This window comes from Equus caballus, chromosome 1 (genome assembly GCF_041296265.1).
Source record: "Equus caballus isolate H_3958 breed thoroughbred chromosome 1, TB-T2T, whole genome shotgun sequence".
Taxonomy (NCBI): domain Eukaryota; kingdom Metazoa; phylum Chordata; class Mammalia; order Perissodactyla; family Equidae; genus Equus; species Equus caballus.
Genome location: NC_091684.1, coordinates 188,943,060 through 189,015,148, shown reverse-complemented (window position 1 = coordinate 189,015,148; position 72,089 = coordinate 188,943,060). Strand labels below are relative to the sequence as shown.

The 72,089-nt window shown below is 38.5% G+C and overlaps 1 protein-coding gene across 1 annotated transcript; it reads left to right on the top strand.

Annotated features, from left to right (window-relative positions):
• The first annotated feature begins 28,323 nt into the window (after positions 1-28,323).
• Positions 28,324-71,411, top strand: FBXO33 (F-box protein 33). Its single transcript, XM_023624394.2, has 4 exons — positions 28,324-29,080; positions 66,569-66,679; positions 67,244-67,929; positions 69,372-71,411. Exons 1-4 carry the CDS (start codon positions 28,467-28,469, stop codon positions 69,641-69,643), a joined length of 1,683 nt encoding a protein of 560 aa, XP_023480162.2. The 5' UTR covers positions 28,324-28,466; the 3' UTR covers positions 69,644-71,411.
• The last annotated feature ends 678 nt before the right edge of the window (positions 71,412-72,089 follow it).

The window sequence follows — 72,089 nt, the reverse complement described above, 5'->3', positions numbered from 1 at the left end:
TCTTCTCAGGCCCTTGGACTAAGATTTACACCACTGCTCCTCTGGTTCTTAGACCTTCAGACTCCGACTGGATTATACTAACAGCTTTGGAGTCTCCAGCTTGCGGACAGCAGATCATGGAACTTCTCAGCATCCCTAGGTTCTGTTTCTTTGGAGAATCTTGACTACTGCAGATTTTGGTACTGAGAGTGGGGTGTTGTGTAACAAATACCTAAAAAAGTGGAAGCAGCTTTCTAACTGGGTAACAAGTAGTGGCTGGAAGAGATTAGAGGTGTATGCTAGAAGTATGAGCGCTAATGGTAATTCTGGTGAGATCTCAGAAAGAAAAGAGAACTGGAGAGAAAAACCTCAAGCTTCTCAGAATATTTAAGTAATCATGAACAGAATATTGGTTGAAATATGGACCACAAAGGCCATTATGATAAGGTCTCAGATGAAAATGTGAAACATGTTATTAGAAACTGGAGAAAAGGTGATATTTATCATAAAGTGGCAAAAAAATTGGCTGAATTGTGTTCACATCCTAGTGTTTTGTGGGAGGTAGAACTGCAAGCAATGACACTGGATATTTAGCTGAGAAGATCTCGAAGCCGTGCTGAAGGAGTAGCCTGGTTCCTCCTGACTGTTTATGGTAAAATGCAAGAAGAGCAAAATGATTTGAAGATGGAACTGTTAAGCAAAAAGGAACCAGAACTTAAAGGTCTGGAAAATTCTCAACCTATCCATATTGCAAAAAAGGAGAAATATTTTTGAAAGAGAACACTAAAGGTGTAGCAAAGTGACCATCTGAGGAGATTAATATGGATATGAACCACAGACCTAAACAGCCATCTCTACAGAAGCCAGGTGCTATTATTCTTCAAGACAGGGCAAGAATAACACCACCACCACCACTAGCCCACTGCCAAGGTAATTCAGAGATCACCAAGGCTGCCATTGTCACCACAGGCACAGAGTGCAAGAGCCTGGGGAGGGGGTGGGCAGAATGGTTTCAAAGGATGAGGCCGCCTCTCTGGTTCAGGTGGGACAGGATGCCCTTGCGCAGTGCCTCAGTGGCAGGGCCCTGACAGAGAGCCGCAGCATGGGCAGGGCCACTACATGGAGCCAAGATGTGGGCAGCACACCACTGAGCCATGGGGATGATGTTACCACCCCAGTGGGTCTGGAAGGCAAAGCATCAGACCAAAGATGATTCTTCTCAAGGCTTATGGTCTGATGGAATTTGCCCTGTTAGGTATTACACTTACTTGGAAACCGCCAATCCCCTCTTCTTTCCTACTTCTCCCTTTTGGAATGGGAATGTCTATACTTTGCCTGGCCCACCGTTGTATTGTGGAAGCACATAACTTGTTTGGTCTCACAGGTTCACAGCTGGAGATGAATTTTGCCCCTGGATAAATCATACCTCAAGTCTTATTCAAACCTAATTTAGATGATATTTACAGAGGCTCTGGACTTTACACTTTAGAGGTGATGCTGAAACAAGCTCAGACTTTCGGAGCTGTTAGAGTGGATGAATGTATTTTGCATGTGAGAAGAATATGAATTTTGAGGGTTCAGGGGCAGAATGTTATGGACTGAATGTTTGTGTCCCTCCAAAATTCAATATGCTGAAATCCTAATCCCCAATGTGATGTTATTAAGAGGTGGGGCCTTTGGGAGGTGATTAGGTCATGAGGGTGGAGCCCTAAAGAATGAGATTAGTGGGGGCCGCTCCGTGGCCGAGTGGTTAAGTTTGCACGCTCCGCTGCAGCAGCCCGGGGTTCGGATCCTGGGCGCGGACATGGTACCTCTCATCAGGCCACGTTGAGGCGGCGTCCCATATCCCACAACTACAAGAACCTGCAACTAGGATATACAACTATGTACAGGGGGAGTTTGGGGAGATAAAGCCGGGGAAAAAAAAGATTAGCTACCGTTGTTAGCCCAGGTGCCAATCTTTAAAAAAAAAAAAAAAAAAAAAGAATGGGATTAGTGCCCTTATAAAAGAAACCCCAGAGAGCTCTCTTGAGTCTTCCACCATGTGAGGATACAACGAGAAGACAGCCTTCTATGAACCCGGAAGTGGGCTCTCAACAGACACAGAATCTGCAGGTGCCTTGATCTCAGACTTCTTAGCTTCCAAAACTGTGAGAAACAAATTTTTGTTGTTTAAGCTCCCCACTCAGTCTACGATATTTTTGTTATAGTAACCTGACCTAAGACAGTATGAAATCTTACTTCACTAAATGAGAAATTTTACATATTAATATACTCATGGTTTTACAGACATTTCCACAAAGCAAACTATAACAAATATTTCAAAGTAAATATATTACAGGCCACAGTCACTGATCATAGTTCAATAATATTAGAAATAATTTTTAATGTTTGAGACATCTTAATGACAAAAATTGTTGATCTAAGAGAAAAATCACAAACTCTCTAGAAATTAATGAAAGATAAATACATAAAAATTTACAGAAGACAGCAAAAGCTATATTTTCAAAAAAAATAAAAATTGATGTGCCTAAATCCTTTCATTATGAAGACAAACTACTAAAACTGTGGGAATATTCCGTTTATCTTAAGGGATTTTTTTTTAAAAAAAAAAAGCACAAAATTATCCAAAAGAAAATTCGAAGAGCAAATGAAGATAAGAGATATAATTGGTAATATAGAAAAATAGTAGTAGAATTGATAAAGACTTCCAAAAGATGTTTTTTTAAAAATTAACAAGATACACACAATTAAGAATGTAAGACAAAACAAATATTAGCAAGACTAGGAATAGGAGAAATGTATGATTTCCTAGAAAATATATATAACCCAAATTAAACCAAGTAGAAAACCCAAATTGGCTAATTATCAAAAAAGAGATGGGAAAGGTGACTATTATTTTAAATAACAATACACAAAAAGAACCTTTAAATCTGAGTTCTACCTAACTTTTAAACAACAAATAATTACTTAAGTTATTCCATACCAAATAAAAAGATGAAATGTTTTGCAATTCATTTCATGAAGCCAGCATAACTTTATTACCAAAACTTAATTTAAAAAAAAAACCCAAAAATTATAAACCTAATTATTTCAGTTACTATGGCTACACTGAAAAAAATTACCCTAATACTTAGTGACCTAAAACAATATTTAGTTTGCTCATGAATCTGCAATTTGGACAGGTCTCAGAGGGGATAGATCATCTCTGCCCCACTCAGCATCTGGTGGGGTGGCTTGAAGGCTGGGGACTAAAATTATAAAACGACTCATTCACTAACATATCTGGTGGTTGATGCTGTCAGATGAAACCTTGGTTGGTGCCAGAATACCTACACATGGCTTCTGTATGTGGCCCAGGCTTCCTCATACCAGGGTGGCTAGGTTCCAAAGGTAAGCATCCTGAAAGCCAAGCAGAAGCAGTACCATCTTTTATGACCCATCCTTGGAAGTCATACAGTATCACTTCCTCCACATTCTATTAATCAATGTAAAGTCCAGCCCAGTTTCAAGGGGTGGGCGAGAATAAATTCAGTCTCTTGATGGGAAGTGGTAAGGTTCTAGAAGAGCATGTGGGACCAGAAATATTGTTGAGACCAGTTTTTGAAAATACAACATACCACAGTGCACCTTCTAGCCACAGCAGTTCATATCTCTCCCACATGCAAAATATACTCATTCCTCAATACCCACAATGTCGGGCTGAGGCTTGAGGACCAGGTACAGATGAACTTCTTAGGTACAGTTCCTTAAATACAGCCCCTTGAGTACAGTTCCTCTTGATCTGAAGAGCTGTAAACAAAAAAGATAAGTTGTCTGCCTCCACAAACACAAGTATACAACGGTGGAACAGGCATAGGATAACTGCTATAGATACTCCCACCCAAAAAGGCAGAGAGGAGACAGCAGTCTTTGATCCATTAAAATTCTGAAACCCAGCCGGGCATATGCTGCTAGTTCCAAGATTAAGGCTCAGCTGTACTGCTTGGGAATGACTCACTGTGGCTCACAGCTTGCTACTCTGGGCTGTTGGGTCCATGCTAAGAAGGCATGCTGTTAGTATCCTTCCTGTCTATAGAAGTTTGGGATCCAAAGGCCTATTTTCATTTTGTACTCTCTGTGCCTTTCAGTCCAAGCTGAAATAATCCTCTTAAAAACTATGGGGATCAGGAAAATGAGGAGACAAGCCAAACTGGGAGAAAGCATTTGCAAAAAAACATATAAAAGATTGTTATCTAAAATATACAAAGAATTCTTAAAATTCAACAGTAAGAAAATGAACAACACAACTGAAAAATGGGCAAAAGATCTGAACAGACACCTACCAAAGAAGATGGCAAATAAGTATATGAAAAGATGTTCAACATCATATGTTATTTAGGGAAATGCAAATTAAAACAAGATACCACTCCACACTTAGTAGAATGGCCAAAATCCAGAAAACCACCACCACCAGATGCTGGTGAAGATGTGGGGTAACAGAAGCTCTCATTCATTGCCGGTGGGAATGCAAAATGGTGCAGACACTTTGGAAGGCAACTAGGCATTTGCTTACAAACCAAACATGCTCATACAATATGACCCAAACATCACACTCCTTAGTATTTACCCAAAGGAGCTGAAAACTTATGTCTGCACAAAGAGCTGCAAAAAGATGTTTACGGCAGCTTTATTCACAATTGCCAAACCTTAGGAACAACCAAGATGTCCTTCAGTAAGTGAATGGATAAATAAACCATCCAGACAATGGAATATTATTCAGCACTAGAAAGAAATGAGCTATGGAGGCTTGAAAAGGCATGGAGGAAGCTCAAATGCACATTACTAAGTGAAAGAAGCCAATCTGAAAAGGCTACATACTGTATGACTCCAACTGCATGATATTCTGAAAAAGGCAAAACTACAGAGAGCGTAAAAAGATTAGTGGTTGCCAGGGTTGGGGGGAGGGATGGATGAATAGGCAGATTATAGAAGATTTTTAGGGCATTTTTAGGACTAGTCTGTATAATGGTGGATACATGTCATTACACATTTGTCCAAACCCATAGAATATACAGCAAGAGTGAACCCTAATGTAAACTATAGACTAGGAGTAATAATGATGTGTCAATGTAGGTTCATCAATTTTAACAAATGTACCATTCTGGTGTACAAGAGGGACAGGGAGTATACGGGAACTCTCTGTGCTTTCTGCTCAATTTTGGCGTGAACCTAAAACTACTCTAAAAAATAAAGTCTATTTTTTTTAAACTATGGAATTCTTGTGAATCAATTTATAATCCACACCATTAGACAAAAGCCATACCCATAAATTTCAAGATAAGTCTTTGAGCTTCCTGTAAGGATCCTGAGGGCAGTGCTCTGAAAATTCTTAGCGGAGGGTCCAGCCCCGTGGCCGAGTGGTTAAGTCTGCATGCTCCGCTGCAGCGGCCCAGGGTTTCCCGGTTTGAATCCTGGGCTCGGACATGGCACCACTCATCGGGCCATGCTGAGGCGGCATCCCATGTGCCACAGCTAGAAAGACCCACGACTAAGAATATGCAACTATGTACCAGGGAGCTTTGGAGAGAAAAAGGAAAAAGATGAAATTTACAAAAAAAAAAAAATCCTTAGAGGACCTTCTGTTTAATAAAGAAGATCTGTGAGGCATGGCATGCCTTCAAGATCCTTAGAGGGACTATTGTCTTTGTGAAGCATAATATTAAATTTCCTGAGGGTTTAACTAAAGAGTTTTATAATCACTCCCTTGGCTTCATAGTTAAACCATGTTTTCTGACAATACCTAGATTTGATCTCTTTCCATAAGACTTTTCTTAATTTGAGAATTGTCTGCCATCTGAAGAAACTGGAAAAGACAGTTTTATTTTCAAACTTAGTAAGTCCTGGTTCCTTTATATTGAATTCTTTCCTTAGCTTCTCTCTCTCAGCCCAATCTGACTGCTATAACAAAATGCCAGAGACTGGGTGGTTTATAAATGACAAAAATTTACTTCTCACAGTTCTGGAGGCTGGAAATCCAACATCAGGATGCCAGCATGGCTGGATTCTGGTGAAGACCCTCTTCTGGGTTGTAGACTGCCAACTTCTTGCTGTGTTCTCTTATTGTGGAAGGGGTAAGAAACTCTGTGGGGGTCTCTTTTATAAAGGCACTAATCTCATTCATGAGGGCTCCACCCTCATGACCTAATAAGCACCTCCCTAAGGCTTGATCTCCTAATACCATTACACTGGACAGTAGGATTTAACATATGAATTTTAGAAGCCACAAACATTCATACCATAGCACTCTCTCCTATCATATTTTACTATAAGCAGCAAGAAATAGATGACACCTTCAAATATCCTGGAAATATCTTTATCATCCAATTCATCATAACCATTTTCTATTTTCCACATTACCATAGTGACAATATTGTTAAACTTTCTGCTGTTACATAGCAAGGATCTTTTCTCCAGCTCCCAATGATATTTTTTCACTTTCCTTTAAACCTTTACCGACATCCTCCTTGAGGGCCATCAGACTTCCACTAACAATCTGATTGAAAAGTGAGCAGAGGACTTGAATATACAAAGAAGACATACAGATGGCCAACAGGAACATGAAAAGAGGCTCAACATCACTAATCATCAGGGAAATGAAAATCAAAGCCACAATGAGATATCACCTCACACCTGTTAGAATGGCTGTTATCAAAAAGAGATAGCAAGTGCTGGCAAGGATGTGGAAAAGAGGGTACCCTTGTGCACGCTGATGGGAATGTAAACTGGTGGGAAACAGTATGGAGGTTCCTCAAAAAGTCAAAATAGACAAGCCATGATCCAGCAATACCACTTCCAGGTATACATCCAAAGGAAATAAAATCAAGAACTCAAAGAGATACCTGCACTCTCAAGTTCATTGCAGCATTATTCATAATTAGCCAAGATATGGAGACAACCAAAGTGTCCACTGCCAGATGAACAGATAATGAAAATATGAAATCCTGCCATTTGCAACAACATGGATGGACCTTGAGGGCATTATGCTAAGTGATATAAGTCAGAGAGAGAAAGACAAATACTGTATGATCTCACTTACATAGAGAATCTTTTAAAAAAGCCAAACTAGTAGAAACAGAATAGAATGGTGGTTGTCAGGGGCTGCGAGGTGGGGGAAATGGGAAGACGGTCAAAAAGTACAAACTTCCAGTTGTAAGATGAATAAGTTTGGGGATCTAATGTACCGCATAGTGACTATAGTTAACAATACTGTATTATATATTTGAAAGTTGCTAAAAGAGTAGATCTTAAATGTTTTCACCACAAAAAAATAATAATTCACAATACATAAGTGTGTCAGATAATCACGTTGTACACCTTTACCTTTCACAATGTTATATGTCAACTGTATCTCAATAAACCTGGAAAAAAAGGGAAGGAACATTAAAAAAAGGTGTCTATAACACACAAATAATGAGGAATTAAAAATGTCTACTAACTTTACAAATTTATAAATCTGTGTTAAACCTGCTTGCCTATATTGACTAAATATCAATTTAGGAGAATATCATCTTGACTGTAGGTCTTTAAATATATAAATTCAAAAATATGCCATATTAAAAAGTGCCTGGCTATCCCCTACGTTTATACATTTCTGAAGTGTCAACACCATCTAATAGCATTTCCTTGTAGGCTATGGTTAAGAATTGTGATCTTCATCTTAAGAGCCACACAAAGTTACTGACGCTTTTTAAGCAGAAGAGGATGTGATCAGATTTGCATTATAAAAGGAAGATTCCAGTTGTAGTACAGAGAATGAATTTCTGGTTGGGGGGAGGGGAGAGTTTGAAGTGGTGGATGGATGATGCTATTTTAAAAGACTGGATAAAATATTATTGCAGCGGCACATACGAATAGAATCTTAGATAATAATCTATGCCCATTTTATGGACTAGTGTGGTAGCAGCAGAAAGAAGAAAGGATGAATTGCAGGGACATCTAGGAAGTAAAATGGACAGGACTCGGCTTTGCACAGCACATGGGGAGTGAGAGTGAGGGACCTCTCAAAGATAGGTAGTTGGTTTCTGGTTAGAAAAATAAAATGGATGGTGATTCCATTTATTAAGAAAAGGGACACTAGAACAGAATTGGGTTTTAGGAGCATAGACATGAGCTGATTTGAGGTATACTGAGTTTGAGATGGAGCTCAAAGGAGTTTGGGGCACATATTAAAGTAGCAGATATTATCATTATTTGAACCATCCTCAATCTCCCACTTTTTGTCACATGTAGGGTCCTCTCATATCCAAGTACTCTCTTGCCACAGATCCAGCTGATGGAGATGCAGTGTGTCTACTCATCAAGTATGGGTCAGATACGGGGATCCCTGAATTTCCCGCCCTGGAGTGAGCTGAAGGAGTAGGGCTGTATCTCAAAGCATCACCTACCCAATGTTGGATATAACAGAATCCAAAACCCCTAGATGAGCGCTTGGAATTTTTATAACAGTGCTCCCCACTCCACAGCTCCGAGACTTCAAAGTATAGCCTGCTTCTCACGGACTGTCCTTCCCAAAGTTGTTGCATCAAAAGTAGAGGATTATCTTTTATTTGCCAGTTCCTTCCCAAAACCCAGCCAGACAAGTAGAGAATCTGGTTACTATTCAACCTTACTAAGGGAGGAAAAGATGTTGGCAATATTTGAGAAATCAAAATGTTCTTCCAGCTAGGCCTCACTCAACATTTAGCAGATTATAGAAGATTAAATAAATTACAGAAGATTAAATAAATATTCTGAAACAAAAACATATTCACTATCTAAATTCTAAATATGATCTTTTTCTTCCCTTTTCCTGAAGGAAGACTATCATAATATTCGTAGGAAATTTTCTAACACATACGCTGTACACGTATTTTTCATTCCCTCATCAAATTGAAATCTTCAAAATCAGAATTTTAAGGAACTTCAAATATTGAGGAACTAACACAGTATTTTCAGTGTATACGTACCTATATATGTGGACAAAGACTCTCTCCTTGACCAAACTTTAGTCAAGGTCCTCTGAACCCTCTTCTCAATTAGGCCTCGACCTTTGGGCTTCCATGTTCATCTCTGCATGACCCAATTTTAGCAAGAATCCTGCTAAGTCAGTTTAGCAAGAATCTCCCACCCTCGACATCTAACCACTCTGGCCTGCATTCAGCAGGAATCCTGTCAAGTTGGTTTAACTAGAATTCCCCTACCCCTGATGTTTCCTCTTAGTATACTATTTTCCATCCACTGTCCCCCATTCTGCTCTTTAGCTATAAATCCCCCCCTGTCCATGCTGTATTCAGAATTGAGCACAGTTCCTTACTGAGGCATCTTTTCCCCTATTGCAACAGTTCCCAAATAAAATCCATTTTTACCACTTTAACAACTGTCCAGCTCTGGTTTCTTTGACAATATGAAGCTATACAGTTTATATAGATACACACACACACAAATATAAAGAAAACTATAAAATTTTATTTTTAAAAGTAAAAGGATATTTAAATTAGTAGTGTAATATATCAATTCCCTAGAGAGGATTGCTAAACATAATTCTCTACCTCTCTTTGAATTAACACCCTTTGCAACATGACTTTGTAACTCTTCCCATCAAAAGGTGTAGTTTATTCCCCTATTCCTTGAATCTGGACTGGCTTTATGACTTGTTTTGGCCAAAAGTCCAACAGAAGTAACACTGTTAAGTTCTAAGTCTGTACCTCAAAAGTCCTTGCAATTCTGCTGCCTCGTGCATATCCCTCAACTGCCACGTGAACAAGTCTAGGTTAGCCTGCTACAGGATGAGCGACACAAGGCCCACTTGCCCCCACTGCCTCAGCCAAGAGCTCGTGACCCTCATAAACACAGCCATCAAGTTAACTTGAAGCTGATCACAAATGCATGAGGGAGCTGAGCTGAGACCAGAAGCACCCAGTTTACCCCAGCCTAAACTGCTGATCCACAAGATTGCGAGTTAAATCAATGTGTGTTGTTTCAAGCCACTAAGCTTGGCCAAACTTTAGGGAAAGTTTGCTATACAACGAAAGACAACCAATAAATCTCCCTAAGCTGCTTTAGAAACAAACTAGCTAGCTAGCTTGACTGACTGATTAAGTGTGTGATAACAACCAGAATGAAGTCAAACGGCAATGAGGAAACACCAGCTTATACATCCTAAACTAAACTACCAGTTGATATAACCTACTTACATCAACTGGGGCTCTTAGTCAGGCTCCCACTCGGAAAAGAAACCCATCAGAAGTAGATCTATTTATTCAATAACAGAGGAAACTCATGTCGGCTCTCAATAATCATCAATATATCCTTTATTCTTAAATAGAAAGCTTGAAGAATTTCTAAACATATGAGGAAAACTGGGAGCAGGGAAGAAAAAAAAAAAAACAAGAAAAATAAACAAAACTAATTCTAGAGCTTATGCTACAGATTATCAGTCCCAAAGAATATTCAGGGAAAAGGCAATGTAAAAAAAAAAATTCTAACTAGTATCTCTACATAATTTGAAGATAATGTATCCATAAAACAAGAGCAGGATGCCACGGGAACAGAGAGCGCTAAAGGAACAATCAGAGTTCTTCAAAAATAAATAAGACTGCTGAAAGCGCTTTTCAAAAAAAGGACTGGAAAACAAAGAGGACAGTTCCCAGAACAAACGGAAAAAAAGAGAAAAAAATACAGGAAAACAAAAGATGTAAGAAATGGAGAACAAAACTAAGAGATTTAACATCAGACTAACAGAAGTTCCAAAGAGAGAAAATATAGGGGAGGAAATAAATAATAGAAGAAAATTTCAAAAACTGAAGAAAAATATGTCTTCATATTGAAAGGCTATACCAAGCAGCGATCAGATGAACTAATATAAAATCCATATCTAGACACACTCTTGAGATTTTTGAGCATGAGCTGTATATGGAAAACATTTTAAAAGATCCAGAAAGGCAAGAAATAAGCAGGCATCAGACTTCTCAGTAACAACGCAAAATACTAGAAGGCAATGTGCCACGTCTTCAAAGTGCTGAGGTTTTTCCCTGTCTTGAATTGAATTTAGAATTCTATACCCATAGGTCCATGAACTATAAGAGTCAAACAAAAACATTTTGAGACACCTAAGAACCCTAAAATTTGTTATTAAGCAATATGCTGAAGACATTGAGGATGTTATTCAGCAAAATGAAGTGAGAGACAAAGAAAACACTGGATTTAAGAAACAGAAGCTCCATCCCAGGAACATAGTGAAGGAAAGATCCAGAATGACAACTATGCTGCAGACCTAGTAACAAACCCCAAGTGGATCAGAAAGACAAACGGCTCTAAAAGGACTGTCTTCAAGAACGTGGATTCTTATAACCCAGTGTAACAAACAAGCCAGATAACTGAGACTATAATGAAGGTATCTTCCCCCCACCGCGCCGCCCTGAGGAAAATTAGCCCTGAGCTAACATCTGCTGCCAATCCTCCTTTTTGTTGAGGAAGACTGGCCCTGAGCTAACTAACATCCGTGCCCATCTTCCTCCACTTTATATGCGGGACACCTGCAAAAGCATGGCTTACCAAGTGATGCCATGTCTGCACCCAGGATCCGAACCAGCGAACCTCAGGCCACAGAAGCGGAACATGCAAACTTAACTGCTGTGCCACCAGGCTGGCCCCCTAATAAAGGTATCTTATTCTTTTGTCAGTCAGAAGAAAAAACAGTAATTCAAAACTCTAGAGGGAAGAAAGCAATAAAAGAAAATCAAGGTTCAATTACAAAGAAAATTAAACTATTACATAATTTTGAGAAATTTATGTAGTAGAAGAAAAAAATAATCCATTTGACCTTGATCCTAGAAATGTTCTCCTTAGGGTGATGACTTTGAATGCAGACAGAGAAATGTAATCATAGTATATACTATTTGGTTCTGTATTATAGAATCATAATAAGTTAGTTAAATGTTGTTTATTGGGGTTTTTTATTTAAATGAACTTTTTTAGAATAGTCCAGATTTATAAAACAGTTGCCAAGATAATACAGAGAGTTCCTGTATCTCATCCAGTTTCCCCTATTATTAACATCCTACATTATATAGAACATTTGTCACAACTAGGGAATGAACGCTAGTACTTTACTATTAACTAAACCACACACTTTACTTGGATTTAACTAGTTTTCCCTCATGTCCTTTTGCTGTTCCAGGATCCCTTCAAGATTCCACATCGCATTTAGTCATGTTTTCTGATCCTCTTCTGGTGACAGTTTCTCAGACCTTATTTTTGATGACCTTAACAGTTCTGAGGAGTACTGGTCAGTTATTTTGTACATTCTAGCCCTCCCCCACCCCGTGCTTATCTCCAACCTCCCTTTCCCAAAGTAAGAAACCTGGCCGCTAGCAGCCTGCACACATTCACATACTTGTTCATTCCCTGTATACATGTACAGCAGTCTCAGAGTGGCTAACCTACACCCGGTGAGAAACAACTTCATCAATTAGAGTACAGTGTTCACGTACACTACTGTCTTTAGCCTTACAGTTTCCAGTCAAAACACTCTTTTCCAAAGTTATTTAGGGCAAGCACCTTTCTCCCCATCCTTCAGCGAGGTTATGTCACATTTTAATATATTTGTTGGGTTCTTCGGTCACAGTTTGCATTCCTCAAATTCCTGGTTGATTTTTTTTTTTTAAATTTGTGTTCATTAACCGTTTTATGTTGTAAAATATTACGGATTTTGACAAATCTATAGCATCACTTGTCCACCACAACAGTTTAATTCATCACCCTAAAAACTCCCACGTGCTTCCCCTAGTCACACACTCCCCGTTCCTCAAATCCCTGGCAACCACTGACTTGCTTTCCATTCCTACAGTTTGGCCCTTTCTGGAATGCCAGACGAATGGAGTCATTCAGTATGAAGCCTTTTCAGTCAGGTTTCTTTAACTTAGCAAAATGCATTTAAGATGAAGCCATGCTCTGTCATTAACAGCTCATTCCTGCTTTGCCCACTGTATGGCTGTACAATAGTTTGTTTATCCATTCATCTATTGAAGGACTTCTTGCTTGCTTCCAGTTTTTGATGATTATGAAAAAAGCTGGCGAATGTGACTAAAGCATATGTAGGTTTTTGTGTGAACATTTCAAATCAATTTGGTAAATACCTAGGAGAGCAACTACTGGATCATGTTTACGACCATGTAAAGTCTGTGTTTAAAAGAAAACTGCTAAACTGTCTTAAAAAGTGGCTACGCCATTTTGCATTCCCACCAGCAAGTATGAGCTCACTAGCTTTGGGAATTGTCAGTTTTTTTAATCTTAACCATTCCAAAAGGTGTATAGTCGCTTCTCACTGTTTTAATTTTCATTTCCCTAATAACAAACAATATTGAGTATCCTTTCATATGGTTATTTGCCATCTGTAAATTTTCTTTGAAGTGTCTATTCAGATCTTTCATCCATTTTTTTAAATTGCTTGGTTGTTTTCTTCTTGTTGAGCTCTAAAAATTCATTATATATTCTGAACAGACATTATCAGAGATGTGATTTGCAGACATTTCTCCCAGGTATAAACTGTCTTTTCATTGTCTTAACAGTATCTTTTGTAGAGTAAAAGCTTTTGATTTTGATAAAGTCCAACTTATTTTTCTTTCATAGATTGTAAAAGGACTGTCTCCAAGAAGAAAGTGAGTTCTTATAACCAAGTATAACAGAGAAGCCAGATAATTTTGAGAATATAATGAAAGTATCTTATTTTTGTCAATAAGAAAAAAAGTAATTCCAAACTCGGGGGCGGGGGGGTGGTTACAAGAAAGTCATTGTTCAATTATAAATCAAATTAAAACATACAATTTTGAAAAAATATGGAATAGAAGGAAAGATAACCCATTTGACCTTGACCTTAAAAACCTTACTGCTAAGGTCACGACTTTGGACCCAGAGACAAAGAAATGTAATCACAGCGTACTATTTGGTTCAGCATTGTGTTGTTTATTGGTTTTAACTTTCAGAATAAATTGAAAGCATAGAAGAATTAATTATGATTACAGAATAATTATGACAACACTAACAGCAACCATTCATGTACTGCGTATTATACACCAGGCCCTGTTTTAAACGCTTTACATATATTGAGTTACTTAATCATCATTATAATCCTGTGGAGTAAGTACCATTATTATCCTCATTTTACAGTTGAAGAAAGTGAGGCACAGAGAGATTAAGTAACTTGCCAAGTACACAGCACTAGGATGTGGTAGAGTGTAGATTTGAACCCAGGCAGCCTGGTTCCAATGTCTGCATTCTTAACCACAATGTGATACTGCTTTCTTTCAATAGAACACAAATATTATCAACTTTGATAATTTTAAAGTAAATAGATATTTGACAGAAGTTAAAAAGCAGAAAGGAGGTAAAAGAGTTGAAGTAAAGGGCATGCGTGATAACATCCTCACTTTATAAAAGATAAGATACCGGCGAAAAGTTAAAAGAACACGAAACTGAGGTTTAGGTGTATTGGAGTTGCAAAGACAGGGTATATAACATCAATAATATACAACTATATAAAATGTGAAGGAAGGTAGAGTAGCACAAGAGTAGTGTAAATGAACTAAATCCTCCTCTTTAATAGAAAGTCATCAATAGCTATTGCCTTAGTTAATGAATCAAATAAGTACATTATTTAAAATTATAAAGGTACCCATTAGAAGACAAAGAAATAATTAAAATTGGCTTGCAGCATTTCAGATAGACTAGTATAGTACAGCAATTAAAAATATAAGCTCCAGGGGCTGGCCCAGTCAAAAAGTGGTGAAGTTTGTGCATTCCACTTCAGCAGCCTGGGGTTCACAGATTCAGATGCCAGGCACAGACCTAGCACTGATTGTCAAGCCACGCTGTGGCAGCATCCCACATAAAATAGAGGAAGATCAGCACAGATGTTAGCTCTGCAACAATCTTCCTTAAGCAAAAAGAGGAAGATTGGGGGCCAACCTGGTGGCATAGTGGTTAAGCTCCCATGCTCCACTTTGGTGGCCTGGGTTCACAGGTTTGGATCCCAGTCACAGACCTAGCACCGCTTGTCAAGCCATGCTGCGGCAGCATCCCACATAAAATAGAGGAAGACTGGTAACATGTTAGTTCAGCGACAATCTTGCTCAAGCAAAAAGAGGATGCTTGGCAACAGATGTTAGCTCAGAGCCAATCTTCCTCACACAAAAAACAGAGGAAGAGTGGCAACAGATATTTGCTCAGGGCCAATCTTCCTCACCAAAAAAAAAAAATCACTCTGAATCACAACTTCCTGGGATCAAACCCCATTCCTCCATTTAGTATTAATAGCACTATTAAAGAAAGTTACTTGATCTTCTCTTCCTCAATCTCCTTATCTGAAAATGGCTATTTGCTTAAAATGGCTAATTCACATGGGTGTTATGAGGATTAAGAGTTAACACATGTGGAACATTAGAACTGGTCCATAGTAAGCCCTAAATAAACATTAGCTATCAGCTATGAATTAGAAGGAAGAAAACACACACACACACACAGAGTTTACATTTAGTTCCTGACTGACTTAGCCAAGGATCCAAAATCTTACCAGCAGTGAGGCAGTCACTCAGGGCAGGAACAGATGCAGTATATCTCAGCAGCTTCCATTCGCCTCTAGAGTCATGCAATATCAGCAAGAGGACAACGTAGGGTCTTGCAATATCTGACAAGCTCAATTGTGATGGTTCCACTTCTCTGTTACGCTCAGGGCTTACATCACCACTTTGGGAAGAACAAGCCCTAACAAGCTATGCCCTTTAATGGGGAGAAATTAAAAACATCTGGGTTCCTGCTGGTTCTTGAGACAAACCCAGTGCCAATAAGGCCACAGCTTTATCTAAGGAGAGAAGGCAGAATCAAAGCCCAGATGTTCCTGAACAGCCTTGCTTCCTCCAGGTGTCTAGTGTTTAGAAAGACTGTTTCTCCAGAGATCGCCTGTGAGGAATAGAATTGGGCTTCTAAGCACTGTGGAAAACATTAAAAACCATGGCCCCTTTTGGGGCTGGCCTGGTGGTCAAGTTGTTAAGTTCGCCTGCCTGGCTTCAGTGGCCTGGGGTTCGCAGGTTCAGATCCGGAGCGCAGATGCAGCACCACTCGTCAAGCCACACTGTGGTGGCATCCCACATAAAATAGAGGAGGACTGCCACTGATGTCAGCTCAGCAATAATCTTCCTCGAGCAAAAAGAGGAGGACTGGCCATGGATGTTAGCTCAGGGCCAATCTTCCTCAACAAAGACAAAAAAGAAGAATACTTCTCCCACCCTCCCAAGGGATGTGGGAATGGGGAACAACAACAACAAAAATCATGGTCTCTGCCACAGATCTCATTAGCTCATTAGGAAAAAGGACAAATATAAAAACAAGATGAACTTTACAATACAGGCAAGGTAAGAGGGAGTGTAGAATAAAGACGAAGCATTTTGCAAAATGAAATAGAACAACTGGTGTTTGAAAAAGAAACAGATCATTCTGCGGTAACAAGATAAAGATGCTTAGAGAAAACTGGATTTAAGGTGGGTAGAAAGAGTGAAACAGCATTCTAAGTAAAAGGAATAGAATGGGCAAAAAGAGGAAGGCAGCAATACAAAGGAGAGCTTAAGCAACAGAAGAACTCCAGTTTGACTGAGTGAGGGATGTCTATGAAACCACACTGTGAAAGGCCTAGAGAACCCGGGGCCTTTAGGGGTGTGCACTAAGCAGAGAGATGAAGGAGTAAGTACCTCAAAAAGTTTACTCTCTTCTCTTTCTACACTTATTCTCTAGATGACTCAATCGGTCTCACAGTTTCAAACATTCTCTCCACACTGAGGACGCCCAGACGTCCTTCCTGAACTTCAGTCTAGAACACCCACGTGAACCTAGACAGCCTCGCGCCGCCTGCATGTCAAGCAGGCATCACAAACAGCACGTCCAAAGCTTCACTCCTGAAAAGCCCCCGCCAGGCCTGCTCCTCTCAGAGCCACCCCCATGTCAGTTAACGGCACTCCATCCCTCAGCCGCTCAGGCCGAACCTTCAAATAATCGCTGCCTCCTCTTCTCCCCTCACAGCTCACATCCAATCCATCAGAAAATGCTGTTGGCTCTACATCAAATATATCCCAAACCAGAACACCTCCTACTACTCCACTGCTATTGCTGACGTCACAGCCACCATTACCTCTGACCCAGACTTGTGTCAAGCCTCCTAACTGATCTCCCTGCCTCCCCCATCTTAACATAGCTGCCAGAATGATGCTGCTAACATGTAGGTCACATCACGACACTTGGATGTTCAAACCCTCCGAAGGCTAGACATTTCATTCAGGGTAAAACCACACTCCTAATTGTGACCTCAAGGCCCTGCTTAGTCTGTATCTTCCCATTCAATACCTCTCCCCCCAACACACACCCGACCCTTCTTACTACTACTCATCTTCCAACTCACTCTGCTGCTCCCCAATATCCAAACATGACAGGCACACTGGCACCTGAGGTTCTTTGAACCTGCTGTTCCCTTTGCCTGGAATCTTCTTCCTCCAGATATTCACTGCCTTCCCTACTCACTTCCTCCAATCTTTACTCAAATGCCACCTTTACAGAAGGGCCTTTCTGGCCACCCTATCCAAAATGCCAGCCTTTTACTCTTGACACTCCCTGTCTCCCTTTTTTTTTTTTTTTTTTTGCCGAGGAAGATTGGCCCTGAGCTAACATCTGTGCCAATCTTCCTCTACTTTGTGTGTGAGTTGCCACCAGAGCATGCCTTTGAGGAGTGGCGTAGGTCCACACCTGGGATCTGAACCCGTGAACCCCAGGCTGCTGAAGCAGAGTGTGCCGGACTTAACCTCTAAGCCACCAGGCCGGCCTCCATTTATTTTTTCTCCTTTCAGTTATCACCATCTAACACTATATATTTTGCTAATTTGTCATTCCTCTACCTCACTAGGATATAAACCACCAGAAGCCCTAAGGTTTTGTTTGTTGATTACTATAGCGTTAGCACCTAAAAGAGTCCTTGGCACATAATAAGCATTCAATAAGTATTTGTTAAATGAATGAAAGAACATGGCAGTGCTGTATAAAATGCATTAGCAAAAGAAGAAATTATAGTTAGAATACCATGTTCTCAAAAACATTTGTGGAGTACCAACTATGATGCAAGGTTTCTGGGGGATACAAAGATGAAAAAGACAATGGTGAGAGAGAGACACAATTAACTATAATCCAAAATAGATGTTCACAACTTTCATGGGAGAGTTACAAAGAAAGTGGTATAAGGACTCGAGAAAAGATCCTATTGGTAGGGGACTACTGCAGTAACCTAGGCGTCAGGTGATTGGGTGCTGTACTGGATAGACTGCAATAAAAGTGGAAAGAGTCAGATGTCATGATGATCATAATAATGGACAGAAATAGCTAGTAGGATCTGATGACTAGTTGAACAGGGAAGGAAAGACCAAAGACCACTAAGTGTCAAGCTTAGGTAATGACGAGAATGGTAGTGCCATCTAAAAAACAAGAAAAAAAAAAAGAGGAGGAGGTTTAAAGTGGATGGAAAAATAAGTCCAACAATAGACATGTCTTGTTTGAGGTACTAACAGATCATAGAAGAAAATTTCTGGACACAGTTCTAGATTCAGAACTGTGACTCGAGGTTAAGAAATATAGACTTAGCAGTTATTTTCCCATAGAGAGATAAGTGAACTGAAAAAGGTGAGATTTCTAAGCAAAAGACTAAAGGCAAAAGCCATGGGAAATAGGTAAATGTCCAGGGCAGAGGAAGGAAGAGTTTCAAGAGAACATGACAGAAAAAGAAGTCAGAGAGGAAGAAATATCTATATATCTATAATAGAATTATCCAGGCTTTAAAAAAGTAACCAAGCTACCATCCACTTTCATATTTAATAATTTTGCAAATATGTTCATTTAGGTACTCAAAATCTCAGATGAAATCAAAGCAGTATTTCAGTTCAATCCTGAATTAGAATTGTCAGACTGGTGTAATTAGACACTTTCCTGGTAACCTCTGAAACAAAAATACAGCTTGTGTACTTTTGCACATTTAACGGATTGGAGTGTGGATCTAAGAGAAAGAATATGATACAAGACTCTGTCACCCAGGAAACCACCTAATATCAAGGCAAATTGCTCAGCCTTCTTAATAAAGGTAATTCAACCCTGCTCAGCATTTGGCCTGGTTCCATACATATAAGGAGTAGTCAATATATATTCTTATATAATGATAGCAAATAGGACCAGTAAGAAAACACAAAGCAGGTAAATTTAAAATAATTAGTTCAGGAGAGAGAGGGGAAATGGGGAGTTATTGTTTAACAGGTATAAAGTTTCCGTTTGGAAAGATGAAAAAGTTCTGGAGACAGATGGTGGTGACAGTTGCACAACAATGTGAACGTAGTGAATGCCACTGAACTGTAAGCTTAAAATGGTAAATTTTATGTTAATGTTTATTTTACCACAATAAAAAAATAGTTCAGCTCATATTTCGTGCTATAAGCTAAATGTTAATTCTCTAGATGTAATGGTTATATCAATAGTCTTTTTAATCCCAGGTCCCTGAATTTATATGATGGTAATTCAGTAATGAGGAGGAAAAACTGATTCAAGATGAAACTGATAAAGGAAAATAGAGGATATGATGAAAGCAAGTTTTTAATTTGAAATAATTTTTATCAATTATTCTTTATCATAGTTTACTTATTTAACTTTATATTAAAGCTAGAATAAATTTAGCAACAACATATCAATAAGCCAACCACCTAATTTTTTAAAGACTAAATTAAAAAGAAGTGTTTCAAATAGACAAAATTTAAAATGTACTCATTACTACTAGTCTCATGGAAAACCAGCAACAGACATATGGGAATGCAAGGTCTTCATCATGCAATAGCTCAAGCAGCAACCAAATAAACAGGAAATGCTCCTGTTATCTCATATCTGGTCAGCCCTCTCTGGATTGGTATTTAACTCTATCAGGACTCCTCTCCCTGGTCACCAGAGAACATATTACCACACCTCTCCTCCATTTGTAGTCCAAAACCTAGTTATCCCTGCTGGAAACATTCCAGAGCTTTACAACCATCCAAATCCTGTTCACCCTTCAAGAAGAGGTCTCATCTCTTTCATGCAATCTTCTACTAGTGCAAAAGACACCGACCTCTTCATCACTAAATTCTCATATTCTTTGTAGTCTAAACTAGTGCTTCTTGAACTGTCTGTGGTGGGATGCCATTTTTAAAATTTTCTAATCCATTGTGGACTGATACTTTTATGAAATTAAATTTAAATGAATTATCAGAATGTTTTTTAAACACCCAAAATAGAAATCAAATTTTTTTATTATAAATTCAACAGACATAAAATTACTGTCAAATTTCTATAAAAATTTCTAAAGCTTACTCTCAATTTCTGTATTTACATTCCAGCACAATAGTAACAGTTTGCACCCTGGCATCAGTCTGCAGACTGCACTTTGAGCAGCACAGACCTACAGAATTCAGGGCTTCGGTCAATGAATATTTATTACATACTTAGCATGAACTCTGCACTCTGCTAGACACTGCAGGGTAAACAAAGAGGTACACAGTAGAGGCTTCTCTTTTTAAGGAGTCTATATTTTGCAGGAAAGAACACTAAAAAGTGTGAATCAACAATAAATAATATGGATAAAGAAGCTTTATTGTTGATCAGAGGAAAACGATCACTGAAGTGTGGAGTAGTGAGGACAGGCCACTTGAAAAGAAAAGTGAAATCTGAATTTAGTACCTGTATTTAAGAAGGACTCAGACATGAAAGGATAACAACTCCAGAGAGTAGCGACCACACATACAAATGCACAAAGATGAGAACGAACATGGCATGTTGATGACACAATCAACCAAACAGCTCTCACCAAAGGGGCAAGTACTGATGGGCAGGGAACTGAAAGCCAGGCAGAGTTTACACAGGGAAAGATGAGCAAAGAAAAAGGGTCAGAAGTTTCTAAGGAACCATGACAGAATCAGTGTTCTAGAAAGGTAAGCCAATAGTGGTATCAAGCTGGAACAGAGTGGGTGGGGCTTCTTCACTTGCAGGGATTACATAGTACACCTGTTTACATATCCTTCAGAACCGAGAGAAGTGCTCCGCCCACGACAGAGAGTAAACGCATCTTCCTTAAGTGTTGGGAAAACCGGATAGCCACATGCAAAAGAATGAAAGTAGACCTCTATCTTACACCATACACAAAAATTAACTCCAAATGGATTAAAGACTTGAATGCAAGACCTGAAACCATACAACTCCTAGAAGAAAACATAGGCAGTACACTCTTTGACATAGGTCTTAGCAGTACCTTTTGGAATATCATGTTTCCTCAGGCAAGAAAAACTAAAGAAAAAATAAACAAATAGGACCACATCAAACTGAAAAAGCCTCTGCAAGGCAAAGGAAAACATCCACAAAACAAAAAGACAACCCATCAAGTGGGGGAAAATATTTGCAAATCATACATCCAATAAGGGGTTAATATCCAAAATATTTAAAGAACTCATACAACTCAACAACAAAAAATGAACAACCCGATGAAAAAATGGGCAGAGAACATGAACAGACATTTTTGCAAAGAAGATACACAGATGGCCAATGGCACATGAAAAGATGTTCTACATCATTAATTATTAGCGAAATGCAAATCAAAGCTACAATGAGATATCACCTCTCACTCGTCAGAATGGCTATTATTAAAAGGACAAGAAATAATAAGTGTTGGAGAAGACATGGAGAAAAGGGAACCCTCATACACTGCTGGTGGGAATTCAAACTGGTGCAGCCACTACGGAAAACAGTATGGAGATTCCTCAGAAAATTAAGAATAGATCTACTATATGATACAGCTATTCCACTGCTGGGTATTTATCCAAAGAACATGAAAAACACTAATTTGTAAAGATATATGCACCCCTATGTTCACTGCAGCAATATTCACAATAGCCAAGACTTGGAAGCAACCGAAGTGCCCATCAACAGATGAATGGATAAAGAGGATGTGGTATATACATATAGACAATAGAATACTACTCAACCATAAGAAAGATAAAACCGTGCCATTTGCAACAGCATGGATGGACCTTGAGGGTATCATGCTAAGCAAAATAAGTCAGATGGAGAAAGACAATTACACTAAGACTTCACTCATATGTAGAAGATAAACAAACAAATAGATATGGAGAACAGATATGAGGAAGGTGGTAGTGGGAAGGTGAAAGGGGTAAAGAGGCACATATGTATGGTGACGGGGGGCAACTAGACTTTTGATGAGGAACACGACATAGTCTCTACAGAAGTCGAATTATAATGTACACTTGAAATTTACATAATGTTACAAACCAATGTGACCTCAATAAAATAAAAAAAACAAGAAACAAAGAAAGAATTTCAACAGGAAACAAAGAACAAATTTGCAGATGAAAGTGGATATTTGAGCTAGAAGATCATGTAGACAAGCAAGGGCCAGCAGTATGAGGCCCTACTCAAAACGAAAAAGCAGAGGAAGCCCTCTGAGAAAACTCTGAGAGATGAAGAGAGTAACCTTAGTTCCTATTTTTAGTTCCCCATTCCAGTCCCTGTGAGGGTCAGGTATGCTCTGATGCACATGTATGAATGTCCTCAAAACTCCCTATAGCAGCTATAAAAAAAGAAAAAGAAAAAAAAATCCCCTCATTACTCAAGTTAGTTGAGCAACCAAAGGAACCCAATTAAAATGATTACTTTGAGATAGTGCCCCTTGAGTAATAATTCTGTCAGCCCCATTGTGGGATACTGCCTATAATGTAAGCTGTGCAACTCCAAGATAATTAAAATCAGCCAATTACTGACTTTAACTAGAATTCAAGGAATCCTATTGGTTGACTCAAGTGCACTAAAAATAGCAATACGTACTTTTTAATATATTTTTAGCAACAAAAGGTACCTCTAAAAACATCCATCCTCTTGAATAAAAGGCAAGAAATCAGTAATGCTATAAACAGACATTCAAGGTAAACCTTTTTTTCCTCTTTCTTTTTTCTTTCAACTCTTGAAAGAGATGGATGAAAAAAATAGCTCTGGGAGTGGACTTGAAATGGAATTAGCTAGCAGGCCTCCCTACCAGAACACAAAGAAGCTCCAGCCCAGACGTAGGAGATCTCTTTGTAAAGAAGTTGTAACCCGGTGTCCTGCAGACAAAATCTGGCTTCATTTAGCCCACAGAAAATTTCTAATGCGAATGAGCCGGTAATCAGGATATTTCATCTTGAAAAAAATTAGTATTTTAGTTTCTCTTGAAAAACTATGAAATCTGGAAACACAGAGCCCACTTTCCCATTAAGGAAAGCATCCTCTGATAAGCCACAGTCCTCCCACTCCCTACCACACTGCTTAGGACCCAATTCTCTCATCGCTCCTGTATCCTTTAGGATATAAGCTATCAATCCCTGCTTTACTGATAAAGATCTTCCGATACACACACTTGCGCAACTAACTTGTGAGTGGCTTGGTTAGGATCAGTTCTGGTATCAGCAATATGGTGCACCTAGAAGAAACCATGACTTGGTCTTTTGCCCTGCATCCAGCTCACCAGTGCAGACTCTCCCTACCCTAAAGACAAATTCCCTTCAATCCTTCATTTCTCTTTCTGTAATACGACTTCGACTTCACTAGGAACTATTCCAATCCATCAGACAAGGATGGACAGAAGGGAAGCAGGTTCCCAGTTCTCTTCTCCCAGGAGATTCCTGTGCCTCTAGGTAAATTTATGGATGCATGCTAACAGATAACTGGAAGGAAGTTATGTCATCTCTACCTGCCAACAGTGTCTGAAACCCACATCTTGCTCAGAGAAAAAATATTTGCTCAAGAAATGTCTGAAGTTAGGCAATGTGCTTGTTTACTCGTAGCCTTGAACATCTTTTCAGGATGTAGCTAACATTAAACTCATCATGGGTTTTTTTCCTGTTATAAAATTCTAAGTGATTCAGCATAATAAAAGTTTTATTTTTATAACTGAACTTGCCAAACAATAACAAAGAGAAACCTACAATAAAAATACATTTAATATCCTAATAACCTAACTGGAAAAAGCAGTGAGCTTAGTACATTAGAAAAGGAAGAATATAAGAACACTGAATGTTTAATTTCTCTCCAGAAAAATACATTAACAAGAATTAAAACATACCTATAAAAGAATCAGTCACAATACATAACAAGGAAAACGAAACAAACCCTTGGCCATGAATAGGCACACATACCAACCCACCAGAGCACAAATCTAATGTTATAGGCTTATCCACCATTCGTTGCCTGGGTTTCAAATCCAAATAAGCATGGGTAGTTGCTATAGTGACAATACGCCACTTTTGGAACAAGGAGCTTAGTACTACTGAGTACTTATGAGCTTCATAACGTCAGTACTTCCTCCCACACTTTGACTCATAGTTCAGACATTATAACTTTATAAAGAGTAATTTCATTCTGTCCCTTAGAAGTCTATTTTATTTTCTCAAAAATAGTTTATACTTTATCGAGTATAATACATAAATGTCAAGAGAAACAATCTAACTCATTAACAATATACATATTCAATAAATATTTAATTGATTAATATTAAAGATGTTGGCTTAATAAAATAAATTGTATGCCATCATTGGAAATTGTTTTATTATTGTAACCGGGCAAGATCATATCTTATTATTTCATGTCTTAGCTCATTGTCATTAATAACAGTATTCCTAACATCCTTCATTTAATATAAAAGTGAAAAGTTCAAAAACAACACTAAGAAGCTGAGTTTTGTTTCAGAGCAGATTGATATATTTTATTTCCTTCATAATTAAATTAATTACAGAATTAAATTAATAAAGAACTAAACTAATAACAAGACTATTAATGCCATCTAAGGAGAAGAGAGTTTGCTGCTAGTAAAACACTAAGAATAAGAAAAACTATTAATCTCAAATCAATCAGAGAAAATCTTCAGATTATCAAAAAGTCAGAGACCTGAGAACCTTCTTACATTGCTGGTGGGAATGGAAAATATATAACCACTTTGGAAAACATTTTGGCAGTTCTCAAAAAGTTACACATAAAACTACCATACAATCAATCACTTTCATGCTTAGGTATCTACCTAAGTGAAATGAAAACATATGTCCACAAAAGACTTACTCATGAATGTTCAGAGAAACATTCTTCATTATAGCCAAAAACTGGAAAACTAGATGCCCATCAACAGGTGAACTACAACAACAAAAACCCACAAAATGGAGTACTATTCAGCAATAAAAAAGGAATGGATTAATGACACTTGCTACATCATGGATGAACCTCAAAAACATTATGCTAAGTGAAAGAAGCCAGCCACAAGAGACAACATATGGTATGACTCCATTTATATGAAATGTTCAGAAAAGACTATTTTTTTTTTTAGTAAGATTAGCCCTGAGCTAACATCTGCTGCCAATCTTCCTCTTTTTGCTAAGGAAGACTGGCCCTGAGCTAACATCCAGGCCCATCTTCCTCCACTTTATATGTGGGATGCCTACCACAGCATGGCTTGTCAAGCGGTATCTCGTCTGCACCCGGGATCAGGGCCGGTGAACCCGGGGCCACTGAGAAGCAGAATGTGCGGACTTCACTGCGCCACCCGGCCGGCCCCACGAAAAAGACAAATTTTATAGAGACAGAGAGTACATTTGTGATTGCCGAAGGGCAGGAGTGAGGATTAGCTGTAAAAGGGTATGTGGAATCTTATTAAAGAGATGAAAATATTCCAAAACTGATATACAGTGATGGCTATACCATTTGGTAAAATTACTGAAAATCATTGACTTGTATACTTGAAATGGGTGAATTTTATGATATTCAAAATATATCTCAATAAAACGTTTTAAGTCAGAGAACCTTAGAGCTGCAGGGAACCTTGCCAAAACTGTGTACTTTTATAGATGAAGAAAGTGAGGCCCAGAAAGGTTAAGCAGCTTGTTTAAAAGTCGCCCAGCTAGATCATGGCAAAAACAAAAAAGATCAAAATCCAGTCTCAATGTTACATCTACAAAAATGCTCAAGGAATTTTTTAAAATTATAATAATAATTACATAGAATCCTTTGAGAGGTGTTCTAGAAGCAACAAAATTTGAGAATCAAAAAGAACGATTAAAAAGTACCAAAAATCCATGAGTACATAAGGATATCCAGAAAAAAAAAAAGCTAGAAAAACTCAGGTGTCACTCTTTGAGGCCATATAACTTACTTCCAAAATAGCTAATAAAAGAAAAAGAACTAAGCACTTTTTTCTGCCTTTCCATTATGAGCTGTATTTCGGGTTAATAAATGTCACGAGTTTATGAAAGGAAGCTTCCACGCTACAGAAGAATGCAAATTAATAAATGTAGACGGAATGAAAGAGTTAGAAATTATTTTGCAACCCCTAATAAAATTATGATTCAAGCAAGGCTCATCAACTATGGTTAAGGCCATTAAGTGAATGGAGGAGTTGGACATTTGTAGGAAACCAAAATAACACCTCACAGATGACTTTGTTTTTAAGGAGAAAAACAACAAAACACACAAGTTTACGCGGACGAAAATCAAGATGTCATCAACCAAACCAACCTTTAGCGTTATCGTTCAGGGTTATTAGAAACCCAGGGACTAGAGGAGTAAGCTAAACACCAAGAGAAAATAAACAACTACAGAAGGGAAGACATTCTACAGGACAACAAGCGTCCTCTCTTTAATCAGAGAGGAAAAAAACGTGACTATTTTAGGGGGTGACGCTTCTAGATTGAGAGAGACTTGAAATACATAAAAACAAGCGTGGTCCCCAATTGGATCCTGGTTTGGACAAAACAGCTGTAAAGGACATTCGGGAGATATGTAACTGGATAAATTTAAAGACAGAATATTCGATAGCATCAAAAAGTTACTTAAGCGCGATAGTACTATTTTTTAATATAATAATATGCTTTCATACAGACGCATCCTGGGAAACTTAGAAGCGGAAGATCTAGATGTCGATGGTTCACGTCAAAACGTTTCAATGAGTTTCAGATGCAAAGAATTAACATCCAAAGCCCAACTTCCCAATTCACTGCCGTTTCCATAAACGCTAATTTATTCATAAGATAAAATAACCATTAAACACAGACGAAGTCTTGCAGGCAGGGGTGCAGAGGCGGGACCTACGATGGAGGCTGGCTTTCTTCTCCCAGGCCCTGCGCTGGACACCGCCGCGGGGGCCCCCAGCCGCCCGCCGCCCGCCGCCCGGGACCGCGCAGGCCGAGCTCCGGCCTCGGGGAGGACGGCTCCCGGCGTGCACCGCGGGGACCGGGGCGCCCAGGAGCGCTGCGCGGGCTCCCAAGCGGCGGCCTCACCACAGCGGTCCTCGATTATTACATAAAACCTCCTCTTTTCTGACTTCACCGCCCCTTGCAACCACCTAATTACTTCCCAGGCTGGGATCCAGCTGGGGGACACGGTCTCGAAATCCCCTCTCTCAAGTCACGACGCCAAGCTAAAGGAAGCCACACCGCGGCCACCAGGTCCTCAACCAGGGCCTGAGCCTCCGCGCCCAGAGAGAGGCGGCGCGCCGGCCGGCAGGGCGCACGCGATCGCCTTCCTGCCCCTCTCCCTCTCCTCCAGGGGGTGGCGCTGTCCTCCCAATGTCCCACACCACGGGTGCGCCGAGGTCCATCCGCGTGTTCCGACGGGGGAGCTCCCCTCGCCGCCCCTGTCGCTTCTCGGCCGCCCCGCCCCGCCCCGCAGTCCGGGCCGCCCTCTCAGAAACGCTTAGCAACCCCCGGGGCAGCTGGGCCACCGAGAGGGACCCTGCGTGCGGGCACTCGGCCCCGAGGCCTCAGACGACACCTGAGAGACGCCCGAGGACCAGCGTCACGATCCTCGCACTACCCCGAGTCCCGCCACCTCCGCCGCCTGAGCGCCCGACTTAACCGACTTCAGACCTGGAGGCCCGGCGGCCGCGGGGAGACGGGAGGGGCCGCCCTGCGCGGAAACCCCGCGCGCCCCGCCCAGCCGGCCTCCCGACCTGCGTCACGGGTCACGTGCCGCGGCGCCCTTCCCTACCGGCAACCGGGCGCTCCCCTCTTCCGGAAGTCGCGCCCGTCGCGCCGGGCTCCTCCCACCGCCGGCGACGTCAAGCTCAGCTCCTACCACTGCCCTGCCTCCGCCTCCAGGCGCGGGGAGGGCTGCGGGCTCCGGACAGTCCGTCCGGCTGCTTCCGGGCCCCTCGACGGCACCGACGAGACTGTCGGAGTTCCTGGGCGTGCGGGCCTCGGCCGCGCCCGAGCCGAGCTGGGGAGGCCAGAGGCCGGCTCTCCGGAGGCCGCCCCCGCAGAGGCCTTTCCCCCTCTCCGCACCTCGGGCGGCACTTGGTTCCGCCGAGACCCACGACGGTTCCGCCCCCGTCTTCCTTGTCATTGATGTTGTTGTTCTTGTCAGCGCCGCAGCCCCGACCGCCGGGAGCTCGAAGCCGAGCCGGGGCCGCCCGGGTGGCGCGGTGGCGGCGGCAGCGGCTCCGGCTGCAGCAGCTGCGACGGCTGCGGGGGCTGCTCCGGGGGCTGCGGGGGCGGCCGGGGGCCGGCGGCCGGCGACGGGGCCGGATGGCTCTGTGCGGGCAGGCGGCGGGCGCCGCGTCGCTGCCCAGCGAGCTGATCGTGCACATCTTCTCCTTCCTGCCCGCGCCCGACCGCCTGCGGGCCTCGGCCTCCTGCTCGCACTGGCGCGAGTGCCTCTTCTACCCGGCGCTGTGGCCCCAGCTGCGCATCTGCCTGCGCGTCTCGCCCGCCGAGCAGCCCCGGCTCGAGTTCCTCATGCGCAAGTGCGGCTGGTTCGTGCGGGAGCTGCGCGTTGAGTTCGCCGCCGAGAACTACCTGAGCGGCGGCGGCGGCGGCGGCCCCGGCGACGCCGGCGACGCGGACGGGGGCCCCGGCGGGGAGGACGTCGAGGCCCTGCAGCTGTCGACCCGGTGGCTGGAAGTGCTGCGCACCTACTTGGAGCTGGTGCTGTGCGTGCTGGTCAGCATCCGGAACAACAGGTAGGCTCGCCCGGGACCCCCAGTGCCTCCCCGCGCCCTCCCCCAGAAATAGCTCCCGTGCGGGCGCACCCGGCCGCGTCGGCGTCGCTGTCTTCGAGGGCTGGCGGTGTCGCTTCTAAGCTGGCGATTTCCTGGAGGCCGGGAGGGCATAGCGGGACTCGTCATCATACTTTATGAACAGTGAGGTACTTGGTGTTGGTGGGACGCCGCGCCTGCTCCTTGCAGGCACCGCTCAGTCGTGCTCTCGGTGGCCGTGGGATGGAGCTGACAGGCGCCGTCGCTCTGCATTTTGCAGATGGGAGAGCTGAAGCTTGCAGGAGGAGGCCTGCGAGGGCGTCTTGGGAGAAACAAAACTTAACCAGATTTTTCTGACTCGGCACCTGTCCATTCAAAATAGATCGTTCGTGGTGGGGGAAGGAGTCGGTCTGCCCCTGCTGTCTCGTAGTTACAAGACTGCCCCTAAAAGAAATCTTTGACAGCCATTTTCTTACCGGGAAGAGTTTAGGTTAACTGGGCCAGGCACAATGAGTAGGAGGAGGGTTTCTGAAAGGGACTGGGGACGAGCCTGACCGTCAGGGTTGGAAGTCCCTCTCCTTGCCCCACCAGGCTCAGCTCGTCCCCAGTGATTCACCTAGAGGTAGCACGGTGCAGCTTGGTGTGTGTGTGTGTTGGGGGAACTGGCCGTTGTCTGCAGAGGGCAAGCAGGTAACTGTCCTGGTTTTGCGTCAGGACTTTATTGTAATTCTCGGGCTAACTTCCTATGTTCTGATTCCTTATGCTGATCAGTATCTTCCTCTATTTTTCTATCACTGTCTTCATAATCCTTTTAATTTAGATTTTCTGTGTCTGGATATTCTAACTAACCTTAAAAATTGAACTATGAGTTGGAAGAAAGTTCAAAAAAGGAACAACTTATATAGTAATAATCATTTAGCTGTTTACAGGTACTTTCACGTTCACTATCTTGTTTGATCCTTTCAATGATCCTGTGAGTTAGGCAAGACAGCTATTATTAGCCCTATTTTATAGAAAGGAAACAAATGCTTAACAGGGTCAAATGATGCGCACATTGTCATACAGCACCTTTTTTTTCCTAACAACAGTGTTCCCCTTTTGCAGTAAATATATCACGTTGAACATCATGCATTATGTAGAACAGGGTTGAAAAAAGGTCCTGGTTTAATGCCAGGCCATATATATATATCCTTAATTCTATGTCTGAATCAAAAGGGCAGGAGATAAGCATATAGCTCCAAGTAGTATCTGGCCTGTATATTTCCCCAGCTTTTCAGACCAAGCCAGTCCATTTCTGTACTTTGATTTTATGTGGTAACAGAGGCTGTTTGAGGCTATAAATTGGTCTTGATCAGGTTGGAGACTCTGTCAGGGTTGAATATATGGCTAGAGGACCAGCTGACCCAGAAGTTGAAAAGACTCAGTGTCAGTGAGCACGTACTGCTGATGAGACCAAGAGTGAGGGTGAATTCAGAGAGTACCAATTAGGTTTGTCTGTTCCAAGATCAGATGGCACTTCTGAGCAACCATACAAAAAACATGTGCCTTTGGTCCAAGTAGGAACAAGCCTTGCACAGTGCCTAATTCCTTTCAAGTGATTTAATAACTGGTTGGTTGGATGGATGATGTTACATAGACAAAATAGTGGTATAGCACATCTTTGTTGTTGTTTGATTCTTTTCTCCCTCCCTTCCTCACCCCTACCACTGTTTTTTTTTTTTTTCAGGTTTTTTGAGGTAAAAATGACAAATAAAGTGGATCTCCTACTTTTATTAGCATCCCAGTTACCTTTCTGTAAGGCCACCCTGTGCCTGCCCTTCTGGGTCAGCTATCACTTCTCTCCAAATACATCACAGTCGTCCCTGATTTTAAGATTTCCTTGTCGTTTCCTGTAGGGGTGGTGCTGCATGTTGTGCTGCTTCGGTGGCTTAGTCATAGTGTGTGTCTGAAATTAAAGTGTGGTGTCTTTACATGTATTATTTGTACTAATGACGTTTCAAAGGGTTTTTTAAAATACATGTTTGGAAATAAATTAATCTCACTCTTATTTTTTAAAACATCTTGAGATGCTCTAGTAATATTAGAAGCAGTAATGTGAATGTTAAAAACGTAAACGGGACTAGTTTTCTTTAAATCATAACAAATTTGAAAGTGTTTTAAGCCAAGTTGTTTACCCGGCAAAGCCTATTCTTATTTCCTTCCGTAATCGCTTAAACTACCGACTCAGGTTCAATGAGGACCCCAAACAACTTCATTTAGTGGGGGTTTTTTTGTTTTCTAAAACCGTAAAATTTAACAACTAATGAGAAGAATGAATATTTGACATTGTTCTTTACATTTCCAAGTTAAATTTACAGTGGTTGTGCTTTATGATTTCTGCCGTTTCATGAGTAGAAAAGGAAGGCTATAAGACCTAGTAGGTCACAAGCTCTATGCTTCCAGGCTTTATGCTGAAATCCTTTATGTAATTTATGCAATTCAGGCTGTTATTTTGTTATGTTCCAGTTATTTTCGTGTTCCTAAGGGAAGGAACTAAAACTATAACCCTGAATAGTGGGAACTTTTCTAGGGTACTCTTCTGAGAGGATAATTGGCATTTTGTTTTGCCTGTTTCCTGGGTTTCACAGAGTACTCTCAGAGTGACTTTAGCCCCCTCACTGCGATCTTAGGTGTTAGGAACAACTGATGGGAATCGAGGAGGTGCGGAAACGCCTCACACAGTCCTCCAGGTTTCAGAGCTCCCTTCTCTCAGGCGGCCAGCACACCTGCCTTCTTGCTGAACAGTAAGAACAGAAATACAGTAAGTGCTCAGTCAGCTGTATTAGAGGTTAAACAGGCTGAATTTCTTCTGCAGTTGTTCTTCAAGAAATTGTACTAGAAATTCAAAATAAAAATTTAGATATGCTTTTTTTAAGATTTAATCTGGTAGTCAGGTCTAATACTGCCTATTGAAACGTTGTATTTTAGATCCTTAGGAAAAATGAGAGTTTATGGACAATAAGATTCATAAAAGCTAATAGAATCAGTTACTAAAAATATTTATTTTTAAACAGGAGGCGTACTTACATTGTCTTCATCTGGTTGTATACTTTTCTAGACGATATAAATATTTTCTGTAAGCTTTGTTTGGATGAAATGCTAAATTGGGGGCCGTGCTCTTTTAAAAGATGAATATTGCAACAGGCCAGGGAGATTTTGTGTGCGTGATTTTCTTGTTAAAATTCTGAGTTACAGCTCTAACTACATGTATGTAGATTGACCATTTCATGGCTGTGCCTGCTTATATGCCCTGTTAGTAGTAGAAGTTGTATTAATAATTCTTAGAGTTGGTCTTGCTGATTTGGCATGCACAGTGAAGGAGAGTCTTATCTTTGTGTTGTTCTCTCAACATCAGTCTGCCAAGACCCAATAACTGATAAGGCTATTTAAAAATACATTTTAATAGGTTAAAAATTCTTTGAACATTTTCATATTACTAAGATGGTAGGAAATGCCTTGAAGGTGTTATCTCCAACAACTCTCAGCCTTATTTTCCTTGAAACGTTTTTCCCCATTATACTGTTATAAATACATGTCATAACAGCATGTCACTTTTGAGAGCTTACTTACTTTTCTTATTTGCTTGAAGAAGCTCATTTACAGAATAAATATATTAAAATACATTGGAACTCTGACCAGTCTACAGGACCCAAGAGGTAGTTGCCCATAGAGATGAGGGGTGAAAGACGCATACCCAGCAGACTCCTTACCTTAAACTGACAAATTTAAGTGGTTCCGTGAGGATATCCTCAGGGTCAGTGAGAGGGAGGAGAGTGGAACCTGCTAAAGAAACTAACGTCCGGGAGGGCTGCTGAGAGGAATCAGGGCCACCGGCATGTTCTTACAGTGATTGAGAACTGGTAGGTGGAGGATAGGACGGAAAACTCAACAAAAGATTGTCGAAGTAAAATATTATTTTTTCTGTGTTAAATGAAGTTATCAGGCAGCTTTTGAATGAGGTAATTAAATTATTTCTGTTTTAATGTGTTATCTCTGAGGCAGCCTTGGAAGAGTTCACCCAGCTTGATGAATTTATATAGGACGTAAGATGATAGTTATTAAAAATCTAGTTTTTTCCCTCCAAATATTGAGAGCCTGCTATGTGCCCAGCAGTGAAGACAAGCTCGTTCCCATGGAATCAGCATTCTAGAGGGGAAAGGCTGACAGAAACAAGTAAACAAGTGAAAGAAAGATTATTTCAGTTGTGAAAATAAAAGAAGACTATGTAACAGTGGCTAGGTGACAACATTAGGTAGAATAGTGAGGGAAAACCTTCTGAAAAGGACAGTGAGCTGCAACATGAATGACAAGAGTGACCCTTCTGAAGATCTGAGCAAATAGGATAACAAGCAGAAAAAACAGTAAGCACGAAGGCCTCAGGCCAGACAAATTTGGGGCCTTTTGGAGCAGTAGGAAGGAAAGTATGGCAGGACCATGCGATTGAGAGTGAGAGTGGTGTCATGATAAGCTCTGAGATGCAAAGGGAGGAAGGAAAGGGGTTGGTTCTGTGGGCTTGTGGAATGCGGTTTGGACTATATGCTTTTGTTTTTTTTTCCTCCCCGAAGCCCCCCGTACATAGTTGTACTTTCTTAGTTGTGGGTCCTTCCAGTTGTGGCATGTGGGACGCTGCCTCAGCATGGTTTGATGAGCAGTGCCATGTCCACGCCCAGGATCCAAACCAACGAAACACTGGGCCGCCTGCAGCGGAGCACGCAAACTTAACCACTCGGCCACGGGGCCAGCCCCATGGACTATATTCTAAGAGTAAAAGAAGTCATTGAAAAATTATTAAGGACAATAGTAATGTGATCTAATTTACATTTTAAGACAATCTCTCTGGTTGTTGTGTAGTGAATGAATTATGAGAAGGAGCAAAAGAGGAAGCAGGGAGACTGCTTGGGAAGCTGTTGGCAATAACCTAGGCAAGAGATGATGGTATCTTGGAGTATAGTGGAGACAGCAGAGATGAAGAAAAGTAGATAGATTTGCAATGCATTTTGGAAGTAGAGCCAAGAGAACTTGCTGCTTGGATGTAGATAGAGAAAAGGAATAATCAAATGTTTTTCATCATTTTTCTATAGGACTCACTCAGTTTTCTTGTTCTTAATAGTGTTAAAATTATCTTTTAAGAGCATGTTAAATAGCAATTTTAAATATCAATCTTATGTAAATAAGACTTTTTTGTGTAACCTCTGTGTAATTAAGTGAATTTGTAAAGCAAATTCTGGGAAATTGCTTTTAGTTAAAGGATCCTAATAAAGCTAATAAGGAATACTATTATAGGACTGTGACTTACTTCTGGTCTCTAACGCTGTGCTGTCCAGCATGGCAGCCACTAGCCACATATAGCTGTATAAATTTTAATTAAATAAAATTAAAGATTCAGTTAGTCGCACTAGCCGTATTTCAGGTGCTCCATAGCCGTATGTGGCTGGGACTCCCATATTGTGCAGCATAGAACAGAGCATTTCCATCATGGCAGAAACTTCTATTGGACAACATTTCTCTAAAGTGTGTGTTTGTTTGATTTGCTGTGGTCGTTCATTAGCATTTGTGAGAGTAAGAAACATGTTATCAAAAAGCGTTATGTGGATGTAAACACACTTGATACTGAACATAGACTAAAAAGAATAGAATTGACCTCAAAGAATTTCATGCAATGACATAGATTATTTTAGCTGTTATCAGTTTAGAAAAGGAAAAAGTTGCTTTTTGTGAGCTCCTTTACAGCATTAGGAAAGGCTTTAACCTTTCTAAGAGCATCTTTTTAAAGTACCAAGTTCTTATGTATTCCCTTTTTCTGTAGTTAATTAAACTTAACTGTATTTAATTTAAGGTGGCTGCGTTTTGCATTTTTCCACTGATACTACTTAGTACATTAAAGAATAACTTAGGATCCTCTGAAATGAAACATACTGAAGTTACTGCTGCAAAGTTCCCCAATTCTGAACCATGGAAGAGAAAACAAGGTCATCATGACCAAGAGATCAGAAGCCTTGGGTCTTAGTTGTTCTGGATAGTCCAACAAAAATCCCAGCAAAGTGGGAGGGGTTTTCAGCCTTCTGCAGGTAGACTTGAGGAATATGTCTTAGGCTCATAGGTGGTTGATGTTGTTTTCAAAGAATTGCCCAAACCCACTGAATCAGTGTGTGTAGGTATTTTTAAAAGGCTATCAAAAATTGTGATGTTTAGTTCATAGGGCAATTTTTATGCTAAGCAGAAAACAAGATATCTTTTTTCAGTGCAACTTTAATTATATGTATTTAAGATGTATGTTTTTCATACAACGTAAATGTGTGTATTGAAACCATGGGTGAAAAGATAAGTGCAAATCACAGGTTGTTAGAAAAGAATTTGCACTTTTCTGAGCAAAAATGTTATTTGGAGGTATTCCTAGTGTATAATATACCAGAAAACTGATCTACACCCTAAATTTGTGATGTGTGAAATGTAGCGAAATAGACTGTACAGTTTTTGCCGTGAACTAAGGTAAATATACTATTCAACAAATATTTATTGAATGCCAGGCCCTGTTCTAGTGACTGGGAATAGAGTAGTAATCAGAAAGCCCTGCCAGGGAATACTACTCAGCCATAAAAAATGACAAAATCGTCCCATTCACAACAACATGGATGGACCTTGAGGGTATTATGTTAAGCGAAATAAGCCAGATAGAGAAAGACAAACACTGTATGGTATTGCTCATATGTAGAAAATAAAATAAACACTTGGACAAAGAAAACTATTTAGTGATTACTAGGGGAAAGGGAGGTGGGGTGTGGGCACAGAGGGTGAAGGGGTGCACCTATAAGATGACTGACAAATAATAATGTACAACTGAAATTTCGCAGTGTTGTAAAGTATCATAAGCTCAATAAAAAAAAATTTTTTTAAAAAAGAAAAGCCCTGGGGCTGGCCCTGTGGCCGAGTGGTTAAGTTTGCGCGCTCCGCTGCAGGCGGCCCAGTGTTTCGTTGGTTCGAATCCTGGGCGCGGACATGGCACTGCTCATCAAACCACGCTGAGGCAGCGTCCCACATGCCACAACTAGAAGGACCCACAACTAAGAAGATACAACTATGTACTGGGGGGCTTTGGGGAGAAAAAGGAAAATAAAATAAAATCTTTAAAAAAAAAAAAAAGAAAAGCCCTGCCAGGGGCCGGCATGGTGGTTAAGTTAGCATGCTCCACTTTGGTGCCCCAGGGTTTGCAGGTTCAGGTCCCAGATGCAGACCTACACACCACTCATCAAATCATGCTGTGGCGGCCTCCTACATATAAAATAGAGGAAGATTGGCACAGATGTTAGCTCAGGGACAATCTTCCTCACCGGAAAAAAAAAAAAAACCTGCTCTTCCGTATTGTTTTGCAAATGGCACAGTTTTGAGGGTATTAGCTACATGAAAGAAGTCAGACAGAGAAAGATAAATACCGTATGATTTCACTCATATGAAGAAGATAATAAACACATGGATAAGGAGAACGGATTGGTGGTTACCAGAGGGGAAGGGGACTGGGAGAAATGCAGGAGGGGTACAGGGGCACACGTGTATGGTGATGGACAAAAACTAGACTACTAGTGGTGAACATGATGCAGTCTCCACAGAAACTGAAATATAATGATGTACACCTGAAATTTGCACAGTTGTTATAAGCCAATATTACCTCAATAAAATAATTTTAAAAAACAGTAGCCCTGCCATCATAGAGCTTATTCTAGTGGGACAAGAAAACCAAAAAGAAGTAAAATATGTAGTGTCACAGTGTGTGATACATGCATGAAGCAAAATGAAGCAGTGAAGAGAGCTGGGAATGGTGGAGGTGAAAAGGAGTGTTGCTGTGGAGAACAGGGAATTTAAGAAGGTCTCAAGTGCTGCAGTAGTATGTGAAGGCAGGGAGGGAGCAAGCCCTGTGGTTCTCTCTGGGAAGTGATTGCTGGGGGAAGTAGGAGTAAGTAGACGAGTCGCTCTGCAGTGGGACTCTGACTGGCGAGCTTAAGACAGACAGCACAGGAAAGCAGTGAGATGTAGAAGAGGTCAGCCAGGTAAGGGGGAAGCTGACGTGGGCTCAGTAGGCCCTTCCTAGGCTCTTGTAAGGACCTTGACTTTCACTGTGAATGACATGCGGAGCCATGAAAGGATTTTGAGCTGAGGAGTGACATGATCTAATATTTCAAAAGGAACATTCTAGCTGCTGTGTTGGGGATAGTTTGTGACAGGACAAAGGTAGAAGCAACGGGCTGGGTTAGGAGGCTGTTGCAGTAGTCTAGGCAAGAGATGATGGTGGCGTGGACCAGGGTGGGAGCAGTGGAAGTGATGAGTAGTCTCAGTCTATTTATTTTTATCTGGAGACCTTCTAGAAGTGAAATGTAAGTATAAAAATTTACATATAATTGTTCAGCTCACCTTGCAATGCCCTTTTAATTACTACTCCCTAAATATGTCTAAAAATATTTTTCCTTTGGCTGTTTTTATTCATTTTGTTTTCCTTTTGTGTTAATAATTTGCACTCTCTTTAAAAAAAAAAAAGTACCTGGGGTTTGGACACAGTTTATTTTCTTATAATATCACTTATCTTTGGTATTCAGTTCCTGTACCAGCAAGTCCTTTCAAGCAGTGCCCTGTTCGTTTAGGCCTTACGTAAATCTGAATCAGTCTGCTGGACTGCCCCAGGAGCGTCCTGGTCTGTCTGATTGCAGTCCCTTGGAATTTTCCTTTCCCTCTTCTCTCCTCCCTCACCTTCCTGCTTCGTGTAAACCCGTTGCCCCTTGGAATTTGCCTAAGTCTGGTCCTCATGAGCTCTAAGTTCAAGGTGGTAGGACTAAGTGGAAAGGAAGAAGCAGGTGCTACTCTGCGTAAGGAGTCTTTCTTCCCTGAGCCCCCGAATCACTCGTCTCACCCCCTGTAACACTAGGTCCAGATAAATCTGTTTTTCTACCCACTCTTCACATGTACTCTTCTTCTGTTACATCTCTTAAGTGGACAGGGAAAAGGGAGGAAATGGGGGCCAGAGTCAAGCTGACTTTTAACCTGGTTTGTTATTCAGGAGGTTACTACGAACTTTAAAAAAGAATCTCACTCTTAGACTAAACCTCAAAAGGACAGTTTTGCTTCAAGGCAAAGAAGAAAGGTAGTCACCTGAGGCAAGAGACTGTGATGTCTGTATCTTAGACCTACCTTCTCAAGCCACACCCCTCTCCATGTAAAAGCTCTGTTAGAGTCACCGCCAGGGTCCTGGGGCTGGGTAAGGCCCAGTCGTACTGCCAGCACTGCAGAGAGCAGAGGAGACATGTTTTCTCGAAAGCCCTTAATATCCTAAACTAGTTTTCCCAGAGAGACAGCAGCATTCAGCAACCATATGAGGTAGGCACCATTATTATCCCTATTTTACAGATGGTGAAACTGAGGCACAGAGTAGTTAAGTGAACTTCCAATTACGCAATTAGAGAAATGACTGCCTTGTTTTCTAATTTTTTTAGTGAAATTTTCAAACACACACAAAAACTAGACCCAATGAACCTATCACCCAGAATCAGTAAGTTAAGGATTTTGCCACGTTTGTTTTTTTATCTTTACTGAGTATTTTAAAGCAAATCCAAGATATCGATGTCATTTTACACTATACACTTCTCTGTAAAGTTCTGAAAATTATGGACATTTTTATATATAATCACAGTGCCATTAATACACTTAACAAAGTGATCAATAATTCCTTAGTCTCACTTGATTTTTTAAAAAATGAGTCTTTTTAAAACCTCTCTTTTCATTCAAGAGTCTAAATAAACTCATGGACACTGGAAACCTAACTGCCGTAATTTTTCACATCATTGGCAGGCAATGTATATTTTAATAATTGAATGAGCAAAAGTACAAGAGCAGTCTGTAGACTAAGTTTCTAGGTTGTAAGTACTCAATGATCTGATTTAGCTTTGGATCTGGAACTGATGACTTTTTAAAATAGGATTAAAGAAGAATGCAGTTAAGTTGAAAATTCATTCTCTTTTGGCAGCATTATGGCCTTTTTGCATATTTTAGAAAGATTGATTATCAAACTATTTATAATTTTGTGATCTTTCACAAACATCTTAGGATTTACAAAGGGACTAGTAAGTAGGTTGTATCCTATTAATATTACCATAGGAACAGAGCTAAATTAATTTGAAGAATTAAAATGAAAGAAAAACTTTCTAACCAACTGTAATATTTTCCCGGTATGTTTTTGTTACATGCCCTTTGAGCAATTGTGTGTTGTTGACTTTGTGCAGGAAAGAATCCTGTTTGACCTGCTTTAGTTCACTTGCTAACTTAACAATAAATAAATGAATAAATAAACTAAGTAAATAAAACTCAGGTCACAGATTTCATATTTAACTAAAAGGATTATGTGGCCCAATTCCCTTGTTCTAATATAGTCTTCTGGCCTCAAAATAAGGCGTCTATTTATTGCCATGGTTCGGTAGGTTTCACTCTAATGTTGCTGCCCAGATGTTGTTTTCAGTCCCTTTTTTACCATCTGAAACAGTAATGAGCCACCTGGAGGCTATACGCAGTTTCCATGGCTTCACCATATGATCTGTAATCTAATTTCAATGTGATATATTTGAAAGCTGCCCTTGAGTTGCCAGTGTTTTTTTCTGTTTTTCTAAATTTTAAAGTGAATTATTGTTTTCTATATCACTTAATAAAAAATTTTCATTTTGAATGGGAAAAATAAGTACCTAAAAACTTTTTTCCACAGATGTCCATCATATACTACTCTTAAAATACGTCGTTTAGAATTTCTTCTTAACTTTCCGTAAGACCACAGTACTCAAGGACGTGGTTTAATTGTAAGAAACAACATGAACTAAGTAGGAGTCAGAACCTGGGTTCTCCACCTAGCTGTGCCCTAACTAGTATTGCTGTCTTAGATAAGTTACTTCAGTTGCCTCATCTGTAGAGAGGGATGATTGAATTGGATGATCCCACACATCTTTTCCAGCTTCAAAATATGTCAGTGATTACATCCGAAAGGAAAGTTTGTGCATGTGTTATTGATTCCACTGTAACAAGATGATTACCATTTCATTGCTACAAATATAAAGGATTTTTGTTAAATTGCCCTTGAGTGGCATGTTTCTAACATTGCTGAGACATTTAAAAATATTTTATAGCTACAACTAAAACAGAAATTTTCCCATGAATCTCCTTATATTAATTTGTTGAATTTTAGCAACATGCAGGTTGTTAATTTTTTAAATGATTTTAACATCAATTAAGTTTTTATAAAGGTGAAAGCTATGTAAAGCTAATTTAAATTTCTTTTCTAAATTCCCTAGTAATACACATTTGTAAAAATAGAATATTTGAAAAATACAGAAAAAAATAAAATAAAAAATTCACCAGAGATCATTACTGGTAAAATGTGATGCATCCTTTTGCAAAATTGGAATAATAATCTATGTGTGATTTTGTACCTTTTTCCTTTAATGTTTTGTGCATTTTTTCACATCATCAAAAATCCTGTCATGCACTACACATCTATTAGAAGGATCAAAATCCAGAACCCTGGCAACACCAAATGCTGCCAAAGATGTGAAGCCACAGAAACTTGCGTTCATTTCTGTAGGGAATGCAAAATGATGCAGCCACTATGGAAGATAATTTGGCAGTTTCTTCCAAAACTAAACATACTTTTACCATATGATCCAGCCATCGTGCTCCTTGGTATCTATCCAAAGAAGTTGAAAACACGTGTTCACACAAAAACCTGCACACAGACTTTTATCGCAGCTTTATTCATAATTACCAAAACTTGGAAACAACCAGGATGTCCTTCAGTAGGTGAATGGATAAATAAACTTTGGTACATCCAGGCAGTGGAATTCCTATTCAGCACTAAAAAGAAATGAGCTATCAAGCCATGAAAAGACATGGAGAGAGCTTAAATGCTTATTACTGAGTGAAAGAAGCCAATCTGAAAAGGCTACACATTCTGGAAAAGAGAAGCTATGGAGATAATGAAAAGATCAGTGACTTCCAGTGGTGGGGAGGGGAGAGAGATGAATAGGCAGAGCACAGAGGATTTTTAGGGCGGTGAAAAAGTCGGTATGATATTATAGTGATGGATATATGTCATTATACATTGGTCTGAACCCACAGAAGGTACAACTCTAAGAGTGAACCGTAAGGTAAACTCTGGACTTTGGGTGATTATGATGTGTCACTGTAGGATCATCTTTGGTAAAAAGTATGACATTGTGGTGAGTGATGTTGTTAATGGGGGAGGTTATGCATGTGTAGGGGTAGAGAATATATCGGAAACTTCTGTACCTTCCTTTCAATTTTGTTCTAAACCTAAAACTGCTCTAAAAAAAAGTCTTTTTAAAAATCCTGTCATGATAACATATATTGGCTATACAGTATTTAAAGTTAATGTTGATTTTTTTACACTCTTTTTTAGACATCCAGTTATATTAAACATTTTAAATTTCCTACAAACCCAATCATACGTAATTTACTTATTTTTTAAAATATCATTGCCATCAAGGGTAACTACACATGGAATTTGCATAAATAATCTATCAATTCCCCATCTCTTTTATTGTTGTTTTTGTTGTTTTCAAGTGTGTGTTTTTATTGAGGTATAATTGACATACAACATTATATTAGTTTCAGATGTACTACATAATGATTTGAGAATTACATACATTGTGAAATAATCACCACAATAAAGTCTAATTAACTCCCCCTCATCTTAAACCCAGTGCATTAAGTGTTTCCTTTCTATGGTCCCTCTAAGGCAGTAAATGTCAATTGAGAAGCACATCTTCCCCGCCCCCCCCAACTTCTGCTGAAAATCATTTGTAAAGAGAAATGTTACTGATAGAAATAGGTTGTGCATGTAAACACAGTAAAGGATAGTTTTTTAAAGGATATGTGTATATACACTGTATACATACATATATGTGTATATATCACAGTTGCTTCTAAAGTTTGTAAGGAGAAACAAAAGACCCAGAGTAGCCAACACAATACTGAAGGAGAAGAACAAAGTCAGAGGACTAACACTACCTTGACTTCAAGACTTACAGTAAAGCTACAGTAATCAAGACAGTGTGATATTGGTGAAAGAATAACAAGTGGGTGGAACAGAATAGACAGCCCAGAAATAGACCCACATAAATACAATCTACTGATCTTTGACGAAGGAACAAAGGCAATACAATGGAGAAATGATAGTCTTTTTCAGCAAATAGTGTTGGAACGACTGAACATCCACTTGGGAAAAGAAATGAATCTAGAGACAGATCTTACACCCTTCACAAAAATTAACGCAAATTGGATCACAGAACTGAATGTAAAACACAAAACTATAAAACTCCTAAAAGATACCATAGGAGAAAATCTAGATGATCAAGGGTTTGGTGATGACTTTTTAGATATAACACCAAAAACATAATGGATGAAAAGAAGTAGTGATAAGCTGGACTTCATTAAAATTTAAAACTTCAGCTCTATGAACGATACTGTCAAGAGAATAAAAAGAGAAGCCACAGACTGGGAGAAAATATTTGCAAAAGATATATATGATAAAGAGCTGTTATTCAGAATATACAAAGAACTCTTAAAATTGAACAATAAGAAAGCAAACAACTATATTAAAAAGTAGGTCAAAGACCTTAACAGACACTTCATCGAAGAAGATATATAGATGAGAAATATGCATATGAAAAGATGCTCCACATCATATGTCATTAGAGAAATGCAAATTAAAACCGCAATGAGACACCACTGCACACCTTCAGAATGGCCAAAATCCACAACACTAACAACGCCAAATGCTGGTGAGAATGTGGAAGAACAGGAACTCTCATTCATTGCTGATGGGAATTCAAAATGGTCCAGCCACTTTGAAAGACAATCTGGCAGTTTTTTACAAAACTAAACCTACTAGTACCATATGACCCAAAAATCAGGCTTCTTGGTATTTGCCCAAAGGAGTTGAAAACTTTTTTTGTCCACACAAAACCCTACACACAGATGTTTATAGTAGCTTTATTCATAATTGCCAAAACTTTGACACATCCGAGATGTTCTTTAGTAGGTCAATGAATAATCTGTGGTACGTCCAGACAATGGAACATTATTCAGCACCAGGAAAAAATGAGCTATCAAGCCCTGAAAAGACAGAGAGAAAACTTAAATGCATATTACTAAGTGAAAGAAGCCAGTCTGAAAAAGCTATATACTGAATGATTCCAACTATATCACATTCTGGAAAAGGCGAAACTATGGAGAAAGTGAAAACATCAGTGGTTGCCAAGGGTTAGATGGGAAGGAAGGATGAATATGTGGATCACGGAGGATTTTTTAGGGTAGTGAAAACTATTCTGTATGATACTGTAATGGTGGATACATGTCATTGTGCATTTGTCCAAACCCATAGAATGTATAGCACAAAGAGTAAACCTTAATGTAAACTATGGACTTTGAATGATATTGATGTGTCACTGTAAATTCATCAGTTATAGTAAACATACCACTCTAGTGGAGGATGTTAATAATGAGGGGGTTTATGCATGTATGGGAGTAGGGGATATATCAGAAATCTACTTAGTTCTTTCGATTTTGCTATGAATCTAAAATTGCTCTAAAAATAAAAAAAGATACGTATATATATTTAAAATTCTGCTCTAACAATGATTAAATCAATAAAGCATCTTCTGACAATTTGTTTTCAGAGAAATAAACTACGTAACCCAAAGGATGATTAGCCCTGAAATGGTTTATATTGTCGTCAACATTGTGTCTGAGTCCATGACATGAGAATTAGTTATCTTGCTTTTACTCAAAGGAAAAATCTGATTTTAAAATGCCAGGATTTAATTAAACATGTATTCTTAAAAGACAAAAAAAAAAAAAACTTGTAAATTCCACATGCTTTTCACCCATTTCCCAACTTGAATCTGAAACAGATAACTCTCAACTTCAGCTGTACTTTTTGTTTATAAATATTTTCATATGCAAAGGGCTCCTAACTCAGAAGCAAAGAAGCCTCTTCATTAAAAATAGGAAATACTTAAAACTTCCATTATTAAATTAATCTTTACATACCAAATTATCTGTGAAAGAACCCAACATAGTAAATGAGATTTGCCCATTTGATTAGATTTTTACTAGGTATTTATGTAAGTTTTACAGAAAAATATAGCCTATAAATATAAAAGTAAATTGTCTTTTAAAAACCCTAAGTTGAATGACTCTGGGAGCTACCAAAAAAAAACACCTGCCTCAAGTGCCAAACTTCAGATGCTTTATTTTCTTTGAGGGATTAGTTGAAGAGACAGTAGACAATCCAGTGCTTTTTTGGAGAAAAGGTTGGGCTAGAATTTTTTGAGGATAGTTAAACACTATATATGAGACAAAGTCCTTTAAGAATTTCCAAAGTAAAAGCTTGTTTATTTTCACCAGAGACTGGGGAATTCCTTGTAACTTAGGTCTTATTTTTTAATTTTACCAATTCATAACAATACATGATGTTGTGTACACACTAAAATTTTAAAAATTGGTACATAGATAATGTTCCTCAGAAAATAGACACCATATATATGTATATAATATATATATATTACCCTCAGTACCTAAGTTACTTTTCATTCATTGCTTTTCTATCCTAATCCCAACTTTAATGTAAATCAGTCAATGGAATCTTCTCTTGGTAAAGATGGTGTGAAGATTGTTGAAATCACAGCAAAAGATTTAGAATATTACATAACCTTAGCTGATAAAGCAGCGGCAGGGTTTGAGAGGATTGACTCCAATTGTGAAAGAAGTTCTGCTGTGGGTAAAATGCTATCAAACAGCATTGAATGCTATAGAGCAATCAGTCATGAAAGGAAGAGTCAGTCGGTGCAGCAAACTTGATTGTTGTCTAATTCTAAGAATTTGCCACAGCCACCACCCTAATCAGTCAGCAGCTGTCAATATCAAGGCAAGACCCTCCACCAGCAAAAAGATTATTACTTGCTGAATGCTTAGATGATGGCTACCATTTTTTAGCAATAAAGTATTTTTAAATTAAGGTATATGCATTATTTTTTTAGACATAATGCTGTACACTTAATAGACTATAGTAAAGTGTAAACATAACTTTTATATGCACTGAGAAACCCAGAAATTCATGTGACTCACTTTATTACAATATTTGCTTTATTGTTGTGGTTCAGAACCGAACCCACAGTATCTCTGAGGTATGCCTGTAACTTAGAAATTATCTTATTCTGCAAATAAGAAAACTGCAATTTAGAGAATTTTTGCTTTTCAAACACCTGATTTCCCATTCAGTGCTCTTTCAACACTACCTTTATTTCTCCTGGGCTACCCTTATAATGTGGTTTATGTTGATTGTCTCAGTAAGCGACACTAAGTTCTTCCTTAAGGCCAGTGTGGTCAGTATATGAAAAAAAAAGAAAACAATTATAAATACTTAAATGATTTATTTGTGCCAAGCAAATGTAATATTTAATATTTTTTAATATTATTACTGATTTTGTCACCAAAAATTGACTTACACTTTGAGCCTAATGATTAGCTTTACTTGGTAAATAGATTCCAGCTAGTGAAAGCTGTTGGACTGGGGAGGGATAAATAAGTTTGATGTGCGAATTAAAATGAATGGACAAAATCTTTCATATACAATTTTCTAGTACTGGGGATTGTGAAATTCCTTTTTGGGTAATACTGTCTAGATTATTTGAGTACATACAGAAGCACAGAGTTGTGGTCTGAGTGATAAGGAATGTATGTTGTTGAGTAGCTGAGGAAATTCAGTGCTGCTTACCAGTAAAATTTAGGAAATATATCTTATATATAGATAATATATATATATTATAAATCTAGTATTATAAATAAAACCAGAATACATTAAATGAGCCTCCAATTCTACTTGTGGGACCTTGATGAGTAGGAATCTCTGATATTATTAATTAAGGAAATTTTTGGACTAAATGGATTGAAATAGTATAAAAAGGACAAATTGGAGCAGAGCAGAAGAGAAGATAGATATCTTGGGGAATGTGGATGATCTCTATCTACACTGTAGGGTAAATAGCCCAGTGGAGGGGGAGGAAAAAAGAAGGTGTACTCAGACTTTGATGCCAGTGATATAGAGTGAAATGATTGGGAACACTAAAACAATAAACACCAGCACAATCATCTTAAATTCTTTGGGCCTAATTATAGAAAATAAGTGGAGAAAACTTGCTGTTGTGAGGAGAAATATAATGCATGCTTAAATTTTATTTCCCCTGCCTACGTATCTTTCCATTCCTATTTCTCGCAAGAGAATCAGAAAATGAGGATTTCTCCCTCCAGTGGCAGGACTTGCTTTTGAATCACTGATAGCTGGCAGGCTGCATTTTTTTCAGGTCTGAGGTAGAGACAGCAGTGGAGATTAAATATGATGTCTTCAAGATAAATGAGTTACAGTCAATGGAAAGTCAGAAATGACATCACAGGTGAAGAAAGGTGAGCTCATTCATTTGCTCCATTTATGCAGGATCGTTGTCTTTTTGAGCTTTTGTACTTTTTTTCATGTTGATGGATTTGGGTTGTGTTTGAGTTAATGGGAGAGATGGGGGAACGACGGTGTGTTTTTTTATACGTACTTTCTGATATCTGCAGCATACAGTAGCGGTATAGTCAAAATTATTTTGGATTGTAGGACCTTTTTTTTTAATTATAAATAATATTTTCTCAAGTCAACTCCTACTTTTTTATAATGAAAAACTAGTCGTTGGTCCCAGAGTTTATATTGCTACATATAGTGAGAAAGAAAGCTGAAAAATGATGTGGACCTTCTGCTGAATATTTTAACCATAAGACTAGTAGTCTTAGCCATATGCCTTTAGTTACATTTCCGCTGATGACAACATATTTTTAAATGAAGCTAACCAGAAAACTAGGATATGTATATTACAGTATCCTTTAGAGCAGCACTGTCCAATAAAAATATAATAGGGACCACATATGTAATTTAAAATTTTTTAGTAGCCACAAAAAAGAATTTTTTAAAGGCAAATCTGATTTTAATATTTTTAACCCAATATATCCAATATTATCTTTTCAATATATGATCAGTATAAAAACTTTAATGAGATTTTATATTTTTGTACTAAGTCTTCTAATTCAATATATTTTATACTTAGAGCACATCTCAATTCTGACTAGCCTCATTTTAAGTATTCCATAGCTATATGCCACATACTGCACAGTGCTGATTAGAATATGATAGGCAGAGTATCATTAGTATAATAATAATAATTCAGGTTGGTTCCCATCTATCATAGGGCCCTCAAAAAGTCTTTTAACTTATTTCTGAGAAGATTTTTTATCAGTATCTCTTTTTATAAATAATAAAGAAATTCAAACACATATTGTGGGGGCATCTTGGTGGTAAATGTAATGAAATATTTTCTACTCACCTGGCATTGTGACCTTGCTATACTCATAGGAATAGATGAAGAATCATTTCTAAGCCTGAAAGAACTCCTGATGGGAAAAACAATCAAAGTAATGGAGGATATAATTATTTGGAATAGCTGTCAATCCTCATAAACTAATCTTTATTTCCCTTTACATAGAAGATCTGTCCAGAAGGAAGTTTGTCATTTATTTTTTTAAAAATTAATTGATAACATTACTCTTAAAATAATCCTCCATATGAAACCATTCATATGTGATTATCTTTCCAAAGTCTGCCCCACACCCACCTCCCCTTATGTATTTATTTCTCATTGTTCTCATTTATATTATGATCTTAATTACTTTCTATTTAGGTAACTCTTGAACTTACCTTTCCAAAGTAGTCATTTGTTTAACAAATACTCATTGAACACCAATATTATGCCAGAAATTATTGCTATGTACTGATAAGAGACAGGAGTTTATCCCGCTCATGAGAGAGTAAGCTAATCACAGTAAAGCAGATGATTTAATAAAGGCATTTTACAAAGTCTCGTGGAATGGCTAACTCTACATAGGCTGAGAGGGTGGCCTTGGGAAAGGCTTTAATAGAGTCGGTGACATTCAAGTATTGAAGGTGAGTAGAAGTTTACCAGGCAGACCAAGAGAGGGAATAATATTGCATTTAAAGACTAGTAAGTATCCTAGCACAGCTCTTTAGAACCACATTTTGAAGGATCTCATTGTACCAAGCTAGCCGTTTGAGTCTTTTTCTTGTAGCCAATAAGGGTGCGATCCCTTAGGGATTTTTAATCAAGGCAGTACAAAATTCACGTTTGTGTCCAGCTGTGATATGGTCCAGGAGCAGTCCCACTTTCCCAGTGACCTGTTGGGAGACATGCCCATCTGTGCCCTGAGGTAAGCCTGCCAACATTGGTCCAACTGCAGATCCTGAAGCAGCCCTGTGACCCAACTTTATCCCCATTCAGCCATGGTCTCAGGGCACTTCTTCACACCTAGAAACCCTGCAAGAGGCACACCCATCAGTGCCCCTGGAGGCAGGCCTGAAGACCTTCAGGCTGTGGACCCTGAAGCAACCCTGGGACTCAGTTCCAGCCCCCTCAGCTGCAATCTTGGACACTCCTGCCTTCTTGGGAACCCAGCCAGTGGCACAGTGGGAACCTTCCCAGGGACCCAGCAGAAACCGCACCTGCCCATGCATCTGGTAGCGGGCCCACTCTCGGTGGACCCAAAAGCAGACCTTTGTTCCTGCACTAGACCTATTGGCCAAGGACCTAGAAGCAGTGCTGTCTACCAAGGGGCCAGACAAGATCCACACCTTCCCAAGTGTCTGGTAACAGGCCCACAAACTGTGGACCCCAATGAAGATCCAGCAACAGCCACGTAACCTGGCTTCAGCCCATCCTGACTGTGGTCTTAGAGGCAGTCTCATCAGCCTGGGAACCTGACAGAAGATCTTTACCTGCTGAAACCAGTCTGTAAAGACCAGAAGAGGTGTTTGCTCCCTAAAGTGCACAGTCATCAAACGCAAGGCTATATACATCCTGAAAAGATCAGGCAAATGTGGAAACATCAAAGGAAAGTAATAAAGCTTGAGTAACCAGCCCCAAGGAAATAGAGATCTATGAATTGCCTGACAAAGAATTCAAAATAATCGTCTGAAAGAAGATCAGTTGGATGCAAGAGAACACAGATAGACAACTAAATAAAATTAGGAAAACAATGCTTGAACACCGTGAGAAGTTTAATAAAGAAATAGAAACCATAAAAAAGAACCAAACAGAAATCCTGGAGTTGAAGAATACGACAGAACTGAAAAATTCAGTAAGAACCTAAAAAGTCGACTCAATCATGAGGAAGAAGCAGGAAAATCAAAGAAAGATCATTTGAGATTAGCCAGTTAAAGGAAGAAAAGACGGAAAAAAAAACAATGAAAATGTGGAGAAAGCATATGGGACCTATGTAACATCATCAAGAGAATGAATTTATGCATTATATTATGTATCTTCTCAGAAGGCAAAGAGAGAGAAAGGGTCAGAAAATTTATTCCAAGAAATAATGGCTGAAAATTTCCCAAATCTTGGAACAGATGTGGACATCAAGATACATGAAGCTTCAGAGGACCCCAAGCAAGATCAACTAAAAGAAGATTACCCCAAGACACGTTATAAGCAAATTGTCAAAACTCAAAGACAGAATTTTGAAAGCAGCAAGAGAAAAGCAACTCATCACATTCAAGGGACCTGTCATAAGACTATCAGTGGTTTTCTCAGCAGAAACCTTGTAGGCCAGAGGGAGTAGGATGATATATTCAAAGTACTGAAAGGAAAAAAAAAAACTGCTGACCAAGAATACTGTTCCTGGCAACACTGCCCTTCAAAGAGGAAAGAGAGATAAAGACATTCCCAAACAAAAGTTGAGGGAGTTCATCACCACTAGACCTGCCTTACAAAAATTGCTAAAAGGAGTTCTTCAAGTTCAAACAGAAGGACTCTATATATCAACATGAAAATATATGAAAGTATAAAGCTCACTGGTAAAGGTAAATATGTAGTCATATTCAGAGTATTCTAAAATGTAATGTGGTACATAAATAACTTTTTGACTCTAGTATAAAAGTTAAAAGATAAAGTATTAAAAGTAACTATACCTATAATAATTTGTTAGTGAATATACAATATAAAATGATGTAAAGCGTGACATCAGTACCCTAAAATGGTTGGGGGAAGGGAGAGTAAAATCATAGTTTTTGTATGCAATTGAAGTTAAGTTGTTATCAGCCTAAAATAAACCATTGTAACTATATGATGTTTTATGCAAGCCTCATAGTAACTACACGGAAAAAAAAATAGTAGATACACAAAAGATAAAAAGAAAGGAATTAAATCATAACACTAAATAAATCAACAAATCACAAAGAAAGACATCAAGAGAGGAAGAAAGGAACAAAAAAAGTGCAAAACTGTCAGGAAATGATGAACAAAATGGCAATAGGAAGTCCTTACCAATCAATAATTGCTTTAAATAAATGCATTCTCCAATAAAAAGAAACAGAGTGGCTGAATAGATATTTTTAAAAAGATCCAATAATATGCCGCCTACAAGAGGCTCACTTTGGCATTAAGGACACACATAGGCTGAAAGTGAAGGGATGGAAAAAGATATTCTGTGCAAATGGAAAACAGAAGAAAGCAGAGGTGGCTAGACTTACACATAAAATAGACTTTCAGTCAAATTCTGTCACAAGAGACAAGGTCACTATCTAGTCATAAAGGTGTCAATTCATCGAGAGGATATGACAGTTGCAAATATATATGGACCCAACATCAGAGCATCTTAGTAAATATGTTAAGCAAATATTAACATGTCTAAAGGCAGCAATAGACAGCAACAAAATAATAGTAGGGTGCTTCAGTACCCTGCTGTCAACAATGAATAGATCATACAGACAGAAAAACCAATAAGGAAATATTGAACTTAAACTACACTTTAGACCAAATGGAACTAACAGACACATGCAGAACATTCCATCCAATGGCAGAATACATGTTCTTCTCCAGCACACACAGAACATTCTCCAGGATAGATCATATATTGGGCCACAAAACAAGTTTTAACAAATTTAAGAAGATTAAAATCATGTCAAGTATCTTTTCCAACCATAGTGGCATGACTCAAGAAATTAGTAACAGGAGGAAAATGGGAGATTCACAAATATGTGGAAATTAAACAACACACTCCTGAAAAACCAGTAGGTTAAAGAAGAAATTAAAAGGGAAATCAAAAAACTAGCTTGAAACAAGTGAAAATGTAAATACAATATACCAAACTCATGGAATGCAGCAAAAGCAGGTCTAAGAGGGAAGTTTATAGCAATAAATATATACATTAAAAGAGAAAAGAAAGGGCTGGCCTGGTGGTATAGTGGTTAAGTTCACATGCTCCATTTCAGAGGCCCAGGATTTGCCAGTTCAGATCCTGGCACGGACCTACACACCACTCATCAAGCCATGCTGAGGTGGCGTCCCACATAGAAGAACTAGAAGGACCTACAACTATCTACTGGGGCTCTGGGGAGAAAAAAAAAATAGTGCATGATTTAAAAAAAAAAAAAAAAGATCTCAAATAACCTAACTTGATGCCTCAAGGAACTAGAAAAAGAAGAACAAGCAGCTCAAGGTTAGCAAAGGAAGGAAATAATAAATATTAGAGCAGAAATAAATGAAATAGAGACTAGAAAGACAATAGAAAAGGTCAGCAGAACTCATAAAAGTTGGTTTTTTGAAAATATAAACAAAATTGACAAATCTTTAACCAAGAAAAAGGAGAGAAGACTCAAAATTATAAAGGAAAGATTTATATTGATGCCACAGAAATACAAAGGATCATAAGAAACCACTGTGAACAATTTTATGCCAACAAGTTGGATAACCTAGAAGAAATGGACAAATTCTTAGAAATATACAACCTACCAAGTGTGAATCATGAGCGAGAGAAAATCTGAATAGACTAATAATGAGTAAAGAGAGTGAAGTAGTAATCAAAAACCTCCCAGCAATTAGGACCAGATGGCTTCACAGGTGTTTTCTACCAAATATTTAAAGGAGAGCTAATGCCAGTCCTTCTCAAATTCTTACAAAAAATGGGAGAGAACACTTCCAAACTCATTTAATAGGCCAGCGTTACCCTCGTACCAAAGCCAATAAGGACACCTCAGGAAAAGAAACTATAAGCCAATATCCCTGATGAATATAGATTCAAAAATCCTCAACCAAATACTAAGAAACAGAATTCAACAGCACATTAAACGGACCATACACCATGACCAAGTGGGATTTATCCCTGAGATTCAAGGATGAGTCAACATATACAAATCAGTAAACTTGGTACACCACATTAACAAAGTGAAGATAAAAACCATGTAATCCTAACAGATACAGAAAAAGCATTTGACAATATTCAGCATCCTTTCGTGTTAAAAAAAAAAAAAAAACCTCAACGAATTAGGTATAGAAGGAATGTACTAAACACCATATATGACATGCCCACAGCTAGCATCATAATCAACAGGGAGATGCTGAAAGCTTTGATTCTAAAATTAGGAACACGATGTTGGTGCCCACTCTCACCATTTCTATTCAGTATAGTACCAAAAGTCCTAGCCAGAGCAGTTAGGCATGAAAAAGATATAAAAGGCATCCAAATCAGAAAGGAGGGAGAAAAATACTCTGTTTACAGGTGACATGATATTATGGATATTGTAAATCCTAAAGATTTCACCAAAAACTGTTAGAACTGATTAACAAATTCAGTAAAGTTGCAGGATACAAAGTCAACATACAAAAATCAATTGTATTTGTATATACTAACAAAGACCTATCAGAAAAGGAAATTAAGAAAGCAATCCCATTTACAATGGTTCAAAAAAATTAAAATATCTAGGAATAAATTTACCCAAGGAGGTGAAATATCTGTACACTGAAACCTATAAAACATTGATCTAAGGTATTGAAGAAGACAGAAATAGTTGGAAAGATATCCCATGTTCATGGGTTGGAGGAATTAATATTGTTAAAATGTCCATAATACCGAAAGTGATCTACAGATTCAATGCAATTCCTCTTCAAAATTCCAATGGCATGTTTCACAGAAATAGAAAAAAATCCTAAAATATCTATGGAACCACAAACGACTCCAAATAGCCACAGCAATATTGAGAAAGAACAAAGCTAGAGGCATCACACTTCCTGATTTTAAACTATATTAAAAGCTGTAGTAATCAAAACAGTATGTTACTGGCATAAAAACAGACACATAGTCCAATGGAACAGAATAAAGAGCCCAGAAATAAAACCAAGCTTTATGTGGTCAACTAAGTTTTGAGAAGGGCACCAAGAATACACGATGGGGAAAGGATAGCCTATTCAGTAAATGTTGGGAAAACTGGATATCCACGTGCGCTAGAATGAAACTGGACCCTTTCTTACAGCATTTACAAAAATTGGCTCAAATAGATTAAAGTCCTATAAATAAGACCTGAAACTGAAAAATTCCTAGAAGAAAACATAGGGAAAAATTCCTTGACAGTGGTCTTGGCAGTGATTTTTTGGATTTGACACCAAAAGCTCAGGCAACAAAAGCAAAAATAAACAAATGGGACTATATCAAACTAAAATACTTCTGCCCAGCAGAAGAAACAATCAACAAGATGGAAAGGCAACCTACAAAATAAGGAGAGAGTGTTTATAAAACACATACAGTCATGTGCTCCCTAACAGTGTTTCAGTCGACGATGGACCACATATGAGATGGTGGTCCCATAAGTTAGTACCCTATAGCCTAGGTGTGTGGGTTTGTATAAATACACTCTATGATGTTCACACAATGACAAAGTTGCCTAACAGTGCATTTCTCAGAGTGTATCCACATCGTTGAGCGATACATAACTGTGTCTGATAAGGACTTAATATATTTCCAGAATATATAAGTAGTTCTGTTAATTCAAAAGCAAAATACAAATAACCCAATTAAAAAATGGGCACATGTCCTGTATGGACAATTTTCCAAAGAAGACATACAGATGGCCAACAGGTACATGAAAAGGTACTGACTAGATGTCAGGGAAATGTACATCAAAACAACAGTGAGATAACTTTTAGGAGGCTATTTTCAAAAAGACAAGAAATGACAAATGTTGAAGGTGTGAAGAAAAAGGAACCCTGATACACTGTTGGCAGGAATGTAAGTTGCTGCAGCTTGGTAAATATGGAGGTTCTTCAAAACATTAATATCAGAACTACCACATGATCCAGCAATCTCATTTCTGGGTATGTACCCAAAGGAAGTGAAATCACCATCTTGAAGAGATATCTGCACTCCCATGTGTATTGCAGATTATTCACAGTAGCCAAGATATAGAAACAATCTTAAGTGTCCGTTGACGAATGAGTGTATAGAGAAAATGTGGTGTATGAGCACAATGAAATATTATTCAGCCTGAAAGAGAAGGAAATTCTACCCTATGTGACAACATGGATGGACCTTATGTTAAGTGAAGTAGGCCAGAAAGACAAATACTGTGTTATCTCACTTATATGTGGAATCTGAAAATGTCAAACTCAGAGAGAGGAGAACAGTGATTGCTGGGGCAGTGGGGGCAGCTAAATGGGGAGGTGTTGGTCAAATGGCACAAACTTAGAGTTATAAGATGAATAAGTTTGGGGAATCTAATGTGTAACATGGTGAATATAATTAATAATACTGTATTGTATAGTTGCAATTTGCTAAGAGAATAGATCTTGTGTTCTCAACACACCAGAAAAAAGTAGCAACTATGTGAGGTAGTAAAGGAATTAATAAACTTGATTATAGTAATCGTTTCACAATGTGTAGATATATCAAATCATTATGTTGTACACTTTATACAGTTTTTGTCAATTATATCTCAATAAAGCTGGAAAAAATAGAAAGTATAACACTGATAAAGGGTAATTTTTGCTTTTTTTTTCTGGTAATTGATGCTTTTCTCGGTTACAGTTTACACACAATAGAATTCACCCATTTTTCAGAGTGCATTTCAAGGAGTTTTCACAAATGAATTCAGTTGTATAACTACCACTCCATTCAAAATATAGAACATTTTTCATCACTTCACCAAGTTTCCTCATGCTCCTTTCTAGTCAGTCCTCTCTTCTTTGCCTGGTCCTGGGGAACTACTGGTCTGTTTTCTATCACTGTGGTTTTATTTTTTCTAGAATTTCGTATAAATGGAATCATACAATAGGTATGATTGGCGTAATGCTTTTGCTATCAATCCATATTATAGCATGTATAAGTAGTCCATTCTTTTTAATTGCTGAACAGTGTTTCATTGTACAGATATACTGTGATTTGTTTGGTTGCCAATTGATGAATATTTGGACTGTTTCCAGTTTTTTTCTCTTATGAATAAAACTTTTACATAAAGGTGTTTATGTGGATATACGCTTTCATTTCTCTTGGGTAAATACCTAGAATTGGGATGGCTGGATCATATCATAAATGTATCTTTACTTATTTTAAAAATTCCCAAACTGGTTTCAAAGTGTCTTTACTATTTTGCATTCCCAGCAATGTGTATGAGAGTTCTAATTGTTCCACATCCTTTACAACACCAAATATTATCAGACTTTCTAATTTAGACATTCTGGTATGTGTGAATGGTGTCTCATTGAGCTTTTAGTTTGCATTTCCCTAATGAATAATCAGGATGAGCTGCTTTTCATGTGTAATTTGCCTTTTGTATATCTTCCTCTATATAGTGTCTTTTCAGATCTTTTGTCCATATTTTCACTGGCTGCTTTGTCTTACTAAGTTGTTGGAGTTTATTATATATTTTGAGTACAGGTTTTTTAAATTAAATATATGTCCTACAAATATTTTCTCTAGTCTGTTTCTTGCCTTTTCATTTTCTTAACTATCTTTTGAAAAGCAAAAGGTTTTAATTTTGATGAAAACCAGTTTATCATTTTTTTTCTTTAATGGTTGATGCTTTTTATGTATCATCTAAAAAATATTTGCCTAACCCAAAGTCACAAAGATTTTTATCTTGTATTTTCTTAAGCATTATTATAGTTTTAGCTATTAGGTTAAGCTGAATGATCCATTTCAGGTTCATTTTTCTATGCACAGTGAGCTAAGGATCCAGTTGTCCTAGCACCATTTTTTTAAAGACTGTCCTTTTTCCATGAAATTAACTGTCTAACTTTGTTAAAAATTCTGATTTTCATTTCATTTATTATCTTATACAAAATTAAACGTTATGTGGATACAACAACCATATATGCGTCGGTCTAGTCTGGATTCTGTGTTCAGTTCCATTGATCTCTGTGTCTGTGCTTAAGCCAATACCACCCTGTCTATAATCTGTGGCTTTATAGTAAGTCCTGAAGTCAGATAGTCTGAGTTATCCAACTTTGTTCTTTTCAAAATTGTTTTGGCTATTCTAATTCATTTGCTTTTTCTCATACATTTTAGAAACAGTCTGATGGGTTGTGAGAGGGATTGTGTCGAATCTGTTGATCAATTTCAGAAGTGACATGTTAATAATATTCAGTCTTCCAATAAACATACATAGTATATTTCTCCGTTTATTTAGGTCTTCTTCGATTTCTCTCAACAATATTTTATAGTTTTCGGTGTATGGGACCTGTACTTCTGTTAGATTTATTCCTATTTCATGTTTTTTATGCCACTGTAAATATTAACTTTTTTATTTCAATTTCCAAATGGTCACTGCTAGTGTATAGAAATACAGTTGATTTTTATATATTGACTGTATATCTTGTGACCTTACTAATAAACTCCCTTACTGGTTCTAGTAATCTTTTTAAGATTCCTTAGTATTATTTATGTGAATAATCATATAATTGGCAAATAAAGAGTTTTACTTTTTCCTTTCCAATCCATATGCCTTTTTATTGATGGACTATATTGTGGAGTGTATTTTTAATAGTTGGCTTAAGTTTCTTGTTTGCTAATTAGTTCATCTGTCATTTCTGGTGATTTATTTTTCTCCTAGTTGTGAGCATTTTTCCTTTTTCCTCATGGCTGATAATTTTGATTAGATGCCCGACATTGTTATTTTTACACTGTTAAGTCCCGGTTTGGTTTGGTTTGGTTTTATTCCTTTAAAGAGTGTTGGACTTGGATCTGACACATAGTTAATTTATGTGAAATCAGTTTGATCCTTTTGAACTTTGATTTTAAGCTTTGTTAGATTCTAAACACCCTTTACCCCGGGCTAATGAATCTCCACTGCTAAGGCGTGGCTTTGCGGAGAAGTCTCCCCAGTGCCCCTGTGTTACAAGTTCACGTCACTCCGGCTGCTGGGAACGTGAACCTTCCCACCACCGTGTGTGCCCTGCTGCTTGGCAGTGGCACTTGTACCCCACACATGTGCAGATCAGTACTCAGACAAAGACCCAGGGAATGTCTTTGCCAACCCCTCTACAAATCTGTGGGCTCTCTCTGCAGCCCCCTTGTCTGTGCTACTCTGCCCTGCAAACTCTGGCCACTTTGGGCTCCCCAAAATCTCTATCTCCTAAACTCAGGGTGACCGCTGGCCTCCGTTTCAGTTCCCCCACCCTGTGTCTCAGCCTGGAAAGTCTCTCCAGGTCACTCATTATCTGAGGCAATCATAGTGCTCATCTCATTTTTTTCCATTTTCAGGGATCAGAGTCCTATATGGTTTAGTGTCCAGTGTCTAAAAACAGTTGTTTCCTATGTTCTGTGCAGTTTTCTGGTTTACGGTAAGAGTGTAGTTTTCCTGGTTGTTTAATCGTTTGTAGAGGAAGTAAAAGTATCTCACATAATAGTTTTGATACCACAAGTACAGTGTTATGGATATACAGTAGTAATTAATGGAAGCTGGCTGAAAGGGAGACAAATATTGAGATTGTATGACTTGTATAGGACTCGCCTCTCTGTATACTACTAGCAATTGAATGTGATATCTTTTTTCTACTTTTGTAAAAACTCATTCTCTAAAAATAAATATTCTTTTAGAAGTCTTTAAATTTGTTTTTATTTCCAGAAGAAGGTATGAGAAGCAAATTAACTTCTTTATAATTCATGGATGCGGTGGCAACTTTAGAGTAAAGAAGCAGTAAAAGGGAAAATACTTTAAAAGCAATTGTAGTTATATATTATAGTAATGTGTCCTTGGAGTCTGATATGGTAGCCTTCCTCTCAAGAACAGTTTTACATCCTTTATTTTAAATGGGGAAAATGTTTGTTTGTTTTGTTTATTTTAGTTGATGTCTTCTTTGAAATGTTTTTAAGAATGCAATTTTTCTGGCAGTCACATGGAAAGTTGATTAGATTCACTAGAGTAACTAAAAATTATTAGACGTCAATAAAAGGTATTAGATTATTTCCATTAGTAATCTTTCTAATATTTTCCTTGACATGTTGTATTTTGGCTATTTTATAAGCTTTTCCCACTATCATTGGATTCTTAATGTTTTTATTCTTGATTTATGTGGAATTCTTTTTAATTTTTTATTTATTTTTTGCTGAGGAAGATTATCTCTGAGCTAACATCTGTGCCAGACTTCCTCCACTTTATATGTGGGACGCTGCCACAGCATGGCTGATGAGTGGTGTAGGTCCATGCCCAGGATCCAAACCTGCAAACCTGGGCCTCCAAAATGGAATGCGCTGAACCCAACCACTAGGCCACAGGGCCGGCCCTTATGTGGGGTTCTTTTTATATGTAAAAAATAACTGTAGTATTTGTTAGAAATGTTTTTTCTTTTTTTTAATTGAGGTAACATTGGTTTATGGCATTATATAAATTTCAGGTGTACATTATTATATTTTGACTTCTGTATTCAATGCATTGTATTCATCAACCAGAAGTCTAGTTTCCATAGATAAGTGTACTAATGGTCCTCCTTTACCCCTTTTGCCCTCCCCTACTCGCCTTCACCTCTGGCAACCACTAGTCTGTTCTCTGTATCTATTTGTTTGTTTGTTGTTGTTGCTATCTTCTACATGAGTGAAATCATGTGGTATTTGCCTTTCTCTGTCTGACTTATTTTGCTTAGCATAATACTCTCAAGATTCATCCATGTTGTCACAGATGGCAAGATTTCATCATTTTTTATGGCTGAGTAGTATGCCATTGTATATATATACCACATCTTCTTTATCCATTCATCTGTTGAAGGGTACTTAGGTTGTTTCCAAATCTTGGCTATTGTGAATAATGCTACGATGAACATTGGGGTACATATATCTTTTAAAATTGCTGTTTTTGTGTTCTTTGGATAAATATCCAGAAGTGGAATTGCTGGATCATATGGTAGTTCTATTTTTAATTTTTGAGGAATCGCCATACTGTTTTCCATAGTCACTGTACCAATTTACATTCCTACCAGCAGTGTACGAGAGTCCCCTTTTCTTCACATCCTCTCCAACACTGCTGTTTCTTGTCTTCTAACATGGCCTTTGTTGTATTGAGCTACTTTCCTTCTATACCCATCTTACTCAGAGCTTTTATCATAAATGAATGCTGGGTCTTGTAGTATACTTTCTCTGCATCTATTGAGATGATCATATGATTTTTATTCTTCATTTTGTGAATGTGATGGATCATGTTGATTGGTTTTCACATGTTGAACCATCCTTGCATCCATGGAATGTATGATCTTTTAAATGTGTTGTTATGTTCAGTTTGCTAATATTTTGTTGAGGATTTTTGCACCTATGTTCATCAGCAGTAATGGCCTTAATTTTCCTTTTTTGTGTTTTCCTTGTCTGGTTTTGGTATAAGGGTAATGTTGGTCTCATAAAATGAGTTAGGAAATGTTCGCTTCTCTTCAGTTTTTTCTAAGAGTTTGAGAAGGATGGTATTAAATCTTTGAATATTTGGTAGAATTCGCCAGAGAAACTGTCTGGTCCTGGACTTTTGTTTTGGGGGAGGTTTTTGATTACTGTTTGAATTTTCTTACTAGTGATCAATCCATTCCAATTCTCTACTACTTCTTGATTCAGTTTTGGGAGGTTGACAGATTCTAAGAATATATCCGTTTCTTCTAGGTTATCCAGTTTGTCGGTGTATAGCTTTTCATAGTATTCTCCTAGTCCTTTGTATTTCTGTGGTGTCCATTGTAATTTTTCCTCTTTTACTTCTGATTTTATTTATTTGGGCCTTCCCTCTTTTTTCCTTAGTGAGTCTACCTGAAGGTTTGTCATTTTATCTTTTCAAAGAACCAGCTCTTAGTTTCATTGATCTTTTCTATTGTCCTTTTCGTCTCTATTTCATTTATTTCTGCTCTGATTTTTATTATTTTCTTTGTTCTACTGACTTTGGGCTTTTTCTTTTTCTAGTTCCTTCAGGTATAATGTGAGATTGTTTATTTGAGATTTTTCTTGTTTCTTGAGGTAGGCCTATATTGCCATAAACTTCCCCCTTAGTACTGCATTTACTGCATCCTGTAGATTTTGGTATGTTGTGTTTTCATTTTCATTTGTCTCCAGGTATTTTTTGATATCTCCTTTGATTTTTTTTTTTGTTGATCCAGTGTTTAGTCTCCACATATTTGTGACTTTTTGGCTTTCTCATTATAGTTGAATTCTAGTTTCATATCGTTGTCTTCAGAAAAGATGCTTGATATGATTTCAGTTTTCTTAAATTTATTGAAATTTGGTTTGTTTCCCCAGCATATAGTCTGTCTTTGAGAATGTTTCATGTGCACTTGAGAAGAATGTGTATTCTGATGCTTTTGGATGGAATGTTCTATATATATCTATTAAGACCATCTAGTCCAATGTTTTAAGGCCATGTTTCCTTGTTGACTTTCTGTCTGGATGATCTATCCATTGATATAAATGGGGTATTAAAGTCCCTTACTATTGTTGTGTTGCTATCAGTTTCTCCCTTTAGGTCTGTTATTAGTTGCTTTATATGTTTTGGTGCTCCTATGTAAGGTGCATATATATTAATAAATGTTACATATCTTTATTGATTTTCTCCTTTATCATTATAGAATGTCCATCTTTGTCTCCTATTATCTTTTTTGGTTTGAAGTCTATTTTGTCTGATATAAGCTACACCCACTTTCTTTTACTTGCCATTTGCTTGGAGTCTCATGTTCCATCCCTTCACTTTGAGTCTGTGTTTGTCTTTGGAGCTGAGATGGGTCTTCTGGAAGCAGCATATTTTTGAGTCTTGTTTTTTAATCCATCCAGCCACTCTGTGACTTTTGATTGGTGAATTTAAGCTGTTTACATTTACGGTGACCACTGACATGTGAGTAATCACTACTACCATTTTATCTTTTGTTTTCTGGTTGCTCTATATTCCTGTTGGGTTTTCTTTTCCTTGTGTTTCTGTCTGCCATTTCAGTTTGGTGGTTTTCTGTGATGTTTTTCTCAGTTTTCTATTTTTTTATGTTTCATGTCTCTGCTGTGAATTTTTCTTTTGTGGTTACCACAAGGTTTGTATGAAAGGCCTCACAGATAAGACAGTCCTTTTTCTGCTGATAGCATCTTTTCTTCATTTGCTTATGCAAGTTCCATCCTTTTCCTCTTCCCCTTGTATGTTATTGTTGTCACAAATAATCCCTTTTTATATTGCGTGTTCTTTACTGAACTGAAGTGTTTGTAGTTATTTTTAATGTTTCCTTTCCCTTTAACCTTTGTGTTAAAACTGTTGATTAATCTATTCTGATAGAGAGTTGTAATTTTCTGATTCTGTCTGTCTGTCATCTTGCTCAAAGATTTGTGTACATCTGCCTTTTTGTTTCAGGTAGGAGTGCTCCTTTCAACATTTTTTGTAAGGCAGGTCTAATGGCAATGACCTCCCTCAGCTTTTGTTTTTCTGAGAAAGCCTTTATTTCTCCTTCATTTCTGGAGGATAATTTTGCTGGATAATTTCTGGAGGATAAATTTTTGAACACTCTAGTGTTCTTGACAGTTTTTATCTTTCAAATTTTGAATATATCATTCCATTCTCCTGGCCTGTAGAGTTTCTGCTGAGAAATCTGCTAATACTAATGGGAGTTCCCTTGTAGGTTACTGGGGGTTTTTCCCTCTAGTTGCTTTTAATATACTTTCTTTGTCATTGACTTTTGATAGTTTTATTATCATGTGTCTTGGAGAAGGTCTTTTTGTATTGAGATAATTGGGTGTTCTATTAGCTTTGTGGATTTGTATATCCACTTCCTTCCCCAGGATAGGAAGTTCTTGGCTATTATTTCTTTAAATAAACTCTCTGCTCCCTTCCTTCTCTCTCCTTCTGAGATACCCATTACCCTTATATTGTCCTTTCTAGTGGAGTTGGATAATTCTCATAGAACTTCTACATTTTTTAAAATCTTAGTTCTCTCTTCTACCTCCATCATTTCTAGGTTTCTATATTCCAACTCACTAATTCCCTCTTTTGGATGGTCTGTTATATTTCCAATGCTTTCTAATGCATTCTTCATCTCATTTATTGAGTTCTGCAGTGCCAGAATTTGTTTGGTTCTTTTTGAGTTTTAATCTCTTTGGTAAAGTATTTCTTCTCTTCACTGATTTTATTCCTGAGCTCATTTAAGTGTCTTTCTGAATTTTCTTGTAGCTTACTGAGTTTCTTCATGACAGTTATTTTGAATTCTTTCTCAGTTATAATATACTCTTCCAGACTTTATGTTTGATTTCTGGAGAATTATTATTTTTTCTTTTTGTGATACTGTGTTACTCTGACCTTTCATCGTACTTGCTGAGTTATTCCTCTGCCAGTGCATTTGTCATGGCGAACACTTTTCTTATTTAGTCATAGCTTTGTTTTGATTCTAACTATTCAACCATCTGGAAATTAGAGGCCTTTCTTTTCTTTTTCAGTAGGTGGTGCTATAGCACTAGTTTTTGGTTTCTCTTACCCCAGCTGCCTCTGACTATATTTGAAGATGGGCATATTCCACCCTCCACTGCCTCTCTATTAGGGGTGTCACCAGTACTCTCATCATTGCCACCTGCACCTTCTGGGGTCACTGATGCCTTGCTGTTGCTGATGTTGCTGCAGTAGCTGGCTTCGCTGCCAGGGGCACAGGGATGGCTGACTCCTCTGCCCCATCCAGGATCACGTGGGTCAGAAACTCTGCCACAGTGGCAAAGGGAGGGAAAGGATGGGGAGGGAGCTGCATTTGCAGGGCTCTGCCTCCACTGTTGCCCACTTTCTTGTGGCCCAAGACGCTGCTGCAGTTGGGAGGTCGGAGTCATGTGAGCAACTCCACTCCTGCTCGCAGGCTCTGAGCTGCAGCCAGGGGCCCAGGATCATGGGGCCCCACCTCCACTGCTCCTCTGCTCCCCATGGGCACAGGTACCATCGTGGCTAGGAAGGTAGAATTACATTTGTGCCTCCCATGGGACCCACCGGGTTCTCTGGGGCTGGTGGTGGCTGACTCAGCTGCCCTGGCTAAGAGGCCAGGATCCTGCCCACCACTTCTCCTGGTCCCCCAGTTGGCCTCCCTTAATGTACTCCAGTCCACCCACCTTCGTATGCACAGATGTGTGGATCCTTCCAGCATCCTAGTGTGTTGGGCAATGTTGTCTTTGTTGGGTCGTGGGTGTTCTACTTGCTGTAGATTGAAGGGGAGAGACAAAGGGATCCTTTCATGCTGCCATGATGATCACAAATGTTTTTCTCACTATGTTGGTTTGCCCTTTTTAGTGAGATGTGCTATGGAGTATCAAGTGTTTCATTTTTATGTAGTCAAAAGTTTATCTCTTCCTTTCTGACTTATTCTGTTAAACTCTTATCCCTCAGAATTTAGATAAAAATTCATTGCACTTTCATACTAGTTTTACCTTGATTTGACTTTTTAGTATGTAATAATACCTCTGCAGATTATTTTGGTCTGTTGAGTCAGAATTGACTCTAATTTGATTTTTCTCTGAAACTGCTAATCACTTGTCCCAATGCCATTCATTAAATATGCCTTTCCCTTCTCTATTGATTTGTAATACCTTCTTCTTCATCATTTATTAAACTCTTTCATGTAAGAAGATCTATTTCTTGCTATCTGTTCTATTCCCTTGACTTGTCTTCCTGTTTTTCTACTAATACCATTACTGATTTTGATACTGTGGCTGCACAGTGTGCTCTGCTCTCTGTCTGGAAAGTCCTTCATCCTTCGCTGTCCTCCTAGTCAGCAGCCATTTCTGTTCTCCTGTATCTCTGCCTCTAAACTGAAGGCTTTTATGTATTCTCAAGTCCCTTTTATCTCTCCTTTCCGGAGCAAATTCTGTTAAAGATTTGTCTGTATCCACTCTCCCTCTTTCCTCGGATCCGATCTGACCTCTTCTCTTCACACCACACAAACGACTTCCATTCTGATCACCGTGTTGTTAAGCCTGATGGATGTGTTTAGTCCTTAAAGATCTCATGGCAGTATTTGATCCTGCTGTTGATCACTTTATTCTTTGTAAAACACTCCTCACTTGGTTTCTGTGATTTCCACACTCCTGGCTTTTCTCCAGCTTCTGACCTTTCCTTTGGAGCCTCATCCCTCTCTTACTGGAGTTCCTCACAACTTAACTTTTTGCCAGCTTTTCTTCTCATATATGCTCTTTCCCTAAGCCCCATTGCCCCCATCCATGACTTCAGTTATCATCCAGATAACCACTCAGCTCCAGACCTGGAATAACCGACTTGACATCTTAGCTCGACTATCTTAAAGGCACCTCAAGCTCAGCATGTGCAAAATAGAGCTCATAATCTAACTATTCTCCCACCTCACCTCCATGCCCTCACCAAGAAAAAACCCTAATTAATTTCTGGTTCATTTCTGAGAATCCCTGTCTCAATTAAAAGTTCTACCATCTATGCATTTCCACAACCCAGATAATTTAGGCGTTATTCTTGATACCCTTCCCCTCACCCCTTACAGAATCCCGCATCCCTTCCTGTCCATTTTAACTCCTAAATATAGCTTTGAGACTGTTTTCTTCACCTCTGTCACCAAAAGCCCAGTTCACGCTATCATTATCTCTCATCTCTATTACCAAAATACTCTCTTAACTAGTCTCCCCATTTTGCCTCCTTCCAGGCTGTTCTAATGCTACAGCAATATTTTCCAGACACAAATTTAGCTGTGTCATTCCCTACTTAAAACCAGCTTTTGACGTCTTATTGTTTTCAAGGCAAAAACCATAAGTTTTTATTTAACGTAGAACACCATCTGCCTCTGCAGCCTCATTTCGTTTTATATTCACTCTCTGTGTACTCTGGCTTCTTTCCAGGGTCTCCAGCTCACTTTGCTCCCTTCAGCTTTAGGCTTCGGCACATGCTGTTCCTCTTCCCTGTGATACCCTCGCCGCATCCTCCTCCTCCTGGTTAACTCCCACCTATCCTTAAGGTCCCGGCTTGATTGATTGATGTAGCACAGCCTCCTCTGACTGACACGGTGTCAGATACGCCATGGTGTGTGGCGCCACGCGCTCGTCCTTCACTGTCCGTCTTCAGTAGAGCGCGCAGTGCCTTGCCTTGGTACACCCTCAGGGAATATTGTGTTGAACAAATAAAACAGTTAATGGTTATTCTTCAAGCTAAATTTTAGAATCATCAGACTTTTTAGTGAAACTAAGGTTATTAATTTGGGAAAATGTGACATACTATCAAGAAATGTTATTTTTCCTTTACCTAAATCTTCTTTTATTACTCTTGTGGATTATACATTTCTTACTAAAGTTTCTTAGTAAAGTATTATTACTGATAAAGTTGTCCCTAAGTTTTGTATTATAAATGGAATCTCTAGTTGGTTATTACTGGCATTTAGGAGTTTTTATCTTTATCCAGTTACTCGTTTTCTCCTACTTTATTTAGAATTTTACTATTAGAAAAGTATGTTTTGTAGCTAAAATTATCTAGAACTGAAAGATTTTTATATAGTTTTTTACATAACTCTCTTAGTCTTAAACTATACATTTGATCATGAAATTGGGAAAGTTCTCTAGATTTTAGTCAAAGGATATTTCTTCCTGAGAGGATATCTTTAGGGCATTGCTCCACCCTCAAGCATTTAACACATTGACTGAGTTAACTGGTTTGGGAAATTTTTATATTATAATTAATGTCTATATAAAACTTAGAGCTTATATACTTCTTTCATATATTTTCATTAGTCATATTATTCATCCTTAAGCCTTTTAATGTAAGTATTATTATCTCTGATAAAGAATTGAGTTCCAGGGACATTAAGAAGACTTTTCCGTGGTTGTTAAGATTTTGAGTTCTTGAACTAATCATCATATCCCAGTGCTCACGCTTTAAAGCTTGTGCTGTTCCTCCTGTATCACACTGTGTGTAAAAGCAATCGGAAAGCACTTAGTTGGATTCTGAGTTATAAGGTAGAAGCTTTTCTAGAATATCCCTTCTGCATATTTTTATGTTTAATACTTATATTTTTGTATATTAATTACTTAGTCATTTTACTTTTCTTATAGGAACCTCCAGAAGTTTAGCCTTTTTGGAGACATAAGTATTCTACAACAGCAAGGAAGTTTGTCAAACACATACCTCAGCAAGGCGGACCCTGACGGCAAAACAATTAAACAGTGAGTTACACAGTCAGTGGAACGGGGCTTGTGTTAATAATAATTCTCATTTTGTCTGAGAAATTGTAAGATAGGATCAGAAGAGTAATGACATTTTTTCTATAAAGAATGTATGTCCTGGAAATGTCTTAACTGTAAAATATAGTAGCAGTATATGCCATTCTATCTCATAAATTTTTAAGGCAAATCAAAGAATTTGCTAGCTTATACTATTTAAGACTGTTATTTCTCTACTTTCCTTTGTTATAACATAAATTGTATATCATTAATCTTTTCTACCCTACTGGTGTAAAATGCTGCTTTCTTTGGATAAAGAACATATTGCTATATGTTTAATACATCTGTATATTAAATATATCTATATATTTAATACATCTTATTCTATTTTAACGTGAATTTTAGAGGTATTTGTGATAATAATACTTGTGGGTCAAATAGAAATTAACTAGTGAGAGAAAATGGATCTCAACATTACATGGCATTTCATTGCCTTTTTTCAAAAGTCAGTATTAAGATTAGAGCTAACTGGTAACAGGATTGTTGTGGTATGTGTTTTCCTTACAGAATTCAGCAGCTGTTTGAAGAAATACTGAGTAATAGTAGGCAACTGAAATGGCTGTCCTGTGGGTTTATGCTGGAAATAGTAACCCCAACATCACTGTCATCTCTCTCAAACTCTATTGCCAACACCATGGAGCACCTGAGTTTACTGGACAACAATATTCCTGGTAACAGCACCCTTATCACTGCAGTCGAACTGGAGCGATTTGTGAACCTGCGCTCACTTGCCCTGGATTTCTGTGACTTTACGGCTGAGATGGCAAGAGTCTTAACCGATAGCAACCATGTGCCTTTGCAGCGACTGTCTCTCCTAGTCCACAATGTTTCCGTGATGCACAAGTCTCTGGACAACATGCCAAATGACGAGCACTGGAAAGCCTTGTCACGAAAGAGCACCAGCCTTCGGGTCTATGTAATGGCCTTTGATGTCAAGAGTGAAGACATGTTAAAGATTCTGAAACCCAGCATACCACTAGAGAGGATTCATTTCGACAGCTACATCACTTGCGTTTCAGGGGCTATTGTTGATCTTATATCTAGGCAGTATGACAAGTTTCTCACTCATTTTATATTAATGAATGATGTGATTGACATGTCTGGTTTTCCAGATCTTAGTGACAACCGAAATGAAGACCCATTGGTTTTGTTAGCATGGAGGTGCACAAAGCTCTCTCTTCTGGCAGTTCACGGTAGGTGATTTTCGTCCACTGCAATTTGATATTGATATTACACCTAAAACATTTTATACCAAAAAAAGATAGCACTGACATTTATAGTTTCAAGAAATCTTATAACAAGTTGACGTGCAGATTTTTTTTTGAGGAAGATTAGCCCTGAGCTAACATCTGCTGCCAATCCTCCTCTTTCTGCTGAGGAAGACTGGCCGTGAGCTAACATCCATGCCCATCTTCCTCTCCTTTATATGTGGGATGCCTGCCACAGCATGGCTTGACAAGCAGTGCCATGTCCGCAGCCAGGATCCAAACCGGTGAACCCCCAGCCGCCAAAGTGGAACGTGCACACGTAACTGCTGCACCACCGGGCCGGCCCCCAGATTTTTATACTTTTTACATTTATAAGATATATCACTTACAAGTGGAAAGTTTTATTTTTACCCTAAGTGTTCTGCTCTGGCTTTTGTGTCACTTTTTTATTCCACCATGTGATTGATGGTATTTCACAAACATGGCATTTGAAAATAATTTATCTGTCCAAGAAACATGCATATCCCCCTGCAGTAGATAGATTTCTTCTTCCAATCACAAGATCTCTTAAAAACCTAATGCAGAAGGAAGAGAAAGTATGATTTCTTTCATGCTTGCTGCCTCATCTTCTAGATTCTAGGTATCAACATATTAATTTGTATGACCTTTTTTAAATGATGGTTCCATTGATTGAGTATATGCTTTTTTCTTATTGGCATCTTTCGTCTTAATGCGAACGACCCACATTTTGAGAGAACGTTGCTATTCTGACAAATTAGAGGAATGTTTTACTTCCTTTTCTGGAACTTATATTTACAGAATACAAAATAGAAAGTCTATATGAACATCTTAAACTCTCTTTATTAGCTCTGTTTCATTATTTTTGAAATTAATCTTTTAGCCTGCATTTGAGTGTGAGAAAGTATGTGTGCTTTTCAAGTTTGCTTTGTAATTTGACCGGACATCAGAGGTAGTAGCACTTAACCAACTTAACCTCTACGCCACCAGACTGGACCCAGGAGATGATTTTTTACTAATGAAAATTACCAGTTTACTGTGTATTGTTAATGGATTACATATATGTGAAATAAAAATTTGTTCTTTGATACATCACTACCCAAAACTATATAATTATACTTTTAATTTTAAATGTCTTCAATTTTACCAAATGCAGTGATATCAGAATAGGATTACAGCGCCTATCAATTCACCACCCACAGTGATGTTCTTAGAGTCAATATCAAACTTCTAATCTTTTTTTCCCCTTGGCTTAACAATCATCCTTCCTTTTCCAATCTCAATATATTTTTTAAGTTAAAGGACCAAAGTGGTAAGTAAGATGCAAATTTGTCGAAAAGACTAACTTATCAAATAGACAAAATAAAATGCAGGGAAATGACAGTGCTTGTCTTGTGCTTGTTTTTAAGGTTACACAGTGTGGGCGCACAACCTCATTGCCATTGCTCGTCTTCGTGGCTCTGATCTAAAAGTACTTGAAGTCACCGAAGAAAGCATCGATTTTGACCAAGGTGAACTGGCCGACCAGGACGTGGATCCAGTGCATAACCTTATTGAGCAGGTATCCCTGGGCCTGGGTCAGCCTTGGCATGCGGTCATGGACATCGAATCACTCAGTGTCTTCACTGAACCAAATCGTCATTTTTACAGAGAGATGCAAAGCTTCAGCGAAGACATTTAGGTTTTTTTAAATGTACAATTCCTGTGGTTACATATGCAAGTAGGGTCCTATTATGTTTTTTTCAGTAGTGTGAATTAATCCCTTTGTGCTGTGTTTAATCAGTATTAGCTTTATAGGATTATATATGTATATTCTACTTCTTGATCAAAGAACGTAGTCGGGTATTGGTTTAGAAGTTCAAAGTGACAATGTATAGGGCTTTCACGGTTAATGGACTTGTTACCAAACCTTAAGGATATACAACCGAAGATTGTCTGAGGTTGCTGGCTAACTTTATTTTTCACTGAGTTACCCTGCCTTTTTGATGTTTTTATTCTTTGTGTGTCAGAGTTCAGAGCTCAGGAGCCAAAATATTTTTATACATATATAGATATATATCCGTAGCCCGGTGAATTTGTATGCAATGCACTGCATTCATGCATTCTGATAGCATTTCAATAAACTTTATTTGAAATGGAAGAAGGGAGGATAATATGATCCCAAATGAATTACCTTTAACAGAAAAGCCAAGACTTTAATCATTACATATATAATAGTCCATATCACCAATTACCATTCTGAATTTTGTATAGTACTACGTTAGAGCATTGCTTAATCCTTTTTTCCAAATGCATTTACATAAACATGAATACTCAAATTGTTGGATTTTTTTAAACTATATCTGACATAATTTTATTCATCAATTACATTATACATTCAAGTTAGCTTTTTAGCCCAGATTTCAAATAGTGGAGGAAGCAAGAAACTATATTCCAGGGTAAAACCTCCTTTATAAAAGAAAATCAAAAAACAGAGTTGTAAACACACATGCTTGCAAACATTAGTCGTGAAATCCCTAGCAACAAGTCACTGGATTTTTCTCTGTCAGCGCGCGTGTCAGCTGCCAAAGAATAGACTTAACTGAAGAAGTGCCCACATGCTGGCAGGGGCCGGCCCGCTCTGGCCAGCCAGATACTGCTAGATTGTAATATTTAAGGTCGAATTTCGACCTGTGGTACACAGCTGTGCTGTGGCTCAGTCAGCAACCTCAGAACTCTGAAAAAACAAAACAAAAAAAGAAAAAAAAACCATGCACCTGTTTCACTGTGAATAGTGAATGTAAAGGAAAGAAAGGAGAAACTGAAAGCTTGTTCTATCACAGGTATGAGCTGCTATGATACATGAAGAACATTCCATGAAGTATGTTTTAAAACCTTGTTATATCTGAGAGGCTTTAAAAGCCGAGTTAACTGTTCAGGGCAACCGCGGTACAGACGTGGTCTCTGTGAGACTTCCACCTGACCCCAGTTTTAAGTGGTACGAATGTTGTGCATTTAATGTTAAAGGACAGTCTGCAATAATAAAGTAAGTAGCCAACGTGGGTGCCCAGCAGTGCTGAGACCTGGCTGCTCTATTGTAAGCTTTGGAAACACAATTTATGCAACAGATGTCCAGATATGATTCTATTTATGGAAAAAGTTTATATGTATTTTACAAATGGTTTTACCATCTTATATTAAAATGACCTTTTGACAGGTGTGCACTGTTTTGTCTCCAGTGAGCACATACCATGCGGATTTTATATGTACATCAGTAGTGTGAATCCACTGGCACAGTGTGTGTAAATGCCAGATGTGGTGAGATTTTATCTTATAAATGTGATCAGATAAAATAACTCCTGACAGAAACTGTAAGGAAACCAGCTGAATGTTTGACCTGATGACTGATGTTGTATGGTTTATGTTAAATGTGTATTCTTTTAATCAATGAATAAAGCATTAAAAAGTGATCATTGTAATCTATTTGATTGTATATGAAGCATGCAAACTTTTAGTGTTAAACTACAATAGTGCTTTTATTGTGTAGAATCATGTTAGCTCCTGTTGTAGTCTGGTGCAGCAAAGCTTAAATTTGGGAATATATCATAAAAAGTCTTAGGCTGAATAGTTTGGAGGGTATTAAATTTTTTTTTGAAATTCACTGGCAAAATACAAGCTTAAAAGCAAGCAATAGACTGGTTAGCACAAAATCCAGGTGTATTGTGCATTTAGAATACATTGTTGATACGGTGAAACTTAAGTTAGAGACTATAGGAACTTCTTATTTTTAAAAATTCCTATACTGGATGCAAAAATACTTCAACATGCCAGTATTAAATAGTTCTTAAACCCCTACATTGCTTTAGTTTGGCTTTGTAAGATCCATTCTTGGTTGTCGAGACAAACAGCTGTCATTTATGAGAAAGAAAATGGCTTCTTTCCTGTCTTCCATCTTGCCTTCCGTAGTCATTCCAGACATGCCTCATCTTGGAATAGTCTGATGGTCACAAAGCCCTCTCATTACACCTTCTGCTTCCTTATTTCCTGGACACATCTAACTCCTTTGAATGAAGAATGTGCTTATGTGTTTAAAATACCAAAATAGCCCCCAAAAAGTGTGAAAAAAGGAAGTCTTATTAATATATACG

Bases quoted from the DNA above. Each gene is read 5' to 3' on its own strand.
- FBXO33 (XM_023624394.2), top strand. From the start codon at position 28,467: ATGTTGTTGTTCTTGTCAGCGCCGCAGCCCCGACCGCCGGGAGCTCGA. The intron at 29,081-66,568 runs GTAGGCTCGCCC...CTTTTCTTATAG, and splicing joins GTCAGCATCCGGAACAACAG to GAACCTCCAGAAGTTTAGCC. The intron at 66,680-67,243 runs GTGAGTTACACA...TTTTCCTTACAG, and splicing joins GACGGCAAAACAATTAAACA to AATTCAGCAGCTGTTTGAAG.